The following is a 72089-nucleotide window of genomic DNA, read 5'->3' as shown; positions in this document are numbered from 1 at the left end:
AGTTCTTCGGGGTGGACCTGAGCGGCGAGGAGGGAAAGACTCCGGCTGATAGGTTCGACAGGAGTAACCTCCTGAGGATGGGTCTCCATACCCTCATGGATACACCTCCGAGAGCAGGAGCTCAGAGAGGTAGGGGTAGGAGGGCTACCCCTATGGAGGATGTCCACATGGAGGAGGAGTCCAGCGAGGAGGATGAGAACTATGTTTCGCAGGACGAGGAGGATGATCTGGTGGGTGATGGTATCCCTGAGGAGGTGCCTCAGGAGTCGAGAGGCCCCGGTCCTAGTTCCTCCAGAGCTGCAGCCTCACCACATAGAGCCCCACCACCTAGGAGTGGTGCATACGACTTCAAGGGCATGATATTCACCATGCGGGCCTTACAGGATGGCCAAGTCCAGTTATTGAGAAGGATGGACGAGAGTGCCTCCAGGGAGGAACGCATCCTGGAGAGGCAGGCTACTTTGGAGAACTCCTTTCTCCAGCTGGGCCAGGACTTGAACACCACGGCTAACGCTATGTCCGCCGACTTTGGCCGACTATGGAGGGCGGTACGACTGGTGAACGCAAGGTTTGACTATTACGACCACCGCCTCGACGTCAACTCTAGGCCTCCGGCGAACGTGGTGATCATCGATGATGACGATGATGACCAGTGAGGGCTTAGCTCGTCCACACCAGCTGTTTATCTATTTTCCCTTTTTGTAGACATTGTTGTATATTTCATTTCTTCTCATTCCTTGTATTTGTACTGTAACTGGACTCATTTATGGAATAATATCTTTTGATAGTGATTTTTTCTCTATGGTGCATTTATTTGTTGAGTTCTTGTGTAGTCTGGTTGTGATGGTTCTTGTTACTTTTATCTTTGTCGTATTGAATATGTTGTTTATCAGGTGTTGGGTGTAAAATTTTTGGAAATCCCATTTTATGCTGTTATGTTGCCAAAATTTCGTCAAACTAGTATGCGATAGGTTATATCACCAACTTAATTACCTTTTATCTACACTCACGTATGCCATGAATGCAATCCCTAAATGCAACTCTTTTTATACTTTCTTTCTTTGGCTTTCAACTCCTTAAAGCTTTTACATTAACCCAACCCCATTTTCCTATTATAGAGTCTACGGGATTCTAATGGTATGCTGTGAGTGGAGCAGAGCATCACGCTCTGATACCACCATTTGTCACACCCCGTTCTCACTGAACCAGACCAGTGACCGGGTTAACACCGGTTAACCCAAACCTGCCAGGATCAGCTGATACTGTATTCCACTACAGCATACACACAACTAATATAAGCTCATCAGGTCAGCGAAAAACTAAGTTTTACCTATGAATAATCCCATAATACTTGATACCCGAATTGTGATACAATAGTTATATACATGTGAGCCCGAAGGCATGATATTTACACAATAAAAATACAATTCACATATCAAGTATATAAAGGAACCCATCAAAATAATCAGAGTACACAGCTTGGCTCGGCATCAAAGGCTAGAGCTCAGCTCGGCATCAAGGGTTGAGCCCAGCTCAGCATCACATGGAAGAGCTCAGCTCGGCCTCAGAGGTGGAGCTCAGCACGACATCAGAACTGCGGTCCCGCAGCACAACTCTCGCACGAGCATTCAATGCCGTGCTCTAACTCCTCAGGGGTCCACCAGTCCTCTTCAAGAAACTCGACTATAGGACCCACCCTGTGCTCCTCAGATGCATGACCTGTAAAATCATCTAAAAAAGGATGCACACGTGGGATGAGCTCACTAGCTCAGTAAGTGGTAAGATGGACCACACACAATCATATGCACTACATGCTATGCATTACATTTTAAATCACATCCACCTAAGCAACATTACTAAGTCTTCGGTTTAGTGCTACTATAGCCACAGTGCGCGTATACTTTGGGTACGAGCCGCGAACTCCATCCCGCGATATGCCTATAGGGCTGTCGGAGAAGGCCCACCGTGAGTACTCGGAAAAATAAAGACAATTCTGTCCACCGGCTCTCAACAGAAATGTAAATGACTGAAATTAAAGGTGCTGACTCCAGCAATTTAAAAGCAGTACGATTGACCCTCTTAAATGTACCACCGAGGTTGCCGACTGTCCTAATGATCCACCGGGCGTTATGTCTAACCGCCACAGTGACCCGACAACCGCAACCACTGCTTCCCCCCAAATGATAACCGAACACCTTAACCCCTGTTGGGAAGGGTCGTAGCACGGGACGGTGAAAATCCTAAACCGCATGCTCCTATATGACAATAGTACGATTGCATAGTGCCTCCGCGTCCCATGCCACGGGCCACCAATGCAATCGTCTCCAAGCCGACTATGGCATCTAGTCTATCAATGCATTATGCACCATGATGTCAACATTCATCACATAAGCATTTCATCATTTGGCATTTAGAAAGTAAACATATCACACATGCATAACAATGGGAGGATGACTAATCTACATAGCATATTCATGATGGCATGACTAGACTAGATACATTTAAATGAATGCCAAACAATGGATTGAAACAAGGCCAAACGTCCTCTCCCCACTTACCTGTAGCGTACAAGGATTCCCGTTCGGTATGGGTGAGATCCGATGCGAAACGTGTAGGATTTAGTGAACCTAACATGATCGAGCGGGGTTAGTACTTCACCATTTTGGAATCAAAATTAATGAGATCCAATGATATAATCATGTTTAGAACGTTAAAAGAAGGTCACACGTCCGATTTGGGTCCAATCGGACATAAGAATCACCTTCGGGGCCACACAGGTGGGTCAGACAGGTGGGCTGTCTGGCCCACCGGTTCTACCCACCGATTTGGACCGACGGGTAGGGGCCTGCTGGTTGGCCCGTCGGTCTGGCCCGTCGGTTGGGCTAGGGGCCCCTGCTAAGACCGGCGGGTAGGGTGGCCCGTCGGTTAGCCCGCTGGTTGGGCCCGCCGGTTGTGCTCAAAGGCCCTGCCCTCTCAGGTGGGTGCTCACAGGCGGGCCAGATGGCCCACCGGTTCCACCCACCGGTCTTGGCAGGAAACACGCTGTTTCTTCCCAACTTCCTCCATTCTTTGAGGATTCAAATGGGGCTTTTCCCAACCCATTCTTCACACCTTCAAGGTCTTATAGGATGGTTCTAACCTAGATCTAGGTTAGATTCAAGGGATGGGAAACCATCTTACCTTCTTTGCTCAAGAACAACTTCAAACCCTCCAAATCACTTCAAACCCACAATGCTTCTTCCACCTTTTCAATACCTCTTCAAATCCTTCAAGATCAACACATAAATCATCCATTAAACCTTAGATTCATCATTTCAAAGGGGATTTACAAGATCTCAAGAAACCCTACTCGAATCAAGGGTTTAAGCTTGGGTATGGTGAATGTTCAAAGAACCCGACTTTGCTTACCTCCAAATGTAGATCTAGAGTTGAAGATCACTCTTCCGACGCCGGAATGGGAAGATTAAGCTTTGGCGCCGCTCAAATCCTTCTCTTCTTCCTCTTCCTTCTCTTCCCTTTCTTTTCTCTCTCCTCTTTACTATCCTCACCAACGTACGGGTGTCATAAATGGAAAGAAAAGAAAATCATAAATGCTATATATATACTTCCTAAATAACTAAATAGTGCACATGGATGGGTCACTCAGGTGGGTGGGTGCACCCACCTGTCCACCCACCTGAGGGCCAAAACTTGGGATTTTGACAGAGTTCAGGCCTCGGTGCGAACCCCACCCTAGCATACGATGTAGTATATGTATATACTTTAATATACGACTACAATACCTACTTTTATCTGTACATGGCGTTATGGTAGGTGCATGTACATGGCTTGGGCACTCCCGTCTCTTCTGGCACTGGCTCGGACTTGTCGGGCCAGTCGGTGTTTAAGGTCACCCTTGCCATCATAGCCCATAAGGAACCCGCTTTAACTTCCCCTGGTTCGGTTCCTGCATGGTTAAACCGGGTCAACCGCGTAATCAGACCGGGTTTAAGAAGTAGGGTATTGCGGAAAGTGTTCCTCAAAATATCTCCTACCAAAGGCCTGCATAGATTTCACAAGAAAGGCAAGTTAAATCTGAGATATATTGAGTCATTTGAGATTTTGAAGCGAGTTGGAACAATAGCATACATGTTGGCATTACCACCTTCTCTAAGCAGTGTTCACAATGTCTTCTATAGATCCATGTTGAAGTATTATGTTTATGATCCATCCCACGTACTACTTGTGGAATTGAATACTTAGAAGCTGATATGACATATGAAGAACATCCGGCTGAGATCTTAGATCGGAAGGTGAAAACTCTTCTCAACCTCTCTATCGCTTTTGTGAAGATTCGATGGGTCAACCACCCGATCCAAGAGGCATCTTAGGAGAAAGAGGATGATATTCAGACCTTGTATCCTCATCTTTTCGGATAACCAGGTACTACAATTTTGAGGATGATATTTTCAAAAAGGGGGAGTAATGTGATACCCTACTTTCTAAACCCAGTCTAACCGCATTGACTTGGTTTGATGATATAGGGGTTGAACTGGAGAGAATCGACACAGGTACCATATGGAATATGGCAGCAAGGGTGACCTTGACACCACTAAGTGGGTACCAAGTGTAATAAGTGCACCCAAGCCTTGCACTTGCACGCACCACGAGGCCATGTATAAAAAGTAAAGGAACTTACTAGTATTTGTGGGTGCCAATGTAATCTAATATTATGTGGGAGTTATTCTCATTGAAGCCCACCTGAGATTTATCCCATCGGAGATAAACCACTTAAGATTTAGCCCACCTGAGATTTAGAAGATATTTTGGGGGCCTAGGTATAAAAGGGGGGAGACATTAATTGTCTTCTCCCTCATTAATGTTAGTTGGTCGATGGGAGAGTAAAGAAGAGAGAAAGCCAAAGAAAGGAAAAGAGGAAGAAGAAGAAAGAAGAAGAAGGGGAAGTTGACCGTAGAGCTTCACCGGAGTTGGGTCTTGGTATTTGGAGCTTGGATTTATCATCAGCTCGCCAAGGTCTTCGATTTGAGGTAGGTATTGCATACATTCCAAGGATTCTTAGGAAAACCCCATCCTTAAACCCTCTTTTTGATTTTTGGAAAAGAACTCACTTGGATCTTGCTGATCCTACTTGGATAATCAAATCTAAGGTCTAATGGAAGGTGTGGATAATAATTTTAAAAGGTTTGAAAGGAGTGTTGGTGAAGATCTAGAGTATTTGGAGGTTCTTGAGCAAAAGAACTGAAATTTGGGGTTTCTTTGGTGTTCTTGAAGAAGAGGTAAGAATCTTCATTTTCTTTTGATTTGATCTTAGATCTAAGTTGAGGGTACGTTATTGGACCTTAGACAAGTGATTTGAGTCATTGGATAGTCCCCAAATAAGTTCCCTAAGCCGGAGGAAAGTCAGGAATGGTGTTGAAAAAATTTCGTTAAAGACTAGGGGTATTTTTACCCCACCTGTCTTCTAGTTTTAGCTCACCTGAGTTCCCAGAACTTAGTTTTTAGAATCTGGAGTAACTGAAGGACTGAAACCAGTGGACTACATAGCCCATTGGTCTTTTGGTTTTAGCCCACCTGAGTTTCAGAAACTCAATTTTCAGGTTCTGGAGCAATTGGCGAGTTGAAACCAGTGGGCTACGTAGTCCACCAATATTTGGCTTTAGGCCACTTGTCTTTCCAGAATTCCTGGAATTGGTCCAAATTTGATGGGTAACTACCCCCATTTATGATTATAAATCCAATCTTAGTGTTCGAACATGATGATTTGGACCCCAAAATAGTGAAATGATAAATCATTATGTTTATAATATGTTACACTCTATATATATATACCCACACATCGGATCTTTTTTGTATCAGGTACAAGCACCGCGTACATATACAAGTAAGTGGAGAGTAGACTCTGATTTACTTTCAGAATATTATGCATCATTTAACATATGTTAGTCTAGCCATGTCATCATGTCACTTGTGTGTAGACTAGACATCACGTATTTGAATGTGCATTTGCATGATATACTATGCTTTGTGTTGTGATGGAATATTCATTATGACTTGATGTATGTGATGGAAGAATTTCATTTGGACATGATATGCATGCTATATTCTAGATGCCTTAGACGGCTTGGAAATGAATGCATAGTGGCACGTGGTATGGGATACGGCACCATTGTGTAATCATACTATGCTCATATAGAGGCATGTGGCTAGGATGTGATTTACCCTTGTGCTACGACCCTTCCCAACAGGAGTTTACGTGTTGGGGGATCATTGGGGGAAGCATCGGGTTGGGGTTGTCGAACTCCTGCTGGTTAGAAGTAAGCACGGCTAATTGCTAGGATAGTCGGCAATCCCGGTGATATATTTAGAGGGCCGATCGTACTGCTTTTATTTTGGGTGGAGTCACCCATTTGCTTTCTGTCATTTAAATTTGTCAGGAGTTAGCTTGCATTTTAAATTTTGGTACCAATGGTGGGCCTTCTCCGATGACCCTATGGGCGTATTGCGGGACGTGGTTCACTGCTCATACCCTGGGCATATGTGCACTGTGGTTGTGAGTAGCACAAAACCTATGACCTAGTAGTGTTGTTAGGCTAATAGGGTTAAAATGAATTACATATAGGCGCATTTGTATTGTGATTGCTTGCGTGTGGTTTTCCTTGTGTGGTTTTCTTTTCCACTTACTGGGCTAGTGAGCTCATCCCACATGCATAACCCTTTTTAGGTGATTTTGCAGGTTATCCGCTTGGCGATCAGGAGTCGAGCCCTAATGTGGAGTTTCCATCTGAGGACTGGTGGATCCCTGACGAGTTCGAACACAATGCCGATTGTACGTGCGAGGATTATGCTGTATGGTAGCTATGACTCCTAAGTGATCTTTTTTATTCTTTTGATGTACTCCCTTTTGTTACTTGATACTTAAATTGTTGTATTTTTGTATATATATCATGCCTTCGGGCCCAAATGTATATAACTTTTATTACCAATTTGGGTATTAAGTATTTGGGAAACAATTACAGATATTATTATGAACAGGTCCTCCACTGAAAATATAGGTCCTATCTTAGTTTAGTAGATGTATGTTGTATGGCAGTTATTGCATTGCTGATCCTAACAGGTTTGTGAGTTAACCAGTGTTAACTTGATCACCGGCTCGATTTTCGACCGAGCGGGGTGTGACAACCAGCCTATGCGAAGGAAGTGAAACTTGGTGAGGGTTACCATTTCCATTGTACTCATTAAGGTCATATTTTCTACCTAAAATTTTATCATTTTGAGAGGCCTGCTAGAGTATTTGGATATTTGCATAAGTTTTGCATTAGCATCCCTTTTTTTTATTGTCAGTTGTTCCAATGTATAGGAATTTATGAAAGGCAGAATATGATGAAAGGATTAGAAATGTATAACAAATGGATCTATTTGCAAAAAATAAAATAAAGTTGCATGACATTTTTTATGATGAGAATTTTAATAGAAGTTCAGAATCCGAAAGAGATGATGACATTAATATTGAAAATGAGGAAGAAGAGGAAGAAACCTCTTCCCCAACATCGATGAGAATATGTTTAGCATTTCCTCATTTGGGACGAAGTTAATGAGGAAGATAACATCTCACAGTCAAGAGATTCCATTTATGAGGGAATGGAACCATTCATTGGAATGTCGTTTGATTAAGAGGAAATGTGTATGGCTTCTACGACCACTATGCAAAAGAGATGGGGTTTTCAACCAAGAACCATAGGGTGGAGCGTTCTAGAATTGACAACTGTATCAGTAGCAGATCATATGTTTGTCTTCGACAAGGTAAAAAAATATGGTAAAGACAAACGGAGGTTGGGGAAGGACTATAAATGTTATACCCATGCCCTAAATTTTCATTTGTGACTGACTGTAGGTGAACTGCAGGAGAATGCCAGTATCAATGGTTACTGGGTACTAGTAATCTTTTGCTGAAGGAGGAATGACCCCACATGCACATGCTACTCATGTATTAAACACTAGAAGGGTTACAAACCACTAAAGAAGAAGTCAATGCAAGTCCCCTATTATTGAAGGGAATTACCCAAACCTCAGTTGTGAAATGCACCAATATATGGCCCACATATTTGCACGTACCCTAGAAACCCTTTGTACATCATAGTGAAGTTGTCCCAACTTAATTTGGCACAATTGACCCCACACCGGTAGGATTATTATAGATAAAATAGGTTCTATAGCCATGGGGCCTGGGCCTATGCATCAGTGCACCTTAGACGACCTCCAATAGGTACAACCTACCAATGAAATGATTAATATGTTAGATCACACTGAGGTGGGCCCACTAGAGCCGGTGGGGCAAATTAACCCAGTAATGGGAGAAAATCCATTTTTTTTCCCAAATAGGCTTCAGTAAACTTAAGTTACCATATAAAAAAGTGATTAGAAAACCCATTTTTTCCCAAACAAGCCTCAATAAACTTAAGTTACCATATAATGAGTTATTAGAAAAACCAATTATTTTCCCAAACAACCCCTAGTTCACTTAAGTTACTATACATAGAGCTACTTGCTCATTCATTTCATTCCTACCAAACTAAAAGCAAGAGAAGGGTGAAAGGAGAAGAAGAAGGGAAGCAAGGGAGAAGGAAGAGAAAAGGAGCAAGGAAGATCACCTCTACTCTCCCTACACCATTGGTGAGTTACACTCTCTCCCCTACCTCTATCGGATGCTCTCTCTCTCTCTCTGACCCCATTTACTTCACCCAAGATAAATTAGGAACCTAACCGAAATCCCCTTTATCCACCCACTCAATCTGCAAATTGAGCTGATAATTTTGTGTAGGAGACCTAGTATAACTAACTAAGCCACTCACCATTGAGAGTGGAGACCTCCTACATGAAAACCCTATCTTGAACCCCCCAAGTTAGACAACCTAGGACCTAGATTTAGGAAATTGACCAAACAACATAAGAAAGGGCACAAAAACTACTCCATTGGGGAGTGCTTAGAAGCTGCTCCGTTGGGTAGTGTTCCGATTTGAGAAGATCCATCTCACTCCACAGTTCTGGTTGCTTCATCTGGTATAGAGAAAGGCCTCTGTAATCTACCATCCTAACCTAACTATATGTTGGAAAAATGATTTAATACACCTATAATAAGGGATTTGGGGTGATCATAAATGAAATTGAAGACCAATGCACGAATGCACAAATTTGAATTCCTAAAATTTAGTAACTTAAACCCTAAATTGGGAAAATTAGACAAACCCCTAGAATCTAATCCTCATAGGTGACTAATTACATCACTCCTAAGCTAATTAATGTGTGCATGTGTTGCATGCATGAATTCTAACCCTAGAATGTTAACCCTAACATGTATCTACAACCAAAAATGGGTAAACCATGAGGAAGGGGGAGTATATATAGCTTGACGTAAAAACCCTTTATGTTTCCTATGAATATAGCCATTAAGCAATGAGGCAACTCAGCAGGAGAGCATCGGTAGTATTCAACAAGTAGGAACACGAGGTCAATAGGTGTTGTAAACTATTTTATGAGTGTTTTTAACATGTTATTCATGTGTGTGCTCATGATAGTCATTTTGTAAACTTGTTACTATCTGGGTATTGAATTGTGCATATTGATATTGATATTGATGTTAGTGTTGGTATGTGTGCGTATTGGAGTTGGTATTTATGTGTATTGGTATTGGGGTGTGTGTGTGTGTGTGTGTGTGTGTGTGTGTTGGTATTGATGAATGGGATGCAGGATAGTCGAAGGTTGGATTCTGACATTGTATGCTCATAGTGTATGTGAGTATGGGGCACAGGTAGCTGAAGGTTGGGTTCTGGCACTATACTCATAGTGTGTATGAGTATGGTTGTGTTATGATGTGTCTTTCATATTAGATTGCATCAGGGTAGGAGAATAACCCTGGTGTTACAACCCTTGGCAATAGGTAGTTACGTATTGGCTAATTCTACCGTCTGATGGACCGAGGGTGGGGGAATTTTTAGTGACCAAGGTGGGTATGCCGACATTGTGACAAACCCAACACCGAAGGTTGGATACCGATGTTGTGGTATACTCTTCATTGAAGGTTGGATATTGGTGTTATGTTATGTATGGGGGACTATTAATAAGGGCTTACCGAGTACCGAAGTAGCTATGTAGATTGGTATGCTCCTGATGTCCTGTTTCAGATGCAAAGGTTGATTTCTTGGAAGTTGTTTGATCATCTTGGGAGGCTCCGCTTCAGGGAATTCCAATTTATGTACTGGTTGGTAAACTCAAAAGATTGATGGATCATTTAAGAGGCTGGGCTAAGGAAGCTTTTCCTCAAGCTGATGCTGAAGTGGCCAAAACCAAGTTAGAGATTGAAGATATTCAGAACACCATTTAGGCTGATGCTCTATCTGATTTTCTTTTTGAAGCTGAGATGGTAGCTAAAGGAACATATGAAAAAGCTTAGTTCTGCAGGAAAATGATAGAATTAAATGGTTGCATTGTGGGGACTGCAATACCAAATTTCTTCATCTTCTACTAAGATTCGAAGAGAGAAAATGTGATTAGAAGCATTCAAAGAGATGATGGTGGTGCTTTGATTACAGATTCAGGTAGCATCAGTCAGTTTGTGTGCAGACACTTTGAGGAATTTTATAAGAGGGACACTGTTGTCCATGTTATGACATTCTTTCTTGTATTCCTAAGTTGATCCAAGAAGAGGATAATCTTGCTCTAATTGCAATTCCAATAGTGGAGGAAGCAAAGAAAGTTGTGTTTGACCTGGAACCCACTAGTGCACCAGGTCTTGATGGTTTTCCAGGTACGTTTTTTCAAAAATGTTGGGATATTGTTTGGGTCTGAGGCATGTGTTGCAATGCAAAATTTTTTCAAAAAGGGAATTGTTACTAAAGTCATAAATTCATACTTTTTGTATATGATTCCAAAAGTTGATGGTGCTAGTAGAGTGGGTCAATATAGACCAATTTGTCTAGGGAATTTTTCTTTTAAGATTATCCCGAAAATCTTTGCTACAAGATTGAGTCCTCTCCTCCCTAGATTGATCTTTGATAGTCAAGGAGCATTTCAGAAAGGGAAGATTATTACATTAAATATTTGCATGGCATCTGAACTTACAAATATGATGCACAATAAATATTTTGGGTGCAATATGGAACTGAAGCTTGATATTAAAAAAGTGTTCGATACTTTAGAGTGGGATTTTTTATTTGATGTGTTGCAAAAATTTGGTTTCTCTCAAATTTGGATAGATCGTGTTCATCAAATGCTTGCTTTTACTCGACTATCAGTTCTCATCAATGGTGATCCCGTTGGTTTTTGTGGAGTTGAGAGGGGTCTTTGGCAAGGTGATCCGTTGTTGGCTCTTCATTTTATAATAGCTGAAGAGGTGCTTTTTCGAGGGCTGCAAACTCTCAAGTTAGCAAGGAAAATTAAAGCTCTCGTGGGCCCTAGGAATGTTTCCTCCCCTTCCCATTTACTATATGCAGATGATATTTTTGTCTTTATCAATGCAGATCTTAGAGGGGTAAAAAATCTTAAGAAATTCTTGGATTCTTATCATGTAATACCCTGAAATCTGATTAGGGGTATTTTCATATTTTGACCATTGTAGGGTCAATGTGACTTAAAGTGGGGATACCAGACCATTGAGGACACATTAGTACTTGGTAAGTCCTAAAACTCATCCATTAGATGTAACTATACTGTAGAATAACTTTACGGTTTTTATGCTAGAAATTACCATTTTGCCCTTGAACCCTGATTTACCATTTTGCCATTGGATCATAATTTGACTTTTCTTTTAGTTATATGATTTTAATGTCAACCATAATATTTACTTATTAAATTAAGAATAATATATATATATATATATGTGTGTGTGTGTGTGTGTATGCATGTATATATACATATTAACTTTTATCCACATGGACAATTAACTAACTAGTGGATAAGACCTAACTAACTAACAACCTTAACTAATTAATTGTTGCTAATTGATGATTAAAAATTAAATACTTTCCTAATAATGGGGGACTTTTCTTTTGAAATTGGATACCCTTAAGCATAAAGTAAGTGAGATAAAGTTGAAAAAATGAGAGAAAGAGTTGGAGATCAATTGTGACTAGAATAGAGGAAGAGAGAGAGAGTTGGAGATGAAATATGAAAGGTAGAGATAAACATGGAGATAAATTAGGAGGGAAAATAGAAGACAAAAACATGGTTCTATTGCCTCTCACTTTCTATTTAAGGAAAATCAAAAGGAAAAAAATGTATTGTGGAGAAGAAAGAGGAGAAAGAAGAAGGAAAAAAAAAGGAAAAAATAAATCAAGGGTTGGAACGATTTTCAAGGTAAGAGTTTTTAGCATGATTTAATTACTCTTTATGTTCTACTTGGGAGATAAATCAAGATTTAAAGGTATGAGAATTGGAACTATGGGTTTGAGGAGAGATAAGATTTTGCTTGTTAACAGTATTTTCTGGGTTGGACAAAACAGTAGTCCGAGATTGTTTGATTATTGAATATATTTAGATATTGTTTTATAATTTAAAATACTTATTAGGAGTACATGCATGTGTTTACATGACTTCTTAAAAGTTTCATTAAATTCGGAGTTGATTTGATACACCGAAAAATTCATGTACTCAGATACATCACTATTAGGGGAGTTTTCTATAGCCGAAGATTGGGGTGGTGATAGAGGAATATAGACTTCGATTTTTAATCTGATTTTTCTACCGTATGAAGTTTTATAAGTCATCTAAATTCCTAAAAGGTTGGAGGTGATTTGAGTTTGGAAAAGTGGTTTAATGAATTTTTCAAATTTATTTGATAGAATTAGTTATAGTCTGAAGATTGTTTTTAAGGGGGATTGATACCTAATCTAAGAATGCTATTTTGATATTATTTTCGTATGAGACTTATATATATGAGTTAAGTTTCAATAGGATCTAATTTCAACTTATTTGAAATTTTTAGAGATATTTATTTTTTACTTTTCAATGGCAGTAGGTAGAATAGGTTAAGGCAAAATTTTATGAACAGCATCAAGGTGAGTAGAACCTTTACTCTATCTTGCTTATTTTCATAGTATTATCCAAAAGAGAATTTTATTAATACTAGATCTATTATAAACTTTGGATTTTATGATATTTTCTCATTAAAAATATGATTTTACAAACCTAATGTTATGTACATGAAAGAATGAGGAAACAAATTGAATTTTGTTCTATGATTTGCATTATAGGTATATAGCACAATTTTCTAAATGGAGCATTGATTACATAATTTTAGTCACTAATATTTTGTGTTAAATTGTGATTTTGATTGCATGAAGTAATGTACTATGTGCATTATATGATTATTATACCACATAAGTTTTTGTCTGTGCATATTTTTAAAAACAATAATTTACATAAATTTATTGTTTTAATGTATGAAATACGTTGTTTTTTGTCGTAATGATAATTTATATTACTGGCCTTGATTGAGGAAGGATGTGAGACTTCTTTTATCATTGCTTTGTTATTTCTAACTATTGTTTTGATGACTTTTACAGATATTGAAACTGATTTTCATGTTCACATTGAGACCGACTAGGGTGGAATGAGAGTATTGATCACACTTGAATTCTAAACTTATATATATATATATATATATTTTTTTCTTGGTTGACTTTATTTTTGTTGTCTCGCCTTATCAACATTGGCATCATAATGTTGAGGTGAGGATTGATTTATTGAGTTTTTCCTTAGCAGAACTGTGGATTACTAGATGACGCAACCTATCGTCGGCAGGATCTACCAATTGTTACTTAACTTTTAGGAGGTATGACTAGGTCTTTGGAAGGTTGGACACTAGATAGCTTCTACGAGTTTCTGTATGTTGAATAGAGGCAATGTGGTACTGTGACACATTGGCCATTCATGGATGATATTGTGAATTCGTTGTTTAGTTTCTTTTGAAATCATCATATGTACTTATGCTAGGATATAAATGTAGCAATGTAAATATGTTTGGTATGCTTGTTCTTTTGTTTTCTTAAAATTTTTTATATTATATTACATGTTTTTATTGATATTGGTTGTATGATCATGATTTCAAACTTGTTTAATGTTGTGGTTCTACTCACTAAGTTTCTTTCCAGAGTCTTACCCTCATAACTTGCAGATGACATTGGTGATGACTATTATAGAGAGGACGTGAATGTTGAACATATTGTCGATCAGTAGGCAGACATTGCTTATGAATTTGAAGAAGATAATGATTTTTTATTTTTAGATGATGTAGATGTTGAGTTAGACTTTGGATACGTAATTTAATTCAACATTACTTTAAGTTCGAAAGTTGAAATAGATAGTTGAACTTTGAATTTTACTATTATATTAGTTTAGTGAACTCATGCTTGCACTTATGTTTGTGTGGATGTTACTCCAATTCATTATTGCCTATAACTTATAGCTCTTGTAGACCGTTGATGTCCAAAATCCCTAGACCGGGTTTTGGGGGGTCATATATCAAGTCCTTTCAGGCCAAATAATAAGCCTTGAGAAGAACACGATTATCCTAGGGAAGATCCTCTTGTCAAGAAAAGCAGAATCAAGGAGGTGCTAGCCATTCCAGGGTGTAAGTTCCCCACTAGGTATTTGGGTGGTGAGATCTTTAAAGGAAGAGTGAAGAAGGACCTTATTTTACCCTTGGTTGATAGGTTTAAGGCCAAACTGGCAGGATGGAAGGGTAAGGTTTTGTCTATGACGGGTCGTGTGGCATTTGTTAAATCGGTTATGTGCAGCATCCTGGTTCATAATTTCTCAGCATATTTATGGCCTTACTCGACAATCAAACTAATGGAAAGATGGATCAGAAATTTTATTTGGAGTGGTGATCTTGACTCGAGATGGGTAATCACTGTTAAATGGTGTAACATTTGTAAGCCACAGGGAGAAGGCGGGTTGGGTTTTGTTGATTGAAGGAAGTTAATCTCTTCCTTCTTGCTAAATTGTGTTGGTTTATCAAATTTGATAGATCATCTTTTGCTGAACTTTTAAGAGGTTGATATCTCAACAATGAGGGCATTCCTAAATCGTCTTTTCATCTTCGATTTGGCCTGGTCTTAAACAAATTTGGGATTTTGTTGACCATAAGGAAAGGTGGATCGTGGGAGATGGTTCGCAAATTAATTTTTGGAGAGACAAGTGGCTATATGATGAAGCAATTTCGAATGCCATCCCTATTGATCACTCTTTTATAAATTCACTATCAGCAAGAATTTCAGGTTTAATTATTGACGACCAATGGAGCTTTCTTGAGGTGCATTCGCTGAGCTGAAAGGGATTTGTGATCTTGTGAACAAGTTTCCTATTCCATCAGTGGCCAAAATTGACGAGAGTGGTCGCTTTCCCAATCTGAGAATTTTACTGTGGTTTCAGCTTAGGAGAGTCTTCGAATAAAAAGGCAATTGCAGCCTTGGTAACTTAACTTCACAATGACAATGAGAGATAGAATAATCAACTTGTTTCAGAGCATCTTCAAATTCATTGTTGAGCCTTGTAAACATTTTACTGTGGTTTCAGCTTAGGAGAGTCTTCGAATAAAAAGGCAATTGCAGCCTTGGTAACTTAGACATAACTGGCCATTTCTCTTTCTTATTTCACCGGCAATAGGGAGAGTCCCTGCAATTCAGAGCATCTTCAAATTCATCACTGTTCATGCTGGGCCTAGTTTTGATTCTTGAATTGATATTGAGATTGGTCTTGGTAGGTGGGATTCAGATTGGAAGAGAAAACAAAAATTTATCCACAATGGGCCCTAATAGATCTGAACTCCAAATTCCTTCTTTCCCTAGGTCCTTTTCCAACTCCCAGTTTGTTGTGGGGGCCCCATCATCAAGCTCTACGGTGGATAAGCTTCAAATGCCAAGAACAGTATAGAGAGGGTGCATTACCTCCTTAATGAGATTCTGCTGAAATCCTATCAACAGTGATCTTTCTGAGCGTTCTCTTAATTTGTGAAAATCAACTTCAAACAACTTCAAAGAGTTTAGAGATCTAACAATAACAGCACAAGGAGAAGATGATTGTGTCTGATCATTGTCATTAGGAGAGAGAACTAAGAGGACAACCTTCTTCACTCCATCTGCAAATGGGTTCCCAATGTTGTCTATATAGAGTTTGGCCCCACCATTATCCTCCAATTATCAGGCCGAATTCTCTTCCAAGATTAAGATAATGATGCCATCAAGTATCATTCACAACCTGAGATTTTATTCCAAGATTAGATGGTTCATGTATCCATTCGAAAGCTTTCTTTATATCTTTAAACCTTCAGATTGCTAGCAGTAATTAGCTAGATTGTTACTTTCTGATTTAGATTCAAATCACAAGCATATCAATAGGATCAGCCTAAATGGCTTTCTTTCACATATGGGAAAGAAAGAGAAGGGAAAGATCTTTTCCTTTAATTTTCTCCTTTTTGGGTACTACGAGAAGAATTAACACATTTTTTTTTAAACAGAATTAACATATTTATGATCATATTGTAGGATTGAAATCTCAACAAGATATAATCCTTAGACCCAATAGATCACCATAGATAGATTAAGAACACCAAGAACAATGAGATAAAAACTATTAACAATAAAAACATACCTTGTTTGGGATCCATAGTAAAGCAAAGTGCAGCAGAAAACCTTTTGATCCACGTAGCAAAGTACTTCTCCTCTATTCTCCTATGATAACTGGCTAGATGAGGAACCTGAACACACAAGGGAGAAATCCACAAGAAACTCTGTCTCCTTCTCTTTCTCCTTCTCTCTCCAAAATGCATGTTGTGGATAAGATTAAGGTTAGAGGAGGGACCTAGCTCTCTATTTATAAAATTTTCTAATGAACCTACTCATCACAAGTCCAATGATTAACTAAAACCCACACTAGCTAATCCATATTAAACTAATTAAAGCCTATATGTCTCACTTAATTAGACCAAATAATTTGCCTGGTTTTATTAAAACATAAAAACCCAATTAATATAATCCCACATAGAAATATTTCAACACTTTTTTTTTTTGGTACTTAAAGAAGAATAACACATTTATGATCACCAAGATCAATATAGGCAGAGCATTATTGATGTTACTAGGCCAATTGAAATTTTCATTTTTTACATATCGAATCTTTCTCACTAAAATTTTCAGTTCTTAAGGATCGAAGCTTTTATTTCCTAAATCCAATTCTCACATGTGCATCTGTAAGTGTTAGTCGACCCTTTCATAATCTACAATTTTAGGGTTGGACTCCAGTTTTTATCAGGTGGACAAAAGAGCCTAACATTTTCCTCGGACCACAACTTGTCACGAACCTAACTCATAATTAAATGAGTTTGAATGAAATCATTTTTTTTTTTTAAGTTATGGATTCTAGACCTTGATTGAGTGGCGCCTCCTTAGTCAATAAAGACCGGTGGACCTTTTCGCTCCTCTTCCAAGGGAGTTCTTGGAAACCCGTTGTCCTCACATGTTAGCTTTCGTTTTCTCTACTCTCTCTCTCTCTACATTCGTTTTTTCTCAGGGTTTTCCCCCTTTTGTGCATGATTGTTGATGCCCCATCTTGTCACCACTCCTCAATGATGATGTCATTTGGAGGCTGCACTCTCTATCCCCTCTAAAGGGAAATACCAATTTACTGGAGAAAAGTTGCCTCCACCCCCAAAACTCCACTAATCCCTGATTCCCAACTGTGCACTATCATTGGTCCATTTGCCTGGCCACACTGTGGATCCATATAAATTAACCTGCATTGTGATCCACAACCAGCCTTGCAGATGCTCAATATGTCTTGTAGATCCACAGTGTGCAGCGGGGAATATTCTCACATTAGGTAGAATTCGCTCATTCCCCTTATGGAAACCCACTATATACAGCCCCCTCCTTGTCATTCGAGGCAATTTCCAAAAATTCCTATTTAGGGAGTCTATTAGGAGGCTCCAAACCAGAAAAAAAGAGAGGAAGGAACTGGGAATTTTCCCCCAGTAAGTTGGTATTTTTCAAAGAGGGTAGCATCGCCTCTGAGCTAGAGGTCTCAATGGTCTGTGGGTTCATGTGTTGGAGTGAAGAAGCCCTAATCAAGGGTCGAAGTATGGTAATTTTTTTCCTTCTCTTTAATTTCGTTAGTGTAGAGTAGTTTAATGTAGTGTAGTGTAATAGAATTAAAGCGGTTGAATTAAATTAACTTGCATGATTAATTTAATTAATCACTTAATTAGTTTTAGATAGTTCTATTTAAACATGATTACAGTTAAAGTGGCATTTAATCAGCATATGGTTAATTAAATGTAATATGCATGTATAGGATAAATATTTCATACTCCATGATTCTTTTAGCATACTTTGGTAGGATTAAGATAGTGATGCATATAGCTTAGAACATACATTTGGGAAAAGTGCTCTATAATTTGAAGTCTGGCGGAAAGACCAGTTTTATCGAGAGGAGTGAATGCTTAACACATTCATATCTCCATAACTTGACCATTACCTTAATCTCTGACCAAACCTTTGAGATTAGTCAAGTAAAACCAATATATATATATATATATATTTTTCGCTAGAAGATCAGACTTTATAAAAAAATGAAGAAAAGAAAATAATCCATATAACCACAGAATACATATGCGAGAAGAGAGCCTCCACCTTTGGCATTGCCATCAGTAGAGGCTCATAACCATTGTCTTAAAAATCTGAAATGAGGACGAGAAGCTTCATCAATAATCAGTTCCTCTTTATTGTGATTTGAAAAACGAAAACCAATATTTTTGTGAGCTAGTCTTAGGGGAATAAATTTGTCCCACTTCCTGCCATTTACATCGTGAAGAGGCGTATTTATGAAACAAAAAGAGACAGGTGTTAACTCTTTGGACAAGTACATACATGTAGGTGAATGCGCGTGCTAAGGATCCAAACTATAGTTCTACAATAGATGGGTAAGATGCCAACTGTACAGCCAGACCCACCAACCCCTTTATTGAACAAATCCCAAATCCCATACACTCGCAGGATCCTGGTCTCCACTCAGGATGTGGCGAGCTGAGCCTTTGATGGAACCACGGGCCCTAATAGATCTGAAGTCCAAATTCCTCCTCTCCCAAAAAGTAGAGCAGTATCACCAAATGAATTCACCTGTGTGAGAAGGGATAGTCTTCTGCTGTAGTCCAAGTTGGCTCTTAAGCTTGAATGGTGTTGGAGAAGCTTGTCATACACTTCCATCATGAAGTCTATGTGGCGAAACCTCGTAGAGACGTCAAGGGCTGTGTTCCCTTCTACAGTTGGTCTCATTACTTGCCTGAAACTCTAATGTCATGGTTTATAGCCCTCAAAGACTTCAGGATCCATGGCCTGATACGATTGCCTTATCTCCTCTGGTAAGGGAGAAGTCAACGAGGCTTAATGGAAAACAAACATGCTTGGGCCTGTAAAGGAACATCAACTATCAAAATCAAAAGAGAGAGAGAGAGGGTGCATACCTTCTGTATAAGATTCTGCTGAAATGTCATGAACAATGATCTTCCTGCACTTTCTATTAATCTGTGAAAATCCAATATTTCATTAGAAATGGATACAACTCAAAAGAGTTTAGAAACAACAACTACACAAGGAAAAGATTATTGTGTGATCATTGTCACGCTTATCAAAAAAAAAAGTGTGATCATTGTCACTGGGAGAGAGAACCAAGAAAAGAACCTTCATCAGTCAGTCCATACTGCAAGAATGGGTTCCCGAGATGTTGCATATATATAGGCTCAGGGCCATCATTATCTGCATGATCTTTTTTATATGTAAACTTTATTTTCCTTTTCAAATTGAACAGTTGACCTACTACCGAGTATCAGCCTCCATGGCTCTATTCTTAGGGTCAATAGCACTCATTGATATCTATCGGCCACTTTGGCATAGAAATGGCATCCAAAGATGCCCTGAGATCAGTGCATATAAAAGTTTTTTACAAGCACTGTCCATCCTTTCCTACCAATAGTTTTGACCCAAGATTGCTTTGGTTTTTATCAGAAGTTTGACTTGCAAAAATGCTTCCTTTTTTGGAGAATCTTGCTTGCATTGGTGGTTCTTGGCCAATTAACTCTATACCCGTTGTCATGGGCCTAGGGTCATAGTTGTCCCTGGTCAATCGCCCACTGCTACAACCAGAATTGAAGATGGAAAGGAAGACCGAAGACTCTCCTGGATTTGTCTATTACAAACTTCAAGTGGTCACTATGGAAAGTTGGAGCAATAGTAAATGCTATTCGTTTGTCAATTACAAACTTCAAGTGGCTACTATGTAAAGTTGGGACCAAGAGTAAATGACATTTACCTAGTAGTTACAAAAGTTAATACCATTTGTTTGGCAGTTACAAGTTTCTATGATTATAATAAAAGTAAATCCCCTGGTGCTTTCAACAACAATGGAGATTCTTTAGACACCACCTGAACAATACCAAATGGGTGATATCTCATTGCTATAGAGAGAGAAATTCAGCTGCTGATAAGCTGGCAAAGTGTGCTTCTACAAGTTGCTCCTCAAACATATGAGACTCTGCTCTGGGTTTTATTCTTTTTGATCTACAATGGGATTGTCATAATAGGCCTAGATTCAGATTCTCTGCTAATGGCAATGCTGAAGGTGGAGTGATCTCAAAGAGTTCTTATGTATCTTTCACTTTTTCTATAGTAATACAATTTTTCTGACCATTAGTAAAAAAAAAAAAAATGGTAACAGAAGTAAATATTTTGCATTGCTGTTATAAAAGTAAATGAGATTTCTTTTCTTCATTATGCTATATTTTCTACTTGTTAGAAAATTTTCTAGGAATTGCTATGGTTTTGCCCAGCCCCTTGATAGGATGGCCCTATCAATGACATGTAAGATAACGTGGCTGAATTATGCTACTTGGCTTCTAGTTTTGTGCAATTCATGTCTATTATCTGAATAGAACTTTTCAAGAAAAAAAAAATGAAGGGATTTGGTTCCAAATAAAGTAAACTTCAATAACAAAATTTTAAATATTTTGGGGTTAATTACACAATCAATTAAGTAATGATTACAAAAAAGTTTTCATTTTGGCTCAGTATTACTGCAAGTAAAAGGAAGTGAAGTGAAATTTATTTTGATAAAAAAAAAAAAAAAGAAATTTATTAATCATCACCTATTATAAACTGTCTAACCTACTAAATTATTTTTACCACAATACAAGAAATTTCATATTCGGCGATGATTTTTTTGTTGTAGGTCCAAAACTGCGGCCATGATGTGATGCCCCCTAACCCCCCTAAGTGTAAAGGTCTTCAAATAGTCCCCCAGACTGCTTTGTTTTAGAAGTATAAACCGAAACTGAACCAATATTCCAAAGTCACTAAATAAATCTCAATATTCTCAGCATAAATACACAACAGAAGTCTTAATCAGAAAAACATTACCATCTAAATCAATAAATTCAAATAATTCAATGTCTAAAGGTACCGGTGCATCTCATCTGAAATGTAAGATTAAATATTCTTTGTTACATCCATCAACTTAAACCTTAAGATAAACCCAAATATCAAAATCCAAATCAAAGTAATATATCTATTCGAAATAAATGAATAACTAATTATCAATAAAACATCAAATATTTCCAAATATATCTTCAGTGTACTCAATCACATAAGCAAGTTTTATGATTCTTTACATCTATATGGCTAATAAAAGGGTAAAGCTTGGGAAAACTTAGTGAGCGAAAGGAAATGGAACCGCAAAATATGTAAATAGATGAAAATAGATAAGTTTCAACATGATAATAATATCTTAATTGTATGAATATTATGAATCATCTAAAAATAATATAAGCTTCATCAAAGCATACCATAAGTTCAAAAGTTCAAAACACCAAGTTCCAACTAATAGTCTTAGTAGGTCCATAGCTTTGCACTGCTATCAATTAACTTCTCATAAATAAAATCAGTAGGATGGGACTCAGGCTCTAGGATTAGAGAACCAGTAATGAGCCCCTATGAGGGGAAAACCACACTCCTTAGACGTCAAGCTCTTGCCACACGCCTGGTCTTATACCCAAATGTAGTGAAATTGAGAGCTTCGAGCTCTTAGCTCATAGAATCAAACAAGTCCTTAAACATCAAGCACTTGCCTCACTCCCTGCTCCACAATCCTCTATATCCTTTAAAGTTAGGTAACTTTCCCCTTGTAGAGACTCACCAAGGAACCAACTTATTAGTTCTCCCCCTTCCCCAGGCTTTTCTACGAATCCTTCTTGTTTGGCATAATTTTTCTTTTTTAATATTGTTTATATAGTGTTTCTCCCTTGGAGCTCGTGTTCCCTCCTTGTTTTTGGATTCTTGGGTGGCCTTTTTGTTGGGTTTCACCCTTTGTATTTTGTTTTCTTCTTTGATATATTATTATTCACCAAAAAAAAAAGTATGTAAAATCACATCTGCAATAAGCTTAGCTTCCACTCCAAGCTCTATGAATGTTTGACTGACACTACAAACATTCACAAACCTCATAATTTGTTAAGCTACCACCACCAAACATATCATGGGCAATCATCATCAAAACATAAACAATGACCACAACTATTAAAACTAATAAATCCAATATTCCATTGATTTTATATTTGGTCGTGCCTCTTCCATCTTTTTTAGCCATGAGATCTTTGTGATAAAAACCTAAGAGGGTAGCGGAGTCGGCAGGAGACCTTTACTTAAGAAGTGTGCGGTTTTAAATTTGACTCCTCTTATCTCCTTGGGACCATTCATAAGAGAGTGTTTAGTGCTCTTCACAGTTTTTCGTGAAAATTTGAATGGTTTTTATTCAACCACCCCCCCCCCAGACTATGCGATAGTAGGATTAATATATGTCCGTGGGACTAGTCAGGCTAAAGACCTGAATACCCGTCATTAGAAAAAAAAAATTGTGGTAGTTGGCTTCTGAGTGGAGATCCACAACTCCATCATGGCTTAGTTTTCATTAGTGGCATGCATGGCCAACGACATCGGTAGGTCTACATGAGAAGAACAAAGGAAGTGTATTCAACGGTCATCTTTACCACAAAACCTACCTCTCCAAGACCATCGTCGTCCAGGGAGCATATTCTAGGATCCTCTCTCTCTCTCTCTCTCTCTCTCTTTCTCTCTCTCTCTTTTCGTACTCCACACTTCATCAGTATTTGCTTCTTTTTTTTCTTGTTTTGAAATTGATTTTGTAGAAATTGTAAAACCAACAGGTATTCCCAAATTTTTTTTTTTTAATGTTTATCTCCAAGATAAAGCAAATAGAGAAATAATTTTTGGTATTGATGATTTTAATCTTGCTTCTTTGCTAATCATGAGAGTGCGATAAACTGTGACAAAGAGGACACAACATGATAATCCAAAATTCTTTTATTAAGCTTATTCAAATCACTGCTTCAAGTTCCCATGAACATGAACATAATAATAATAATAATAATAAACAATGTAAAATTCCTACTCATATGCTAAAATTATATATTTCATGGGCATTTGGGCCCCCCTTCTTTGGTTTTCCAGTTGTTGTAGCAAGGGCATTCCTCCTTGTGCCCATAAGTACCAGATGGGACACACAAACACTTCTTGCAGCACATGTTGCAGAAGAGCAAGCAGTTATTCTTGTGAGCCGTTGCAGAACATCAATAATCGCATGCTTTGGCACAATCTACCAAATTAGATTATATTATTAGCTAAGTATTTCATTAATTATGAACATTTAGATGTGATTAAGTGAGAATTCAGGAGAAAGAGTGAGTTCGATACCTTCAGGACGAAGAGACCCTTCTCTACCCATCTACGTATTTTAAAAAGAAAGAGCGAAAAGAAGAAGAGAAAACATTAGATGACAAAATATTTCAAGAAAAATTATAGGTTTACGAAGATCCAATGACCTATTCACTTCATGGAGTTCACAAAATAGACACAATTAAATAATAAAGCAGAGTGTAGTAGATATAGGAGGGTCCAAATCAAAACCTTAGAGCATTAAATGTAAATAGCTCCTCAAGTACACAAAGGTACCAAACACCATAACAAACCAATGCGGGAGTATAACTCTGCATGTCCCAATATATCTCAACACTCCCCCACACTTCTTCAATAGACCTCGCTCTACATGTGGACAGACAATTTAGGGAAGATAAAAAAGAAATATGGGCTCGGATACCATATTGAAGGGACAATAACTCTATAGTTCTAAACATCTCAACACTTCGGTTTATGGCAAGGAAGTACTGGACTCCAATGACGATCCTAACATAGATCATCTAATAATAGCCCAATTCAGGTTCTAGATACTTGCAACCTTGATTTATCCTAGTTCACGCAAGGGCCTTGGCTCCATTAGCAATATCCAGAACAACAGGGAAACAAGAATCATTTAAAGGCACTCACTGACCTTGGAAGAACTTAATGTCTTGTTGAGTTCTCTGAGCAAGAATGAATCTAGATGAGAGATGAATGATTACAATTAAGGGCTCTAACTGAGGATCAACTTGATATATTTTACAAAGTTAAAAAAAAACTTGCCACCAAATGCCTAAATATAAATTTGACATGCCAAGTAAGGGGAACTTACAGGTTGATAGTTAGCATCACTCTTAGTTGTTAACTAAACCTACAATTTATGAAATGCATCACAATTTCAGTAGAGAGAGAGAGGGAGAAGAATTTTGAACTAACACTTGAAACTTGCACGACCAAAACAAAGGCAAGAAGAAGGACAAAGGCAGAAGGCAATCCAAAAAAACGAGCCATATCTCTTAGTCTTTACTTAAAATTTGGGACAAGAAGAAGCGCTTTGAGCACAATGGTGTAACCTGGTGCTTGTTATATGGTTGGTAAGATAGCCATAAAAGGGAAAAGATCTCCAAGGATCCCTGTCATAAAAGGGAAAATATCTCCAAGGATCCCTACCCTAGATTCACATAAGAAAGTCCGATATATGCCAATATGAATTCTCCAAACAAAAACTTTTACAACTAATGGTTTGAATATTCCTAGAAAAAATGTTACTGTCGAGATAAGAATTGAATTAAAAAATTTACAACTAATGGTTTGAATACTCCTAGCAAAAATATTACTGTCAAGATAAGAATTGAATCTAATAAATAGTCCCCTCCTAGTCATGTCACATGGAAGAGTGATGAGGAAATTCTAATTGTTTATTAAAGGAATTGTTTGGATTTGTGCTCACTTAATAATTTTTTCGTATTAAAATTCAATTATACATCTCCCATCGTATTGATATTTCTATAGTATATTTTTGCCATTCATTTCTTTTTAAATGTTTTTAAAAATTTTCAGTTTCATTTGATTTTCAAAACTTTTTTTTTTTCATTTGGCCGGCAAACTATGTTTGTATTGAAAGTTAGACATTTGAAATTACAACCTAGGGGTGTGCATGCCAAAATTTTTTTTGTCACATCCAAGGTGCTAAAGATCTGATTTAGGAAAAGTATTGGAAATATTTTACGGTTTGATTTATGATACATGAGAAGAAAGAAAAATGGTTGGACAAGAAAAGAAGAAATGAAGAGTTAGTTAAAGAGGGAAGGTAATATCTCTATAACAGGTTTTTTTTTGGTAACTTTAATAATAATTGAAGTGGGGGGATAAAAAAAAAAAAAGGAACATATGTTGTTGGAATTCCATGGGATGGAAGATTGAACTTTGATTTTTCTTTTAGAAGGAATGTAAAAACGGAAAACATTTAAATTGTCATCTAGAATAAAAACAATCATTGAATCAGTACATTGGGCGTTTACCTAAAAAAAAAAATACTAGATTGGGCTTTCAAAAACTTATTGATGAAGTTTCTATTCATAGCTTCCGATTTCTTATCCTGCTTAGTCCAATTGATTGTCAATTAACTATTTTGGTTTGAACACAACCACTATGAGTTTCCTATCCAATGAGAGCCTTGGCTGGCAATACCTAAGTCTTGGAGTTGAATCCCGCCTTTTAGCTAGTGGGGTGGACTTGGGACTTGGGGTTTGGTCTTCAACACAATTGGATCAGATAATATGTTTATATATGGATAAGAGAATGCTACCTCGTAGCGCATGTACATGCCAATAGAATCAATGGGAGGAGGCACCCAAACATCTTTAGCCCAAGGTCTTGGCACTGGTATACGCCAAGAGATAGTGTTCTTTCCTTTTATATATAAGAATTTCTTAGAAGGGACAACATGGTCCAGAGCACTAGACCATAAAAATTTAATAAAAGTCCCCCCTAGTGGAAAAAATTTCTGAAATACCCCTAGAATATAGATTTGTATCCCTCCTATGTTCACAAAGTACCGTGCTCTATCAGACCAGTAAAACCTTCGCCTATGAAATTTAACTCATGATTTATTTAGACCATTGCTTTCCATAGCTGGGATGTATCTTCTTGTATTCCAAGAAGAACAACTGGTAATCAGGAAAAAGTTCTTCCAAGGTGAGCACGACAATTAAGATTTAAGATTGGCGACAAAATCTTGAATCTATTCAATAATCAATTTTGCAAATCATCAGTTTTTTTTTTTTTTTGTAACAGGGTAATTTATTAAGAAGGGAAGAATATCCAAAAAGAAGAGAAAAAAAGAAAATTACAGCTGACGCCATTAGCCCAACTTGCTGTCTCCACCTTCGGCATTGCCATCAGCAGAGAAAGCAAGCGAGCATCCTAGCCAAATCTAAATCTGTGCATATTTGCACCATCATTCACAAGCTCTGCTACAATGCGATTAGGAAATTCCACTGAAGTCTCGGACAGGCCAGATTTAGAGGCCTTTTTAGCTAAAAAATCTGCAATGGGGTTTGCTTCCCGAAAGCAGTGAGTTATTTTCCAAGAAATGGATTCCAAATAATGAAGGAAAAAAATCCATTTTTGGAGAGCAAACCAGGGGATCTGCCTTCGTTGAATCGCAGACACCACAGACGCCGAGTCTGATTCTATCCACACATGTGTCGCATTATGAGTCTGTGCCATTGCAATTCCTTCCAATACCGCTTCAAACTCAGCCTCGTATATCTTCTTAATACCCAGAAAAATACTAAAAGAATCACAAACCTGCCCTTCACTGTTTCGCATCACACCACCTGCTCCAGCTTTACCAGGATTGCCCAAGGAACTACCATCCACATTGATCTTTATCCAGCCAGGGGCCGGTCGACACCAGTGCACCTCAAGGGGTGGAGAAGAAACTGAGGGAGAAATCGATAAGCCCAGATTTCTGCAGCATAACACATCTGAAACTGCCTTAACCTCTTTGCATGAACTGCCATGGCATAGAATCAGCTCCTGTCTGATGGATTCAAAAATAAAATTAGCCTGTCTTGCCTTAGTCTCATGCCTTCTTTGATTTCTCTCCCACCATAGATGATAAGTAATTAGCAGAAATCCCATCTTCCATGGCTTTTTAACGTTGAGGCCAGTAGCTCTTCTCTTCCACCATAGAAGGAAGTTAGCAATCGACACCTGATTTTTCCACTGAATCCCAAAACAATTTAAAAATTTTTTCCATATAGAAATAGATAATGGGCAGTGGAGAAAAATATGATCAATATTTTCTTCGGCCATCCCACAGAGATAACAGCAAGAGGCCAAGTAGACACCTTTGCTTCTAATGTTCTCGTCTGTAGGAAGCTTACAGTGAACCAGCCTCCATCCAAAAGTAGAATATCTAGGTGGTAAGTCCTTTTGCCAAATTAATGAGACCCAGGGCACCTTAGGCGACTCCTTTCTGATGACCTCCCAAGCTGACGCCGTAGAAAAATTCCCCATAGGCGTTAAAGACCAAACACTTACATCTTCCATTTGCACACTGGGAATTTTAATCTTTTTTATCTGATTAAAAATCTGCTTAAGCAAAGGAGCATTAACCTCTGGAAGATGTAATGCAAATGATAATGATGACAAGATGGATTTTTTTTCCTCATGCAAATCATCAGTTCACATGACTGAAAAGTGGTAAACAAGATGGATTTTTTTTCCTCAAATTTTCACTTTTTCTTTTATTTTTTATTATTATAAGTACTTTTGTCCATAAAGGTGTACCTAGTACGTGAGTCTCTTACTACTGCAGGTCGATCTAGGGAGGGGTATGCGTACACAGTCTTAGGCCCACATTTTGCAAAGAGATTATTCTTGTTCAAGCTCGCAACCATGAGGTTGCAATAAAGTATTTTGTAATGTTTATCATATATGAGTTAGCACATTCAGTCATTGTATGTCTCTAATTCTACTGAATTATTTTAGATTTCCATTTGAATCCTCTATTGAGGCCTTTGAAAAGAAATGCAATCCTTCATAATCTATGGTTTGCTCTTCTACTTAACATGATTGAAGTTGATAACCATGTCATCATCAGCTATGACCACATTCTACTCTACACCTTGATAAAGGATTCCCCATTGGTCCTAGTCATAAATTACTAAGCCTTTGATGCCATGATCAGGAAATGCTCACACAGTCTCCAAACAAGTTAGCTTGGTGTTTGGTCAATTTCATTCTTTGATAAGGATGACTATGTGTTATTCCAATACAAGACCAACCATTTTCCTTGGACTAAGATTGACACATAGTGTCCCATATCGCATTGTCCCAATTCTAAATCATTACATGTCCTCCTTTATTGAAATGAATGGATAGATGAGATTAAACAAATCCCTTTCGAATAGGTCATTCACCAACTACAATTAGATGTGTTGTATTCTATATGTGAAGATCCATTTCCTTAGATGATAATGAAATTGGTCTCGCTTAGGACATCAAGGTTTGACGTGAGCAAGGACATCTTATATACCTCTCACATTGTTTGCATAGTCATGTGGTTAAGCGATATGGGGATGCATCCCTTTAATATAATGGAAGGTACGAGATTAAGGGCATGGTGTCACCATGGCCCACAAGTCTACACCTTCGGCCCCATGACTACACATGTGAGTTGCTAGGTGCCAGTACGATGAGTGTGTGATATAGTGTATGCGACTACATAATGCAGGTTAGTGCCAACAATATACTTCAAAATAGTATACAAGAAATTAACAAAGGCCCACACAAATCAATATACCTAATTTTGGTTTAGTGAAGTTTGAAAATTATCCCCAATTGAATCATCACTTTGATGATTGAATGGTTTGGGCTTCCTGGGCGATCAAACCGAACCAGGGTCTAAGGATCTTAATAACAGAAAGTCGCTATCTAGATAACAGTCTATTTTCCACATATAATTTCACACATTCTCTTCCATAATCCACCAATGAAGGGCAACAATCTCCTTGGCAACACTATCAGCAACCACCTAGAAGACATTATTCCCTACAACCTGAGGTTCAAAACCTTAGCCTCACACTAAGAGAGGAGAGAGAGAGAGAGAGAGAGTGCCTGGAGAATGGAGAAATCAAAGGAATCAGGTAGCCTTGTGTGGATGATCCCCTCTCCTCCGTAACTTTTCATATTTATAAGATTATGTTGTCATAGAAAAACCCTAAGCTACCAAAAATTGGGCAGAATATATAATCCATTGGAAAATCTATATGAGCTTCCGTTTTTACTACATTCATAGGTTTCTATGCAAATATTCTCAAATAAGGACACCTAAAGTAGACATAAGAACACATAATTCCTATGTCCCCAAAATAGTAGCTAATTACCATCTATTCCCTCATTTTTACAATATTACATAATATACTTTTAGATATGGAAATAAAAACTATCACCACCCAAGTTCGTCCAATTTCTTATTTAGAGAATTTGGACCATTGATTGGATCAAAAAAATATTTTCAAAACATTTATAATATGAGGACAAAAGATTTGCATTACATTCATGTGCAAATGAATCCGCACACCAATACACATAAATGGTGGGATCCATATGCTTTCTCACTTCTTAATACTACTTTGGGGACCCAATTTTGTCCCTATTTACGTGCATGTTGCCCACCCCTCCCATTGGCTGCAATCGGCATATGAGGTTCTAGCAAACCCTCATTCCTCACCCATAAATAAATATTATTATACATAATATTTTCAGAAAATTTACAAAATATGCCACTAGTATGGGATTTCGTCCAATTAGGGACTCATAAACTCTCTTTAGTTTCTCCTTATAAGAGAAATTGAATATTTATTGACCCTCTCTTGTTGTCAATCAATATATTAGTCTGAAAGAGATCAACTATTGATATACTAAAATTCATAATATATAACTACAAAGTTAAGCTAGGTACCAATCGTAAGCTCCTAATGAGAATCTCATTTGCTTAACAATTGACAATAGCCCATTTCAGATTCTTACATGATCGAGTTCAGAATGCGTACGGTACACACACACACACACACACACTCTTATCTCGGAATCAACATTTCTATGAACACATAGTATTAAGATCATATGATACAATTTTCAATTTTATCCCTAGCCATAATTAACTTTTTAAGTTATTAAAAAAAAATAGTGGGAATTAATAAGTTTAAAACATGAGAGTACGGGTTTGATGAACACAATTACGACATTGTAGGCATATCTCAAACGTTAAGTGCCCATTAGAGGTACAAAATTTGAATCAGGCAAGATCTGGTACTTCTAAACATGATTCTTAACCTTTGCTTCTCCACCATAAGAAGTTGGATCCACCTATAATATAAAGGGAGAGGGAGAGGGATAGGCACACTACCTGGTAAGCTAGCACTTGGCACCAATTGGGTGTGAGAGGGGGTATCATATAGGCGGGGTAGGGGGATTGTTTCAACTATAAGGTGTACATCAACATATGCTCCAACTTTGTAGCAGAGTGTTGGAGTATTATCAAAGGGCTCCAATGTGCAAGGGAGATGGGTGTTCAATTCCTTTGGATTGAATCAAACTCGGTTGCAACAGTGATTTTGTTTAAGAAGAATCGTATTCCCTAATTTGTGGCTCAAGCGCGGGTAAACCTCTGTCCATTCCTAGAATCTAGATTACGCACTATTTTAAGGAGGCTAATCCCATTGTTGATTACTTGGCGAAGAAGGCAATCAAATATCAAATCTCTTCAGTTTCTTTCCTGCCGATAGCAATGCCAAAGGTGGGAAATTGGCATATCCCTTTTTAGTCTTTTTTGGGCACTTTTATGTGTGTATTTGATTTATTTTCCTTTTTCCATCTGTATATTTCTTCTATTTATCAATATATATGATTTTCTAGCCAAAAAAAAAAAAAAAAAAACTAAGCACATCAATGAGGTGTTGAAAAGGGATGCAGAGTCAAGCCCGAAATTCCTTACTAGATAGCAATTGTGAGTCCATGATGATGGGTCTCATCAATCTGAGTTTTTTGCTGGATTTTTTTGTGCATTGTAATTGTTTCTTTTTATCATTCTTAATAAATTCTGACTTTCTAGCAAAAAAAAAAAAACGTGGAACCATGGGCCTCCCACTTCTTCGGCCCTTAGCTTGATTTAGGGGTAGTTGGACAATAGTAGCTGACGCAATGTTATGGAGGACAATTCCATCAAGTAGACGGCCACGCCTTCAGGGTTGTTCTTTAATAAATTAGTATGGAACATTATGAGAGTTCCATGGATAGAGGTTGATTGGGTGGGATCCATATGGTTCTACAATTGTAATTCCAGACAATCGGCAACAACTTGGAGATGTTTGATGTTTGGTGTTTGGTTGATAGGCTCCCATCCAACGATTAGATTCGAAAACATAAAGACATAAAATGTTGATTGCTCCATGTTGTACCTTTTGTTGGGAAGGTATGCATTTTTTAAACTAAAAGGGACAGATGTTGGCCTCAGACAAGTACATGTGGGTGAATATGCGTGCAAAGGATTCAAACTACAATTTTACAACATATGGCTAAGATGCCAATTGTATAGCATGACCCACCAACCTCTCCATCAAAACTCATATTAGTATGTCGAAGAAGAAAGCAAAATGTATTCACCACACGGATCCAGATCCTCTACAATTCCTAACAAGTGCAATTAGTTGCAATTCCCCCTTAATCTGTCGACACATGTTCATACTGATGTGGATGGCCAAGATTAAAGGAGAGAAGAAAGGGACAATCTAGATTTGAATCCTCTCCTAAACCCAACCTGAATCCCATCCACTTCAAAAAACTGGACTACTCTAATACCTAAACCGCACTAAAAGAGAGAGAGAGAGATCTTCATTCTACAGCAGAGGTTGCCACTATTCCCTCTCTCTCTCCTTCCCGTTTCGTACACCCCACTTCATTGGTATTTACTTTTTTTTTCTTCTTTTTGAAATTTATTTCCTATAAATTGTAAAACCAACAGGTATTTCCAATTTTTTTTTTTTTTAAATAGTTTTTCTCCTAGATAAAGCAAATCGAGAAATTATTTTTGGTATTGATGATTTTCATCTTGCTTCTTTGCTAATCATGAGAGTGCGATAAACTGTGATAAAGTGGACACAACATGATAATAAAAAAAATTATTAAACTTATTCAAATCACTGGTTCAAGTTCCCATTAACATAATAACAATAAGCATTGTAAAATTCCTACTCATAGGCTAAAATTATATGTTTCATGGGCATTTGGGCCCCCCTTCCTTGGTTTTCCAATTGTTGTAGCATGGGCATTCCTCCTTGTGCCCATAAGTACCAGATGGGACACACAAACACTTCTTGCAGCACATGTTGCAAAAGAGCAAGCAGTTATTCTTGTGAGCCGTTGCAGAACATCGATAAGCGCATGCTTTGGCACAATCTGTCAAATTAGATTACATTATTAGCTAATTATGTCATTAATTATGAACATTTAGATGTGATTAAGTGAGTGTTCAAAAGAAAGAGTGAGTTCCATACGTTCGGGACGAAGAGACCCTTCTCCACCCATCTATGTATTTTAAAAAGAAAGAGCGAAAAGAAGAAGAGAAAACATTAGCTGACAACAATTTTCAACAAAATTTATAGGTTTACGAAGATCCAAGGACCTATTCACTTCATTGGGTTCACAAAATAGACATGATTAAATAATAAACCAAAGTTTAGTAGATATCGGAGGATCCAACCCAAAACCTTAAGGCATTAAATGTAGATAGCTCTTCAAGTACACAAAGGTACCAAACACCAGAACAAACCAATGTGGGAGTATAAGTCTACATGTCCAAATATCTTAACCCTTCCCCATGCATCTTCAATATACCTGACTCTACACGTGGACAAACAATTTAGGGAAGAAAAAAAAGAAAAATTCTCTCAGATACCATATTGGAGAGACAATAGCTCTATAACTCTCAGCATCAACATTTCGGTTTATGGCAAGGAAGGACTGGACTCCAATGATAATCCTAACAATATCATCTAATAATAACCCAATCTAGGCTAGATACTTGCAACCTTGATTTATCCTAGTTCATGCAAGGACCTTGGCTCCATTAGCCATATCCAGAACAAGAAGGAAACACGAATCATTTAAAGGCACTCACTGACCCTAGAAGAACTTAATGGCTTGTTGAGTTCTCTGAGCAAGAATGAATCCAAATGAGAGATGAATAATTGCAATTAAGGCGTCTAACTGAGGATCAAGTTGATATATTTTAAAAAGTTAAAAAAAACTTGCCACCAAATGCCTAAATATAAATTTGACATGCAAAGTAAAGGGAACTTACAGGTTGATAGGTAGCATCACTAGTAGTTGTTAATTGAACCTACAATTTATGAAATGCATCACAATTTTCAGTATAGAGAGAGAGAGAGAGAGAGAGAGAGAGAGAGAAGAAGAAATTTGAACTAACACATGAAACTTGCACGACCAAAACAAAGGCAAGAAGAAGGACAAAGGCAGAAGGCAATCCAAAAAAACAAGCCATATCTCTCAATCTATACTTAAAAGTGGGGACAAGAAGAAGCGCTTTGAGCACAATGGTGTAACCTGGTGCTTGTTATATGGTTGGTGAGATAGCCATAAAAGGGAAAAGATCTCCAAGGATACCTGTCCCAAAAGAGAAAATATCTCCAAGGATCCCTACCATAGATTCACATCACATAAGAAAGTCTGATATATGCCAATATGAATTTTCCAAATAAAAAATTTTACAACTAATTGTTTGAATATCCTTAGAAGAAATGTTAGTGTCAAGATAAGAATTGAATCTAGCGTGAATTTTCCAAATAAATTTTTTACAACTAATGGTTTGAATACTCCTAGCAAAAATATTACTGTCAAGATAATAATTGAATCTAATAAATAGTCCCCTTAGTCATGTCACATGGAAGGGTGATGAGGAAATTCTGATTGTTTCTTAAGGTTGTGTTTGGTAGCCAAGAGACAAAAAGAAAAGAAAAGAAAAAAGTACAATTTTTATATTTTTTTCCTTGGGTTATGAATTTTTCTTTGCACTTGGTATGTCTTCACCCATGAGAAGATTCCCCTTTTCAAATTCAAAATTCCCCTTGGGAATCGTGAAATTTTCTTTTGTTCCCCCAAAAAATTTCTTACCAAAAACACAAGAAAACATGAGAAAATATGAAAACATAATAAGACAAAAAATGAATGATTACATAATGATTTCCTATGTATCTATCTCTCTCTTAAAATTCAAATTTTTTGAATTTTTTTCTGTTCTTTTCTTTTCTTTTCTTCCCTTGATAACCAAACATACATACTCTTTTTATTTTCTCACTATTTCTTCTCTATTCTTCTCTTTTCTTTTCTTTTCTTTTCTTTTCTTTTCTTTTCTTTTCTTTTCTAGATTCTTTTTTCTTTTCTTTTCTTCTCTTGGCCACCAAACATAGCCTAAAGGAATTGTTTGGATTTGTGCCCACATGTTAATTTTTCATATCAAAATTCAATTATACATCTCACATCATATTGATATTTTCCATGGTATATTTTAGCTATTCATTTCATTTTAAATGTCTTTCAAAACTTTATTTTTCCACTTGCCCAACTACGCGTCCAAACAAGTAGCCCAATATTTGATCAATTTCATTCTTAGATAAGGATGACTATGTGTTATCCCGATACAATACCAGCCATTTTTCTTAGGTTAAGAATGATCCACGTATTCCTTTAAAGCTCAAAAGAAAGTTTTATAGGACTTTGTTTGACTAGCTATGATGATGAAGTGAAATGTTGGGCAGTCAAGAAGTGTCATATTGTGAAGCTTTGTATAGTAAAGATGAGGATGGTAAGATGGATGTGTAAAAAACACTAGGAAGGATAAAATAAATAATGAAAGTGTTAGAGTTGATCTAGTAGTCGCTCCAATCAATGACAAGTTTTGAGAAAGTCGTTTGAGATGGTATGGTCATATTCAACGAAGGCCTAGAGATGCCCTAGTAGGGATTAGTGATATGCTGCCGACTAATGGAGCGAAAAGAACTAGGGGCATACCTAAAATAACCATTGGAGAAGTTGTGAGAAATGGCATACATAGTTTGTCTCTTATACTAAGTATGACCTTAGATAGAGCCTATTGAGAGTAAGGATCCAAGTTACCAATCCCATTTAGCGGACTTTGATCTTCTCGTCGACTTTGATTTTCAATTCTCCTTTCATTCCCCCTTTTCAATTATACACCCCTTCATTCGCCCTTTCTCTGTTTAGATCACATTTTTTCCTACTTGGTTTTGTGAGATCCATGTAGTCGACTCCATTAAGTTGGGATAAAGCTTAATTTGTTGTTATTGTAAGATTGACACATAGTGTACCATATCACATTGTCCCAATTCTAAATCATTACATATCTTCATTTGTAGAACTGAATGGACAGAGGAAATTAAACCAATCCCTTTTGAATAGTTCATTCACCAAATACAATTAGTTGTGTCGTATCTTGTATGTTAAGATCTATTTCCTTACATGATACATGAAATTGGTTTGGTTTATGACATCAAGGATTGCCCTTAGCAAGGAGCATCTTATATACCTCTCACCTTGTCTGCACAGACATGTGGTTAAGAGAAATGGGGATGCATCCTTTTAATATACTCGACGATATGAAGATTAAGGGTTGTTGGGTGCCTGTGTGATGAGCATGTGATATAGTGTATGCGGATACATAATGCAGGTTAGTGCAAACAATCTAATTCAAAATAGTGTACACGAAATTAACAAAGGCCCACAAAAATCAACATACCTAATTTTGGTTTGGTGAAGTTTGCCAATTATTCCCAGTACAATTGTCACTCTAATGATTGAATGGTTTGAACTCCCTAGGCCATCAAACCGAATTAGGGTTCAAAGATCTTAATAATAGAAAGTCACCACCTAGATAAAGGTCTATTTTCCACATATAACAAAGAAACTAACACTTCCATAATCTACCAACGAAGGGATCTACGCAACGATCTCCTTGGTAGCACTAACAGTAACCACCTAGAAGACATCGTTCCCCGCAACCTGAGTTTCAAAAAATTAGCCTCACACTGAGAGAGAGAGAGAGAGAGACTGGAGAATGGAGAAATCATAGGAAGCAGGTAGCCTTGTGTGGATGATCCCCTCTCCTCCATAACGTGTCATATTTATAAAATTATGTTGTTGTAGAAAAACCCTTAGCTACTGAAATTGGGCAGAATGTAAGATCCCATTGAAAAATCTATATGCGATTCTGTTTTTACTGCATCCTTAGGTTCCAATTACAAATATTATCAAATAAGGACACTTAAAGTAGACATAAGAAAACATAATTCTTATGTCCCCCAAAGTAGTAGTTAAGTACCATCTATCCCCTCGTCTTTACAATATTACATAATATATTTTTGGGTATGTTAATAAAAAGTAAAAACTATCACCTCCCAAGTTCATCCAATTTCTTATTTAAAGAATTTGGACGTTGATTGGACTTGAAAAATATTTTCAAATCATTTATACTATAAGGGAAAAAGATTTGCATCACGTTCATGTGCAAATGAATTCGCACGTCAATACACAAATGGTGGGACCCACATTCTTTCTCTCCTTAACACCGCTATTTACAGGGCCGTCACTCATCCCTTCCATTGGTTGCAATCTGCATATGAGGTCCTAGCAAACCCTCATGCATCACCCATAAATATAATATTTTTCAGAAAACTTTTGTAAACAGTTTACAAAATATGCCACCAGGTTGGGATTTCGTCCAATTGTGAACGTATAATCTCTCATTTAATTCCTTAGGAGAGAAATGAAATATTTATTGAGCCGCTCTTGTTCTCAATCAAACACCATGAATCCAACACACCTTTGTATAGCCCGAAAGAGATCCACCATTGATATACTAAAATCCATAATTCATAACTACAAAGTTAAGTTAAGGACCAATCGTAAGCTACTAATGAGAATCTTGTTTTCTTAACATTTGATAATAGCCCATTTAAGATTCTTATATGATCGAGTTCAATGCTCGCGTGCACTCTCTTCTCTCTCTCTCTCTCTCTCTCTCTCTCTCTTATATTGTTGAATCAACATTTCTAAGACCACATATTATGATGATCATATGAACAGAATTTTTAATTCTATCCCTAACCATAAACAACTCTTTAAGTTAAAACCTAAAAAAACAACCACCTATTAAATTAGTGTAAATCCCTTAATAGGGAAAAGGACTTGAAAGCCGGCAGGATGCAATAGCATCAGGAAAGCTAGCTTTAAATGACCGTTCGATTGAACAGTGGAGATCTAAGCCGTTCACCATTATAGTATGGATACGGTAGTACGTATAAAGACATGAGGTAAAAAATATTAAAAGAACATTGTACTCTCTATTGTGTCAGAAGTATAGCCGGAAGCAACAGACTTTGGGTTAGGCGACAAACAATATTTGATGGAAGAAGAGAGATGAAAAAAACAAAAAGTTTGTCAAGAAGAAGGTTGGGAAAGGACTGCTCGGAGAAGAAGGGTGGGGAAAAAGGATTGGTCGGAGAAGAAGATCCGTAGAGCGAAGTAGGTAGTAGAAGGAGGTTCAAACCAAAGTCAGATTGAGGATGGATTTTTTAAGTGCGAAGAAGTCAGAGAAGAAGGCTGACAACCCTCTGGTAATGTGAGATGTATCGCACCAGATGCCATTGCATCCTACCGGCTTTCCTGATGCCATTGTAGATGTATCTCAGTGGGTTCACTTTTAGAATCTAATTGGCTTAACGGGGCCCATCTCCTCTCTCTCTCTCTCTCTCTCTCTCTCTCTCTTCTAATTCCATTTTAGAAAAAGGGTCTCAAGTCTCAACTCTTCAAGTTGCTTAAGTCTCCGAGTAGAAGTTGGTGGATTGCTCGTCAGGGTTCAGACTCAACGCCGATTATTATTTAAATTAAAATAGAGAAAAGGTCTGATGATTCATTATTTATGGATTCTCCTGATGCTTGTTTCCATATAGTAACTGATTGTTCTTTGATTTTTTTTTTCTTCGCTAAAGATTCAGAATTTCATTAAAAGAGAAAATAATTTACATGAACAAATTCAAAAACTGAATTTTTTTCCCCACCTTCGGCATTGCCATCAGCAGGGAAAAAAACTCAGGAGGGAAAATTAAAACCGAAATCTAGGCCTAGACTCGTATCATGAGCTACCTCATCCCAAATGTGCTTAGGAAGCTAGACGTTTGTCTCAGATAATCCTGATTTTGCCGCATCCCGAGCCAAAAAATCAGCTATGCTATTTGCCTCCCTAAAATAGTGAGAAATCTTCAAAACAATGGAGAGTAAGAAAGGCTCTATGGAGATCCAATCTTGAGCAATAAACCATGGAATTGATCTAGCTTGTACTGCCACTACCACTGCTGCAGTGTCTGACTCGATCCATAGAGATGACGCTCTTAGATCTTTGGCCATTTGAATACCTGCCATCAAACCTTAAAATTCTGCTACATAATTACTTTGAACTCCAAGGAATCTCTTAAAACGGCCAATCACAACTCCCAGATCACTTCGAATAACTCCACCTACACCAGCCCTACCAGAGTTGCCCATGGAGTTGCCATCCACATTTAATTTAACCCAACCAGAAGGAGGTTTACACCAAAAAATTTCCAAAACTCTATGGGACGTTTAGAATTAATAATCAATTCCAAACGCCAGCAACACATGAGATCATAGAAATGGAAAATTCGGTCAGAGATGACAATTTTATAATCTTGGAAGTCTCTTTTTATCTTATCAAAGACAGAGAAATGAGAGAACATTCTACTCTCATATCTCCTAGAATTCCTTTCCTTCCAAATATTTTCAGCCACAATGACAAACCCCATAGACCAAGGATCCTTAAGAACCATCACCCTACGCTTTCGAATCCACCACTGAACTAACTGAGGTAAATCAATAATATCAAGCCAAATCAATCCAAAACAGTCAATGAACATGTTCCATATTGCCAGAGAAAATGTACAGCACTGATTGTTCTTTGATGATTCGTGGAAGTATGAAGAATTGATCGCCAATGGGAATGGGTCAATTACCCATCGTCAAAGCTTCTCCACTCAACAAGGGTTCCACTTCACTTTTAGCGACTCCGGCAAAAATTCCAATTATTGGTAACAGGTCTTGGATTGCCCGTTACTCCAGAGACACTTTCAGCCTTCCCTCCCTATCGTCAGGCTTCCATCGAACCATTCTCTCCGCCATTCTACTTATACATTAACTTCACCTCTCCCTTCCTCCCAACTCTCCCATTGTCTCTCAACACTTGCTTCCATTTCTGTTTAGGAGAGTAGAGAAAGAGCATGGTATCATGTGCTCAATGTCGATGAGATTTTAGAGAAGCCTACTCGTGGTACCCATTGGTTTAGGCAGATCCAGAATCATGTAGTCGCTTGGAAAGGAGAAAACATGGATTCACACATTCCCCTTCCAAAATGAGAAGACGATATCTCATTTGTAAACACTGCATCTTTATATGAATACTGTACAGTGTGTGAGCATTTTTATCCAATAGCAGAAATAGCATTGTATTATGTAGAGTTCTGTAGGGTATTTTGGCAGATTAATTTAACTTTTTCCTATAAAGTTATATCCCCATCCATTGATTCACATGGAATTACTTGAATCTAACGGCTTTCACCTCCCCAGCTTTCCTGATGCCATTGCATCCTTCTGGCTTTCCTATACCTCTCCCTAATTAATAAGTTAAAAACATGAAAGTACGTATTTGATGGACACAATTCCAACATTGCAGGCATATCTCAAATGTTAAGTGCCCATCATAGATACACATTTTGCTTCTCCAACATAAGAAGTTGGATTCACCTATAATATAACGGGAGAGGGATAGGCACACTACTTGTGTGTGGTCACTGGTAAGCAAGCAGTTGGTACCAATTGGGCGTGGGATGGGATATCATATAGGAGGGGCATGGCAATCATTTCAGAAGGCGAAAGAAGAGAAATAGACGCAGTAGGTGCTAGCTTATGATATGCTAGCGATATGCCTAGCCTTTTCCCATAATATAATCTCAGGAACAAGATCTAGGGCAAACATTGCTTAACAACACATCCCTTTTTATCACGAGTGTAAGAGAACATCTCCATTTATCTAGGGTTTGAATTGTTTTGGTCCTTGATTGAAAGTCCAAAAATATTTTTCTTGCGCGGTGTATATAGTGCACACCACTTAAATCGAATGGAGGCTATGTGGTTTGTTTTTTGAGGTTGGAGGTCAAGAGACACCTTTGTCTTTGTATAGGCTAGAGTAAGGATGTGAATTTGAAATCGAAACTGTTTACCGAAATCAAATCGAGCTGTTTACACAAAAACCACAAAACCGTTTAATAAATGGTTCGATTTTGGTTTCAAGACTGATTAGTTAAATAGGTTGGGTTGGTTTTAACCGTTTAACCTGTTGGTTTCAAATCGAATTGACACCGTGAAAATCGAACTGTTTAAATTGTCAAAACCAATCCGATTAACCCGTATAATGATTAAATATTTTGTTGTTCTAACAAAACATAGTGGTTTAATTTAAGGAAGAATTAAGGATCATAGAGGTTGTCCAAGAGTCTATTCAATAATTTACTCATATTACGTAGTTATGTAGTTAAATCCTTGTTTGTTCAATGCCTCATTTAATTTGATACAAGATTGAAGCGATTATCAACAAAAGAAAATTTTAGTAAGCATACGAATAAACTAGCAAATCGATTACAAACCATATGGAATAAGCCGAGATCAAAACCGTTTAAAACCGTAAAATCGACACCATTTAAAAACCGTTGAACTGAAACTGTTTACTAAACGGTTGTCGTTTTAAAAAGTGCAACTGTTTAGTAAGTGGTACAGTTTTGGTTTATTCAACCAAATAAATGTGAACTGAATCGATCCACACCGTATACATCAAAACCGAACCGATTAACAACCTTAGGCTAGAGTTTTTTTTTGTGCAATAGGCTAGAGTTGAGCCTTTGGAGGGAGAGGCTATGGTCATCAGTCAATGGACTTATCTTTTTATTCGGAACAAATAAATTCTTAAGCAATAGATTAGAGTTGAGGCTTTGGAGGATGAGGCTATGGTCATCAGTCAATGGGCTTATCTTTTTATTCCGAACAAATAAATTCTTAAGTTGTTAAAATTTGTAAGGAACAAAGTTTTTTTTGTTGAAAAACAGGGACTTCGTCTAGATATAAGGGTTCAAAAGCCAAAATGACTCATGTTTCCTTCGTGGGACGCGCATCCTTGTGTCCAACTCAAAAAAACACTTGTCCATGATATTGAGAGGGGACAAGTGGAAACCCAAAAAAAAAAAAAAGAACCACTTAATTCTAGATTTATTACAATTCAAGAAAAATTGTGACCCTAGTCATTCAATTGAATGGACCGCTATGATCCTCTAACCAACCGGTATAGTTGATTTGGAGATAATCAAGAAAGAAACGAAGGGTCCCACTCCATCTGGTCTGTGTTTCACTGTTATTACAGTTTTAACCTCAGGTAACCCATGCTCCTTCTCTTAAGTTCATTCTTCACCTCTATTTCCAACTCACTCTCTTCTCCTCCATTGAGCAGAGAAGTTGCGGACTACCACTCTAATGCGAACGCCACTCTACTATCATCCTTACCTCAGATTCTAGTCTTACAAAAAACGAGGTCTCTCTCTCTCGCCCAAGAGTAATGCATATCGATTGAAGACTCTGCAAGTAATCTCGGTTGCTTCTGCATTCAGATTTCTAGGTGAGCAGATATTTAAGTAGGTTTTTTTTTTTTGGTAACACAAATCTATTGATGGGTTTTCAGAATTTGTATCGTTGATGCATACAATCGGTGTTGGATTGGATTGCTTGTTTCCTATTAAACTCTGGTTGTTGTGGTCATTTCTCTGCGCTGATTTTTTGTTTTTTTGTTTTTGATAGTGCTGGTGCTGGAGTAGTTGTTAGTGAGAGAAACACATGTACCCATCTCACTAAGGGTGTTGATTTGAGTAAAATCTCTTCAAAAATTGGTTCAGTGGAATCTGTTAGGTGCGAAGATTGTAGGGAAGATGCGGTTGATCGGAGGTCAGGTAAGGGAAGGAGTAAAGCTGGGAAGAAGAAAGGAACAGGTCATATGAATGCAAAGTCAAATTCAAAATCCATTTGGGTCTGCTTGGATTGTGGGCATTTTGCTTGTGGAGGGATTGGATTGCCAACAACACCCCAAAGTCATGCTGCTAGGCATGCCAGACAATATCGTCATCCCTGCGTTATTCAATTTGACATTCCTCAACTCCGCTGGTGCTTCCCATGTAATTCACAAATTCTAGTAGAAAGTTTGGTTTGGACTGGTTTTCAACCGGTCTCAACATACCTCAATTTAAAACCAATCTAATAAGGATCTGTTTGGTTTGGTTCGGATTTTATCTATCAGTTTTGATTGATTTTATTGATTTGGGCTAGGTTTTGACATCCCTAGTTTTGAGATTTTGGAGTCTTTGGATCATGGTTTGAGCCTTAGAGGAATCGGATTGGATGAGATTGGATTCGATTGAATTGGATCAATACTGGTATGAGTATTGTTCCTGACCAATCTCAGTTCTTAGTTGACGCTACAGTTCAATTTGGATTGAGGTATGAATGATATCGACCTTAATCAATCTTCCATCCCAACCTTGATTCCATCTTTTCGAACCTTGTTTTTTTACTGTAAATGGTTTTTATTTATTTTTTTCATTCGAATAGACCGTGGAGGCATGGGCCGTGGACGGTTTGTTAGCGCACGGAGTTGAACTTTAGAGCAGGCACATAGAGAATCTGACATTCTAAATTGCTATTACTTAGATCAAAGGCCATTCAACGATAAAACTGGGGAGCTTGAAGATTGATCTCCAGTGAGAGGGTTTTGGAAAAACATCCTCTTCAATTATTGGCTCATTTACCTATGTCATTCAACTGTTGGGTCGATATAGGGATGCGCACCAACGTATTGAGATGCATGTCCGAGTCATCATTACCATTGGATGACTTATTGGCACTTGGTGACATGTTTATAAGAAAAGAGTCGGATCTGATAGTTTTCACATGTGGGTACCTGAGAAGCCCGTTGGTATGCCCAGGGAGACAATTGACGGCTGGAAGATTTTGGGGACATGTGCACATATATATGTTGGGGTGTGTGTATCCGATTCTCCTAACCATAGGATGTCTCCCTATAACTCCAACCAATTCGAGAGGATCTGAGTCAATTTGGTTGCAGTATGTTTGGTGGAGTCATCTTTTATTTTATTTTATTTTATTTATTTTTATTAAAAGGTGACGTCAATCTTAAACAAAATTAATATTTTGTTATTTTATTTAGATAGAATGAAAAATGGCATTTGGTAAGTATCCGACTCCTCTCCATGAAACTGAGGCCCCGTTTGTTTAGAGGGGAGTCTGGGGTGAGATTGTATGACACATGGGTCCCACATATTATTGGGGTGAATGACAAGAATGAAAAAGTTGTAGAAAAGTATTACTTTCCCACCCCATGCTTGTTTGGTTGGCTTGGGAAAATTGAACTTTACCACCCCATGTATGTTTGGATATCAGAATTTATGATTGAAGGGAAAGTTGCTATACTACAATATAATTACAAGAACACTATTATCAAATAACGTCATCACATTAACACCTACTAATGTGACCTTCATATTTTTGTGGTTACAATAAAATGTGGGATTCACCAATATTAATTAATTAATTTAATTTAGATAATAAAAAATTATTCTAAAGAGGCTAATTGTGGTGAACCCTCTCATAAAGTTGGTTGCAACACAAATAATTTGATACAATGAATTTAATGGCTACATCAACAATCCATCAAGGAATAACAGTCATATAGGAGATATATATCTACCCAATTCAAATACTAAGTCTAAAACCCATGCAAAAAATTATTTAAAATGAGAAAGAGAAATCCACTTTAATAAGTGAATTTAGTTCCTTCTCGGCAACTCTTGATCCAATGCCCCATTTCCTTTTTTATTTGGCTGAGCTTCATTCATATCTTCAATCTGATGGGTCATTTCCTTGGTGATTATTAAGATCCCTATGCAATTGGGTAAACATGAAACAATTAAGTGTATGAATGTCTCCAAGGAGAGAATTTATGAAGAGACATTCAAGTAACCACAGTAAAGCTTACAAAAATCAAGAATCCAAAATGAAGAGCATAAAGTCCGTCCATAATTTGTCCAAAAGTTTGAGAATATTACATCATTAGTCTGTAGGAAACCATTAAAAATAATATACATCCCACTCAAACATTCTATTCTAAAATAATTAAACAGAAATAAGTTCTTCAACCTAGAGTCAAAGTTCTAACTACATAGTTTTGAACTAATATATGTGTAAAGAGTTCACAAAAAGGCAGAACATAATATTCATAATCTAAACAGCCCTTCTATCCATTGGGGTCTTGTGAATGCCAATGCCTCCAAAGAAAGTTTGCCCTGTGTGAGACATCATATGACATAAATATATTAGCTTGCACTGGATTTGCACTCAAGTATTCAAAAGACCTACTAGCAATGACATCAGAAATATCAGGGATCTCTCGTATGGCATGGAGGATAGGTGTCAAATCCATCTGATAAGGGCTGGGTTGCTTGGGTGGTTCTCGAAGTGCAGCTGCCAAATCCTTGATGCCTTCAGCAATGGTGGCTAGTTGATCAAAATCAACACTTTGTTTCTGTTTTTTTGGCCTTGGAGTATATCGATTTCCACTAGGCCCCTCTCTAACAGGTGATGTCCTTCAGCAATGGTGGCTGTTGCTGCTATTCTTCTCCGTTGTTGATATACAATAACATCCATATTCCACTTCTGAAGGAACAAACATTGAACTCAAAACTATTGAAGTAACGGCATTTTTTCATTCTTTTAGTACTGATGTCAAAAGTATGTAAACCTATTTGGCATATAATCTTCAATACCCAATAACATTTTGCATATCAATGACTTGGATGAGATCTAAAAATTGCAGACTATATAGAAGAAGAAAAGAAAATTCTGTTGAGATTTGTTTTAGTACGATTATATGGATTATCACTATCTACATGCATGGATTAAAACCCAATTAAATTTGCAATTCAGCAAGATTTAATTTGTGCAATTATTTAAAAATGCATTTTAAATTTCATAGAAAATAAATATGAGAATGAAAAAGATAATTAAATAAAAGAGATGAGTAATTTAATGACTTGAAGTGAAAAAGAATGCCCCCAAGTCCCCAACCAATAACACCAAAGATGACATTGGTTTGGGTTAAGCTCAACCAAGTAATCCATTTGCTTACATAATCTTATAGTCAGTAACTTCTCAGGAGATATTTAATTCAGAAGTAAGCAATCTTTTTAACCTTTTAATAATTAAACCAATTTCTGCAGATACAAATAACATTCAATGATTTTAAGCACCTAATATTTTCAGTTTAAGCTGCAACTGAAGTAGGGAACTTCAAGGATTTTTAAGATTAAAGCACTTAGGAAGACATTTCAATAGTTGGTAGAACAATGGGGATGCAGATAGCTGACGGATGAAACTGCAGTAAATGAAAAATAAAATAAGAAATTAAAAGCACAATTCGAGAGTAGAGATTGAAGGGTACAAGAATATTGCAAAACAAAAGAAAATCTGAGGCGAGAGGGAAAAGTTAAAAAAAAAAAATTATAATGCGAACTTAATTACCAGTTATCAATTCCAATGACAGAATCGAAGCACCAAACCCCAAGGGTGGAGCAGGGGTTTCATAAAGAAAGGGTTGGGATGAGCAGAAAGAGAGGTGATTTCTATTGTGATGGGGTTAGGTTTCGCCAACACAAGACATAGAAAGTTGGTGTTAGGGCTTCGTAGAAGAGAAAGAGAGAGAGAGAGAGAGAGAGAGAGAGAGAGAGAGAGAGAGGTTTTCAGAGAGGGTTCTTACGGGAGAAGGCTTGCAGCGGTGACCGAGTGTCTTCGTTGGTGATCGATGGAGTAGACAGCAATGATGAGCTTTGGAGTGGTTGCGACTAGGTATTTGATGGCTAGCGTTTTCGCAAGGAAGACGGGAAGATTAGAAAAGAAGGAGAAGGAGCCGAATGAAAACCCTTTTTCTTGGTATTACCTACAAACAAGTTGAGGAAGAAGACACATAGCTGGAGAGAAATCGTAGCCTTATCTCTGCTGGAAGATTATAAATTAAGTTGAGGAAGAAGCCACAGAGCTGGGAGAGATTGCTTCCTTCGTCTTTCTTCCACCGGATCGTTTTCCTTCGTCTTTCCCAAAAGAGTCCCACCAAATCGGTGGGACTTTGAAAGGGAAGAAATGGAAGAAACACACCTCCGACAGGAAATCCTGACCATCTGACAATAATTCCACAGCTCTCCCACCCCTTTCAGCCAAACAACCCTATTTTACACTATTTTGTGGTAAATTTGTCAGAAATCCCACCCCATTGATCCCACCCCACCAAGTCCCCTCTAAACAAACGGGCCCTTAGGGATTTGGGAGCCATCCCAAGGCTGGGTGACTCGGGCATGTGTCTTTTTGTTAGCCTACCCATGGGATGACTCCCAATTCTCTCGGCTCCATGGAGAGGAATACAATCCATTTGGTAAACCTATTTAAGGATTAATTTAAAAAAAAAAAAAAAAAGTTTCTTTACCGAATCAATTCAAACAATATATATATATATATATATATATACATACTATGAAAATGCCATTATGCAATAGGAAAGTTTCAATATCGGATTGGTCGTATAAACTAATCAATATCGATATTGACCTTGATTGATACCATATCGGTGTGTCTATACAAATCAAGGATAAAAATAAATAAATAAATGAAAAAAAAATTTTTGAAAGAAAAACGTGGACAAATCCATTTGAGTAGACAGATACAGATTGATCCTTTTAACCTTGTAGTAGGACGAAATGCGTGCTTTTCTTTTAATAAAGTCCACTATTGAATTAGCCTGTTCGTCCAAAAACCATGGTGTCTCTCTTTCTCTTTATAAAAAACATATCATTATTGAATAAGGTAGGACGATGGAATAATCCATCGGCCACACCCAACCCATTTCCAAGCTTAGCTAAATGTAGTTAGTATGACAAATATGGTTCCAAAGTCATACATCGGCCATACCACAACTAATTTTCATGCCTATCTCTAATGCACACACAATGTAGAATTTAGGCAACAATATGATGATTACGGTACCAAAATCTCTGTTTGCCACACCGGATCCCACCCATTCACAATAACAACCACAACAATAATTTCATATAAAAGTAGTTGAACATAAATAATAAATAAACATACATGAGGTTATAAAATTAAACACGTGTATAAGATTGCATGCATCAGTTCTATAAGATAAAACACTCAAAAGAAATTCAAACCATCCACTCACCTTGTCTACTAACTTGGTGAGATTTAACTCAGAATCTATGCCCAAAAGTACCCCAATAGGCCTCACCGAGAAATTTGTATCTGACCTATAACATGTGTAAATTTAGTGTGTTAATAAAGGTGTGAAAGACCCCAAAAGACTCCCTAAAAAATTTCCCATATAGCACTGGAGAAGGTTCAACAAAGATCCTTTGGTGGATCATTCACCTTGCAGTACTGAAGTTTAGTAGAAAATTCCATTGGTGGATACTACTAGTGGATCAGGTCGCACATGTAGGTTTCATCGGTGGATGGACCAAAAGCTGCAGATTTTTGGGATCTATCCATTGGTTGGTGTCACTGGTGATTGGTGGTGATTGACTGAAGATAGTTCTTCCGCTCATATCCCAACTACCACGTACCTACCTGGACCATTTTAGGTCCATAGAGAATTTGAGACCATTTTAGGTCCATAGAGAATTTAGAGGGTCACTTTACCTTTCACCTAAGCCTATCAGACCTCATTTCTAATGGTTGAATTGGGAGATTCAATTGAATCTTAGTTCAAAACCCTAAAAAATGGGTTTTCTACCTAACCCATCTAATTTAAGCTTGAGAAACATCTTTATTAGGTTAGAGGGTATACACTGGAGTCCTACAAACACAAGGAGGTATGCTCATTCAAACTTCAAGACCCAACGTTGGGTGTTAACCCAAAACCTAATCAAAACCAAAAACCTAGGTAATTTTAGAACAACAAAATGAAGAGGGAAATGTGGATATTGACCACCAAACTTGGTTGAGCAAATGTAAATAGAAAGAACCGAGCTCCAAGCCTCTTTCCCCCTTTTTCTTCCCCTTTCTTTCTCACCCTCTTACGTTTTAGGTTGAAGTAAATGAGCCTTAATGGCTTGCTTCTATTTATAGGCATAAGCAACTAAGGGCTTGTTTGCCTTGGTCTAGTGAAGAACCCAAAACCCATTAACTTTATTGTTGGGCCACCACCTTGGCTCCACAAGGTATTTATTGATCACAAGAAGTGATGTGTCATGCATAAGAAAACATATCGGAAATCACAACCACAACATGTCGGGCCCCATGGCAATTAACCTGATATGGGTAGTACAGATCCACTGGTCGATCACCATCCACCGGTGGATGATCAACCAATATATTTCTGTTGTACTATATTAATTGGAATTCTTCAATACTCTTGCCCATTTAGGGGGTTTCCATAAAGACTTGTGCATAATAAATGAAATATATCTGATGCAGTAAAAATTGACCGGGTGATCTTCCTTGCAAGACTTGGTATTCCACGATAGACGTACACAAAAGAGTAGACAAATGAGAGCCGGGCTGACCCGACGGGGGACCCTCCGATGCCTAAGTCGTATTTTCTCCACAATAGTTACTCAAAAGAATTTATTATGAAAATAATCCATCCCCCTATTTGAAGGCTTACCTTAATGTTTATAAGTAATGAATGAAGAGAGGGGTTTAAGGAGAGTCCTATTTTGGCAAGTAGTTCACTCTTGTTAGGATAACTCTTGGAAGAGTCCCATTAGGTAATGTTAGATCAAACACCAAGAAACACGAATAAAGAAAGACAATAGATCCGTACGACACAGAGATTTAACGAGGTTCACACACCAGGGTGGTGTGCTACGTCCTCGGGCGAAGAAGAAGATGATTCACTATGCAGAAGAAGGATTACACCCTAGCAGCGGCGAGGAAGAACTCGCCCTGAAACCCTAGCTTCGTGAAAACCCTAGAATACAATGACTCTCAACAAGCAACAGTACATTATATATATACTCCAAATAGCGGTTCGACCCATCGGGTCGCGGTCGATCCGATCGAAGATCTCAGAACGATGGGTGTAATCCTCTGCTTCCATCACAGATCTCAGAAAAAATTCCCATTCGGGTCGCCACCAAAATATGTCGGATCGGGTCAATCTTCAAAACGGGTCAAGAATTCGAGACACACTTAACAGGTAACTATTACCTTACTTGTTGGGATATCTCCTAATGATAAGATTTTCTGAGTTGACGATAAGATCTATTGAGCTGGTAATAAGCGATCCTCGGGATTGTCCCTACAATCGCTAAGATCGGATCACTCCTTAGGGAGGTGACCCAAGGGGTTGGCTCGGCCAAGGATGACCCAAGGGGTCAGATTTCCCAGGGATGACCTGGATGGTCTGCTCGGCCAAGGATGTGGCAAAGGGTCGATTCGGCCAAGAATGAGTCAAGGGTGAGCCAAGGGGTCAGCTCGACCAAGGATGTGTCAAGGGTGAGCTAAGGGGTCGATTTCGTCAAGGATGAACCAAGGGATCGTCTTTAGCAAGGATGACCCAAGGGGTTGGCTCGACCAAGGATGACTCGAGGGAGTGGCATTTTTACCCTCATCATAAGCCCCCCACTCCTTCAAGTTGAGGTCGGTAGGTCGACGTGTAGTAGTTCAATAACCAAGGATTATGTGCTCGGATCAGGTTATGGATCTTCAGTTTAGTGAAGATAATTTTGTTTACTTTTGATTTTTTATAGTTGTCTTTCTGTACCGACCTTCGAAGTTGGGTTTTTGAGTGCCGACCGCCAAAGAATCATTGGCTCGATATCCTTTGGTGTTGAATTGAGGTTGAGCCTTACATGCTTTAGTATGTAAAGCTTTGAGGTGTCAAGTTGAGGCTCGAGCTCACGTGCCTTGGTCCGTAAAGTCTTGAGGTGTTGAGCTAGAGCTTGGGCTTGAGTGCCTTAACACCTAAGGGCTTGAGGTGTCGAGCCGGAGCTTAGGCTTGTGAGGTGCCGAGCCGAGGGCTCAGGCTTGCATGCGTTAATGTCTAAGGGCTTGAGGTGCCAAGCCGGAGCTTGCACTTGTGAGGTGCCAAGCCGGGGCTCAGGCTTACATGCCTTAAAGTTTAAGGGCTTGAGGTGCCGAACCAGAGCTCGGGCTTGGATGCCTTAATGTCTAAGGGCTTGAGGCATCGAGCCGGAGCTTGGGCTTGTGAGGTGCCGAGTCAGGGCTTGGGCTTGTATGCCTTAATGTTTTAAGGGCATGGGGTGCCGAGTCGGAGCTTTAGCTTGTGAGGTGCTGAGCCAGGGCTCGAGCTTGTGAGGAGCTGAGCCGAGGCTTAGGCTTGCAGGTGGTCGACTATAGTCTTTTGTAGAATTTTGAGTTTCATCAATGGTCTGAAGTGTACAGCCCGGTCCACAGTATAATTGGATAGCATCCCCTCAGAAAACCAAGCACTGGACTGAGTGCATCATTGGCCGACGAATCGTTCGCATCGGTCAACTGGTGAAGAGCTGCTCGGCCTTAGGATGGTATGTTGGCAAGCTGATCTGCTAAGCTTGGAGATCACCGACCAAGCTTTGTGCTTGATTCTCGATTCTAAAATGCTTCTTTTTTGCTGAAAATTATCTTCCTCAAATAATTTTCAGTATCTTGTTTATTTTATTCTTTCACAAACCTGAAAGGATTATTGAGCTGGTGGCTCCTATTCTTGGCTTTTAAGACATAAGCGATGTTTTGTTGGTTGTTTGATTTTGTTTTAAAAATTCTGAATAGGATTTTAGTTGGGTGATTCTCGTTCCTTTATTTTAAAGCTCAAGTAATGTTTTATCAGTTGCTTGAGCTTTCGAAGTTTAGGTGATATTTTTCCGGATGTTTGACATTGTTTTAAAGTCGGATGTATTTGAGTCTTTGAATCTATTTTTAATCTTTCAATTTTGGTCATGTGTATTCAGTGATTTTGAATAAATGTTTGTTTTTATTGTTTGTTGGGCTTCGGCACCCTTCAATGAGGTGTCAGTAAGATTATGCTCACCCTAACGATTTGGGAGAGAGGAATCACTTCTTCATTTTTTGTTTTTTTATAGTCTCAATCAAAGAGAGACCTTTTGTAGACACTTCATATTGTAACCCTGAAAGTGTGCATTAAAATAATGAATGGATGACATTGAATAGTATATGGGATTTATTTATAGATTTGAAAAAAACAACCTTAAATTTTGTTTAGCATTTTGATGGAGTGACTTTTATTGTTAAAATCATTGTATTAATTGATGGTTTGAAAATGGGTTCGTATGATTCCATTCCTAGGACGATGGTGCAAACACATAGTCAGAAATGTACAACAAACAGACATTGAGTGGGACCTGTGGATTCCATGTCTACAGGGCTCTCTGGGTGACTCTAACATCTCTATTCCTACTCATCTAAGGACTAGAATGGTAAGCGAACTCTTAACACCCTCTGGTTAGAATACTACATTACTTCTATCTTTTTTACCTTCATATGTAGTGTCCTCTATCTCTTCTATTCCTTATGGACCTCATCAGGATGTTTGGCAATACTCTAAATCTGACTCAATATTTTCTCTTATAATGATACCATAGGTTGAGTTGGACAACCGAACCGAGTAAATATTGCTCTCTCTCTCTCTCTCTCTCTCTCTCTCTCTCTCTCTCTCTCTCTCTCTCTCTCCTTCTTCTTCTTTTTCCTCTTCTTCTTCATCTCTCACTTTTATTTTAACATGATATCAGAGCACCAGACTACTCCTGGATCCCCCTCCCCCTTGCTACCTTCTACCAACACAGGTAGTAGCAATTTTCCCTCCCTCAATATTTTCTCTTATAAAGAGGCAGGAACTATATACATTCTAATTTATGTGGATGACATCATCCTCACCGACAACAATGATGCTCTTTTAAACAGTTTTCTTAAGAAGATTGGAGCAGCATTCGCCATAAAAGACTTGGGTCCATTACACTATTTTCTTGGAATTAGTGTTACTCAATTATCACAAGGGCTACATCTCTCTCAAAAACAATATATACTAGATCTATTAGTCCGAGCTAATATGATTGATTGCAAACCCGTCTCTACACCAATGTCCATCGTTGCACATCTTACCAAATTTGCAAGTACCCCTATGGATGATCCAACACTATACCGAAGCATAGTTGGTGCTCTCCAATATGCTACTCTGACTCGTCCAGACATTCAATTTGCTGTCAATAAAGTATTTCAGCTCATGCATAGCCCAACAACTGATCATTGGTCTGCCGTCAAGAGAATTCTACGCAACCTCAAAGGCACTGCTTCAAACGGAATAATTTTTAGTCCAAACACCGCAATACATCTCTCAGCCTATTCAGATGCGGACTAGGCTGGCTACCCAGATGTAGAAAATCAACTGGTGGTTTTGCCATCTTTTTTGGTAATAACTTGATATCATGGAGCTCCCGTAAGCAGGCCACCGTAGCTCACTCAAGTACTGAGTCAGAATATAGGGCCCTAGCCAATACTGCTGCTGAACTCACATGGCTTCAATTATTGGTCAAGGAGTTATATATTTTTTTTTCCAAATGCCCCTATTCTATTGTGCGATAATGTTGGAGCGACATACCTCACTGCCAACCCAATATTTGATGTGAGAACAAAACATGTCGAGATTGAATTCCACTTTTTCAGGGACAAAGTCACCAAAGGCCATCTCGATATACGGTTTATATCAACAAAAGAGCAACTAGCTGATATCTTTACAAAGACTCTATCTACCATACGATTCTATACTATTTTATCCAACCTCATGGTGTCTTCTCCCCCCTTGAGTTTGACAGGGCGTATAAGAGAAAATATTGCATTAATAACTACTTCCACCAATGACCAGCTACGCAAGAAGATTTGGGATGAGGCCAAGCTTGGTATGCTACTCAATCAAGGGATTTGTGATAAGGATTCTATTAAGGACCAGCTTGGTAAGAAGATTAGGAATAAGGTCAAGCTTGGTATCTTACTCAATCAAAGGATTGCTGATCAAGGGATTGCTGATGAGGATTCCACCAAGCATCAACTTGGCAAGAAAATTTAAAATAAGACCAAGCTTAATATGTTACTTAATCAAGAGATTACTGATAAGGATTCCACTAAGGACCAGCTTGGTAAGAAGATTAGGGATAAGGTCAAGCTTGGTATGTTACTCAATCAAAAGATTGCTAATCAAAGGATTGCTGATGAAGATTCCACTAAAGACCAACTTGGCAAGAAGATTTAGAATAAGGCAAAGCTTGATATGTTACTCAATCAAGAGATTACTGATAAGGATTCCACCAAGGACAAGCTTGGTAAGAAGATCTGGGATAAAGCCAAGCTTGAAATATTGCTCAATCAATGGTTTATTGATAAAGATACTAATTGTAATAGAAATATGGAAAATTCGATTTCTTAAAAGATCCAAATTATCCATATAAAAGGATTGTAATCCCACAAGATGATCATGATTGAAAGAAACATTTTGCTTTGGACATAGGTTGAGTTGGACAACCGAACCAAATAAATATTACTCTCTCTCTTCCTCTTCCTCTTCCTCTTTCTCTTCCTCCTCTCACTTTTATTTTAACACTCTGGTTCAGGTAAGGGTGTTAATCGGTTTGGTTTTGATTTAAACGGTGCGGATCGGTTCGGTTCACATTTATTTGACCAAAACCATAACCGCACCATTTACTAAACGGTTCCACTTTCTGAAACAATGACTGTTTAGTAAACGGTTTCAGTTTCCATGGTTTCTAAACGGCGTTGGTTTCACGGTTTTAAACGATTTCGATTTCGATTTATTCCATACGGTTTGTAAAACGGTTCACAATCGATTTGTTTTAACTTGCAACCATCTCTAAACTGAAGATCATAAGCTTATCAAAAAATAATTGACAATCACAAATAAGAGACTCTATATTAAAGATGGTATGTCTTAATTTGATAATCTAGTGTTATTTCTTTGCATGGGCATTCTCAAACATTTAGAACTAATATCATACAACATCCAAATCCAGCTTTCTACAGCATAAAATATTAAAATGACAGGTGGTTCAACCAAAACACCCCATCTATGATAACATAATCACATAGTAACATATATGGATTATAAATTCATGATCTAAAGCTTAAACTTGAACTGAATTGCAATAAATCATACCAAAGCAGGATGGACACTTAATTTAATTGTTAATTGTTATACGGATTACTGTCCTTTTTTTATTTAATTGTTATAAAGATTAATCGGATCGGTTTAAATGGTTTTAAACGGTTCGATTTAAACGGTTTCAATTCTGTTTGAAACCAATGGGTTCCGCGGTTAAAATCAACTCTACTCGTTTAGCTAATCGGCCAACCAAAATCGCACCATTTACTAAACAATTTTACGGTTTTAGTGTAAACGGATCGATTCGGTTTCGATAAACGGTTTCGATTACAAATTCACATCCTTAGTTTCAGGCGGAGGAATATCAAAAACCACCACACTGAGGATATGGAGGAGGAGGTGGCGGCGCAGGCTCGGGTTTGGTGGGAGGAGGCAGCGGAGGCTCGGGATTGGTGGGAGGCTTTTTCTCGACGATCTTGATGCATTTAATGGCATTTCTAGCTTTGCAACAGAGCCGGGAGGGAGGAATCGGAAAATATAGAAGGAGGGAGAAGAAGAAGAAGAAGAAAAGGGGGAAATGGGAGACGCGTTGATTCAAGTTTCCCTACTCCGTCTCTCATCTGGCCGTCCACGTGTTACGATCCAAAGGTGCCTCCGCCAGTCTCCGCTAGATTCCGTGGTGGCAGACGATTTTATCCTAAAAATGATGGGCAACTAATTAAGAAAAAACATATGAGATTGCTCACCGCGGTTTTTACAGAGTACTTTCTTGATCTTATCGTTGCAGCGTGAGTATGCAAGATCAACCTCCAACACAACGGGTTGAAATCGTCTACAATTCCGATCTCGTACAATTTCGTGCAATACCACATTCAGACGGTGACACGTGTATTGATACCAATACAATGGCCCAGATCTGGTACAACTAATAAAACATTAAATCAGTGAAAAGTCATTTAAATCAGATCTGGGCCATTGTATTGGTATCAATACACGTGTCACCGCCTGAAGGTGGTATTGCACGGAATTGTACGAGATCGAAATTGCAGATGATTTTTTTCCCCAACGGTATCGTTGACACTTGCAACACAACCAAAAACCCAAAATCTTCATATTTTTTTCCCCCTCTTCCAAAGAACCAGACAAGAAGAATAAGCAAATTCTGTTCGATCAATAACAAGATAAAAAGACAAGTGTATGGATCTGTTTGAAAAAATAAATAAACAAATGAACAGAGATTTAACAGATTTGATATCAAAGAAGTTAAAATTGGAAGAAACTACAGGCCTCTAGCTCAAACGGCTAGAAAGCTCGCTTACAAGGTAAGAAAACAGGGGAGGAGGGGCATCTGAGATAGAGAAAGAGAGAGAACAGAGGCTGACCTGGTGCGCCATTGCTGAGGGCTGCGAGAGGTGGAGGTGAGACTAATTATCCTAATTAAATCACTTTGGATTTTGGGGCAGCAGATTGAATGAATTAGTTGAATCGGAAAGAGTAAAGAAAGAAAAAGCGTGGCAGAATGTAAATAACAACCATAGGGATAGAAACACGTGTCATTGATAGTTGACATTGAAAGTAAAATACTATAATGGCGGTGTGTTTTGTAATCGTTTCTCTCTATGCTTATCTTCATCCATAGCCGACATGTGCTGGTCGATTGATCCTCCTTACCTTCCATTATATATATATATATATATACAAATTTTCTGGTGTGCCCTAAATAGATCACATCAAGGTTGAATGAATAATTTTTGGTATTGAACACCCCTTGTGGTGTAGCAACGTAACCTTAAAATGATGTAGAAAATAATGGAAAAAACAAGAACAAGTAATGTACACAAATTTACGAGGTTCAACAAGATTGTCTACGTCTCTGATAAGATGAGATCCTGCTTCACTATCAATGGAGAATAGAGTTACAGTGCTCGTCCCTCACACTTCTCAGTATTGCTTGTTTTTTAGATAAAGAAACCGTTGCTACAAATATATAGTCAAAAAATCCTAATCCGAAAAATACAAAAATGCCCTCAAATAAAAAATTCTAGCGGGATATGCAGGAGTCCCCCCTTGCAACCTCCACGGCCTGTTAATCGACTAGCGGACCACCATCCTGCCTGTTGAGACGTTGCATCAATACTCCTAAATTAAACTATGACGGAATACAAGATATCGTACATCAACATGAGGAAGTAATCTTTTGAAATTAAACCCTGCGGCTTTGGTGCAGGGTTTGTTTCTTCTTCAAGTCCGTCCACATCGAATTTGCCCAGCGAAAGCTCGAATTACTTGCAAAGAATTGAATTTCATGGGTTTGAACTGCCTGGTTCCAATCTGGGTCCAATGAATTTTGGCTCAATTCTGGGTGGGAACACTCAGCAACTTCCGGGATTGGAGCTTGTGCTTTCTCAAGATGGTCATATTGGGGTTTTGAATCCTCAAGCCTTAAGCCAGTTTTACCAGCAAATGGGGCAGAGCCGAGGGGTGGCTGGCCCCATGCACCAGCAACAACAACAGCAACAGCAACCTCCTGCCAAGGATGATTCTCAAGGATTAGGACAGTAATTAGTATAGTGAAGGTGTTTCTAATGGAGAATTTTGGAGGAACAGAAGGAATTAGCACCACCAGAGAAGCTTCCTTTTCTATGTACATGCAAGAGTGAGGGAACGGACATTATGATAATTCAATCATTTTTATGGAGTTGGATCATAGAGACTGTATCTTGGTTATTGGATCAGCTCCTTTTTCTCTCCACAGCTTCATTGAAGGCTCCGAATACAGGTGCTTTTCTGGTTCTCTTTCCTTTTTCCTCCACTTAATTTCATTGTAACTGTTCTCCTATTGAGGCTGTTAACTATAATGGTGTCTCTTCTGGTTCAGATTGTGCAGGTGAAGTGATAATTTGCAGAGCTGCGTGGCTTGGGCTTGGACTTAATTTCTTGTTTGTTTCGAGGGTGTTTTCCTATATATATATATATATATATATATATATATTGTAAGCGATCTCCAATCATTTGTTAATAGGTCTGGACAGAATCATGGTCAGCTTGTTTGTGAAATACAGAGGGTTTTTATTTAATTTAATTTAATTTTTATTTATTTTTACTTTTATAAGCATGTGATTCATGTGATTAGAACACATCTTTCTATAAGCAAAAAATCTATATTGCTTCCTACAAGGATAAAATTTTGGAAGCAAAGATATTATCTGGTGATTTGCTGCTCTCTATAGTTGGATTGAAGTTAGAAAAACTTGTCATATTACCACATCCAAATCTGGTTATTACTTCTCCATGATTATATGTTTCGCGTGCAGTGTCACTGAAGCATGAAGCCTTAATTTCTCCTGAAAGTTATTAACTTTTTAGGAAATCTAGAACAGTTTTAGATATGTTAGATTTTGGACAAACAAGTTCTCTGTGGTTCAGTGAAGTAGTTTATATAGCAATTGAATTATCCCAATATAGAAAAATAGAAATGGACAGAAACTAAATTAGCAAACCCTAGTCGTCTCATATCTAAATTAGCAATTGTAGAGCATCAACTCTTGCACGGGCAATGAACTTATTCAATGTGTGCTACAGGGATAACCATTATTCACATCTAGGTTTTTCTCAAAGAACTTGATAATCCTCTTTGGGGGGCCAATTTTTAGTAAGCACATGAATGTTATTAAGAGCCTTCCTGAATCAATCTCTTATTCTGCCATGCTTCTGAGTGTCATTGTAGTGAATTTGATCAGATAATGCAGTTCAAACAAAAGTATTACTCATCCCTAACATAAAGTGTGCTAGGTTCACCCACTCACTATTTATGTGCCAGGTCATTTTCCTTCACATCTGATACATCTTTCAACCCAGAAAAATGAATCGTCATATTGAAGTGAGAACCAGGACCAGCTGGTTTACAATCTGGTTCTAACAAGCCTATGGAAAACTGTTGAGTTGCCAAGTCAGTTGTGAAAATGGGATAAAGTTCTACAGTCTATGTTCTCATGGGGCCACTGGTCAGGGAACTGGGACAAGCATCCAATCATTTCTAGTTTATTGTTGAGGCTGCTCAATTTGTTTATTTGTGTCTTTCAATTGCCCAATCCAGGGTCCAAACTTTCTCCATACCAAAATATACTTTCCATATTTGCCTTAGAACAACATACATTTCTGATCACTGATTGACTGAAGGATACATTACTGACACAGTCCCACAACATGAGGTTAACATCGTCCATAAGTGCTAAGGTATGTTACCTGTATGCATTACTTCGACATTTTAATGTGAATATCATTTTGGATACTCCAAAGTGCTTTGTCCTAGGTGTTTACTAGGCAGCACAGCTCTTAAGAGCTGTTTTTCAAGAAGCTTTGGCACTATTCTACCATTTGTTGAGCCAGCAACTTGTACCCAAGTTTGGGTAGCTTAGTTTGGTGAGAAAAAATTATTTGGCTTCTAAACAATCAGGAGATGCATAGTTGCTGGATAAAAAAGAGCAACCCAGTGAACGAGGCTTCCGCTATTGCAGGGTCTGGGAGGGGCAAGTGTACGCAGCCTTACCCCTTGCTTCGCAGAAGAGGTTGTTTCCAAGTTTTGAACCTGTGACCAACATGTAGCAATAGTGCAACTAAACTGTAGTGCCACAGGCTAGCAAGACCTAGTGAGCATCTTCTGACCATAACAAGAGATAAATCTAGTATTGAAGCAATCCACCCCAATATTGCCTTCGAGGAATACATGAAGAAGAAGAAGAATAAGAGAAAGAAAGAGCGGAAGGAAGGGACTTTGGCAGTTGGCTTTTGGTTCAACTGTCCTATGTCATAAATTAACAAAATATATTGGCTTTAGAAATCCTGAAGTAAGATGAGAATCAGAGATCAATGAGGAAGTGCAGGATACCTTGCAATAAAAAAGAACTTATAGATCATGAAGTGGGAATGACAGACCAGCATGAAGCAGAGATGGTTGATGGTGAAAACTAAAAGAACTTAGGATTGGAGGAAGGAAAGATAAAAATAACTGAGCAACTTATGGAAGTGTGATGAAGAAGAATTGGACTTCCGAAAAGAGCTTTTCGGTGTGGAAGTTGTGGGAACAGACCAAAAGCATATGATGGAAGTTGAGGGAAGAACAAATTATCAGTCCCATTGATTCCCAAATTTCTCAACATGCTTAGGCCATACATGTTAGTTGAAAGATGCAATACTAATACAGGTACTGGATGTGCATCGATATCTTCTGGAATGTAACTTTCAGTTTCATGTTGTATAATTGGCTAGTTTCTTTAGTCCAGAAAAAAATCTTTATATGTTTTTTTAACCAAAGGTGAAAGTTTTCCTACACCAGTACTGTAGAGTTCAGCCACCATCCTAGGTTCCTAAAACATCCCACCCCCTATTGGACAAAGTCAGTTGTGTGATTATCCTCTCCCGCCCATCCGAAAGCCACGGTCAAAGGATTCCCCTTCACCGTGGCTTAAGGAAAACTCGGTCCTTAACCAAATGTGAAAATGGTATGCTGTACTAAATCTTTTTGTATGGAATTTCTAAAACACTTGATATTCACATCTGCCAAGTTGTGTTTTGGATCCCACATTATTTTTACCGCAATGTAAAAATATGAATCAAATAAGATGGCAATCAAACTTCTTATTATCAGGCACAGAAACTATGGAAAACAAATTTAATGGTTTGTGCTTACAGAATACCACCATACATTGACCTCATGCACCCTCGGCCTCTTTCTTTCTGGGCAATCAACTCGTAAAGAAAGGGGAGTGCTTCCCTCTGTTTAACACACAAGGCACTACGTCAACCTGAATGGAGTAGAGAATTTACTTGACTTTGCATAATCATTTTCGAGGATTATGCTGATCAGAATCTCTTGAAACAACTATTTCTGGTTTTTATGAGGAACCCAAGGTTAATTATTACTGCTCAAGTTTTTATGAAGTCTTAACTGCAAATTATCTAAGATCATGGAGAGATAAAATAGAAATAGATCAAAAACATGTTTCAGAAGAACATGAACTGGCTTAGAGGGTACACACTGGAGTCCTACAAACACAAGGAGGTATGCTCATTCAAACTTCAAGCCCCAACATTGGGTTTTAACCCACAACCTAACCAAAACCAAAAACCTAGATAATTTTAGAACATCAAAATGAAGAGGAAAACGTGGATATTGACCACCAAACTTGGTTGAGCAAAGGTAAATAGAAAGAACCGAGCTCCAAGCCTCTTTTCCCTTCTTCTTCTCCTTTCTTTCTCAGCCTCTCACGTTTTAGGTTGAAGTAAATGAGCCTTAAAGGCTTGCTTCTATTTATAGGCATAAGCAACTAAGGGTTGTTTGCCTTGGTCTAGTGACGATCCCAAAACCCATTAACTTTATTTTTGGGCCACCACCTTGGCTCCACAAGGTATTTAATGATCACTAGAAGTGATGTCTCATGCATAAGAAAACATATCGGAAATCACCACCACAATATGTCGGGTCCCATGGCAATTAACCTGATATGGGTAGTACAGATCCACTGGTAGATCACCATCCACCGGTGGATGATCAACCGATATATTTCTGTTGTACTATATTAACTGGAATTCTCCAATACTCTTGCCCATTTGGGGGGTTTCCATAGAGACTTGTGTATAATAAATGAAATATATCTGATGCGGTAAAAATTGACTAGGTGATCTTCCTTGCAAGACTTGGTACTCCACGATAGACATGCACGGAAGAGCAGACAAAGGAGAGCCGGGCTGACCCGACAGGGGACCCTCCGATGCCTAAATCAGATTTTCTCCACAACAGTTACTCAAGAGAGTTTATTATGAAAATAATCCATCCCCCTATTTGAGGGCTTACCTTGATGTTTATAGGCAGTGAATGGAAAGAAGCGTTTGAGGAGAGTCCTATTTTGGCAAGTAATTTACTCTTGTTAGGATAACTCTTGGAAGAGTCCTACTAGGTAACTGTTACCTTACTTGTTGGGATATCTCCTAGCGATAAGATTTGCTGAGTTGACGACAAGATCTGCTGAGCTGGCAATGAGCGATCCTTAGGATTGTCCCCACAATTGCTAGGATTGGATCAGACTCCTTAATGAGGCAACCCAAGGGGTCGGCTCGGCTAAGGATGACCCAAGGGTCGGGTTTCCCAGGAATGATCTGGATGATTGGCTCAGCCAAGGATGAGGCAAGGGGTTGGCTCAGCCAAGGATGAGTTAAGGGTGAGCCAAGGTCGGTTCTCAAAGGATAAGCCAAGGGATCGGCTTTGCCAAGGATGACCTAAGGGGTTGGCTTAGCTAAGGATGACCCAAAGGTTCAATTTTTCCAAGGATGATGCAAGGGGTTGGCTCGGCCAAGGATGACCCAAGGGTCGGCTCTGCCAAGTATGACCCAAGGATAACCTGAGGGAGTGGCATTTTTACCCTCATCATAAGCCCCCCACTCCTTCAAGTCAAGGTCCGTAGGTTGACCTGTAGGAGTTCAATAACCAAGGATTATGTGCTCGGATTAGGTTATGGATCTTCAGTTCAGTGAAGACATGTTTGTTTACTTTTGATTTTTTATAGTTGTCTTCCTGTACTGACCTTCGAAGTTGGGTTTTTTTGAGCGCCGACCACCAATGAATCATTGGCTTGGTGGCCTTTGGTGTCGAACTGAGGTTGGGCCTTACAAGCTTTAGTATGTAAAGCCTTGAGTTGTCGAGTTGAGGCTCGGGCTCACGTGCCTTATTGCCTAAAGTCTTGAGATGCTAAGCCAAAGCTTGGGCTTGAGTGCCTTAACACCTAAGGGCTTGAAGTGTCGAGTCGGAGCTCAGGCTTATGAGGTGCCAAGCCGGGGGCTCGGACTTGCATGCCTTAATGTCTAAGGGCTTGAGGTGTCAAGCCAGGACTTGAGCTTATATGCCTTAATGTTTAAGGGCTTGAGGTGCCGAGCCAAAGCTCGGGCTTGTGAGGTGCCGTGTCGGGGCTCGGGCTTGCATGCCTTAATGTCTAAGGGCTTGAGGCACCGAGCCGGAGCTTGGGCTTGAGAGATGCTAAGCTGGGGTTCAGGCTTGTATGTCTTAATGTTTAAAGGCTTAAGGTGCCGAGCCAGGGCTTGGGCTTGTATGCCTTAATGTCTAAGGGCTTGAGGTGTCAAGCCAAAGCTCGGGCTTGTGAGGTGCCGAGCCAGGGCTCAGGCTTGTAGGTGGTCGACCATAGTCTTTCGTAGAATATTGAGTCTAGTCAATGGTCTGAAGTGTACAACCTAGTTCACAGTATAATTGGATAGCATCCCCTTAGCAAACCAAGCATTGGATTGAGTGCATCATTAGCTGATGAATCGTTCTCATCGGCCAACTGGTGATGAGCTGCTCGACCTTGGGATGGTATGTTGACAAGCTGATCTGCTCAATTTGGAGACCACCGACCAATCTTTTTGCTTGGTTTTCGGTTCTCGATTCTAAAATGCTTTTTTTTTTGCTGCAAAATGAGAGAGAGAAGTAGGGACAATTATATCATTCATTGTGACAACTAACCATATGCAATACAAGTTGCTTGGTTGCGTGATGCTTAGCCATGGATTGGTTGGCATGTGAAGTTTTGTTCAGTAGTGAGGTTGCTTGGCTTCTTGGGGCTGAACTGCATCAAAGGAAGTAAAGGAGCTTTGGGAATTAGTTAACAGTAAGGATGGTGATTTCTATGAGGTCCTAAACAATCATCTCAGAGTGCATTGGCTTGTTTGGCGAACAAAAATGCCAATTCAGACGGAGAAAAGCTTGGTCGTGGTAAAACTTTAGTCACTCTTTCATTTCTCTGTAAGCCATTTCCCTCCTGTCGATTCCGCTGGTATCGTTGGGGCCGAGCATGTTAATTTCTTTATTCGGTTGGGACTTGCCTACCTGGCCTGCCAAACGAATTGGATCATGCACAGATGAATCCACACAATCGGTGAGGGCCCCACCTTGCCTTGGCTACAAAGAGCTGAGCTAGGGGAGGTGCTTTAACAAATGGACCCACCACGTTACAACTGGGTCATCTGTGTCCGGCTATAGTTGTTCTATGCGAAACATGCGTCAAGGCTTAACCAACTTTTTAAACCACTCTTTGAAACCAGATTTGTAAACCACCACTAGAAACAACTTTTGGAAAACTAGATTTGTAAAACTACTAATGTAAACACACTTGGCAAACGTCACTGAAAAACCACCTTGTAAAACCACTTATGTAAACCACTTCATAAAACCATTCTGCCAACATCCCTATAAAACCACCTTATAAAATAGAGCTTGTAAAACAATCTTTGAAACCGGCTTCATAAGCAAAACACCTAAGCTTCCCTGATTAAGATTCCTCCATTGAGCCCAGGCCGAAACAAAATATGGATTTGGCTGTGAGTTCGTCATGAGGGTTTGGAAATAATAATAAAGAGATGCCATTGTTGCTTGCGAGAATCCTTTATTTGCCGATATAGCTTCACTCATCACTACCAATGCATATAGGGATCATAGGCTTTTGATTCAAATTTGTGATTTAAGTTCTTGGACCTGTAGAGAGAGGAATAGGATGGGCGGATCCGAGAGTGAGAAAGAAGGGAGTTTGGCCATGAAGAGTCCGCCACGATTGGAGACGATGGATTTACGGTTGTGATGGTGGTGTGATTGGGTTTTGGGGAATGGAAGAAGAGATTGAGATGGAAAGATAAGTCTGAAAATAGACAACTTCATTTATTTGGGATTTAGAGATGGAAGCCGTGGTTGGTTTGAGATGGATCCGAGATGATGGACCTGACTTCTTAAACAGCTCCGGTGAGGAGATGAATCTAGATGAAGCTTCAGAACAATGGCTTTTCTTTATTTTCCACAGATGGCGCCAATATGATGAGGGTAAAATGCCACTCCCTCGAGTCATCTTTAGGTCATCCTCGGTAGAGTCGCTGACCCCATGGCTCATCCTTGGTCGAGCCGATCCCTTGGGTCATCCTTGGCAAAACTGACCCCTTGGGTCATCCTTGGTCGAGCCGACCCCTTGGGCCATCCTTGGCTGAGCTAACCCCTTGGGTCATCCTTAGCAAAGCTGATCCCTTGGCTCATCCTTCGTTGAGCCGACCCTTGTCTCTTCCTTGGCCGAGCCGGTCATCTAGGTCATCCTTGGGAAACCCGACCCCTTGGGTCATCCTTGGCTGAGCCAACCCCTTGGGTCGCCTCCCTAAGGAGTCTAATCTGATCCCAATGATTGCAGAGACAATCCCGAGGATCGCTCATTGCTAGCTCAGTAGATCTTATCGTCAACTCAGCAAATCTTATCGCTAGGAGATATCCCAACAAGTAAGGTAACAGTTATCTAGTGGGACTCTTTCAAGAGTTATCCTAAAAAGAGTAAACTACTTGCCAAAATAAGACTCTCCTCAATCGCCTCTCTTCATTCAATACCTATAAACATCAAGGTAAACCCTCAAAAAGGGGGAGGGATTATTTTCATAATAAATTCTCTTGAGTAACTATTGTGGAGAAAATCTGACTTAGGCATCGGAGGATCCCCGTCAGGTCAGCCCGGCTCTCCTTTGTCTGCTCTTCTGCGCAGGTCTAGCATGGAGTACCAAGTCTTGCAAGGAAGATCACCCGATCAATTTTTACCCCATCAATATCTATTATACTTGAGTAGAGTAGAGCAACGAGATTATGTTACTCATTACCAACCCTTCAGTGGCCTGAAATCTTTCCAATTCTATTTGGAACACCTACACGAGCACGAGGAGTCATTTCGTCCGTTCAAACAATAGACTAATACAATCCATAAGTTAATGGTACTGACACTTTCTAATGCATCACCTATTATAAAAGTTTAAATTAAACCAAATTAGGGCACGAGTGTAACAGGTATACTTCCCAAGGTGACAAAATTTGGTATCCAAAGTGGGTAACATGGACAAAGGGTTTGTGTAGAGAGTTAAACAGGGGAGTGTTGAAAGTGGGTTTTTGTAGTGTGGGAGGGGAGGGGGAGTATGGTTGTAACATTGCAAGGGTTACAAGGGTGGTAGGTGAATGGAGTGTTCAGGGCTTCAGTGGTTAGAGGTGGTTGGGCAATCACAAGGATGAGATGAAAGCAAGAAGGGGTTTCAAGATGGTATGTTGTAGGTATACAAAGGGGAGTTTGGGGAGGTGATTTCCAGGTAAAGAAGTTGTAGGAGTTTCGATACGTGTTGTTGGTTTGGGGCATTCGGGAAATTGGTGTATTGAGGTGTGTGTATCAATATCAAATTAATTATGGGTCGGATTTAATTCGTTCCTTTCTTTTTAATCTGGAATTCATGTATCATCTTTAAAAATGCTCCTTGAATCCTGATTCTTTGTGAGGTTTTTCTCCTGTTCAATCCGTGGGAGCAAGGAATTGAATTGGAGATGTAAAGCAAAATTCCACTCCTAAATTGATTTCAGAGAATAAGAATCAATAGTTCAAGAAATGGGAGTGCAACCTTATGTATCCTAAAATTAAGGGTGTCAAAATGAAGTGTCAAAATTCCTCAATTAATCCTACCCCTTGAAGTGAGATCTTTCCAATTAGGAGTAAACCCTGAACCAATCCTAATCCTTGAAATGTAATCTTTCAAAATTTGATACAATGTTTAGTGAGCTGCTTGACTATGTCAAGCATCGGTATTATTTTGCTAGAAAAACCCCCAAACGAAGTGTTGAGCTTTAATTCCCAGCTTTCAAAACTCATGTAATTTTTTGTTACTTGTTTATTTTATTATTTCACAAACCTGAAAGGATTATTGAGCTGGTGGCTCCTACTTGGCTTTTAAGACATAAGCGATGTTTTGTTGGTTGCTTGATTTTGTTTTAAAAAATCTGAATGGGATTTTAGTTGGGTGGTTCTCGTTCCTGGATTTTAAAACTCAAGTAATGTTTTATCAACTGCTTGAGCTTTCGATGCTCAGGTGATATTTTGCCGGATGTTTGACATTGTTTTAAAATCAGAGGTATTTGAATTTTTGAATTTATTTTTAATTTTTCAATTTTGGTCATGTGTATTCAATGATTTTGAATAAATGTTTGTTTTTATTGTTTGTTGGGGTTCGGCACCCTTCAACGAGGAATCGGTAAGATTATGCTTACCCTAACGATTTGAGGGAGAGGAATCACTTCTTCGATTTTTGTTATTTCACAGTCTCAATCAAAGAGGACCTTTTGTAGACACTTCATTTTGTCACCTTGGAAGCGTGCATTAAAATAGTGAATGGATGATATTGAATAGTGCATGGGATTTATGGGAAAAGGACAGGTATGCTAGCGTAATACCTAAGAATTAGGAATGTTAGCGGCATTTTGACCATCGGATTTGATCAACATGAATTGAACCATTGGATGGAGAGAAGATAAACAAATTTTCAATGCACGGTTGGAACACCTTTACTCTCTCTCTCTCTCTCTCCTCACCGGAAAAATCATTCATTCACCGGATCTAGCCGGAGAAAGCAAAGTAGTTGGCACCGCCGCTGTTGATGGACCGCTGCCGCTGCAGCTGCCGACTTGTTCGGTGCTCTTTCTCTCTCTATTTCGCTTCTCTCACCAAAGGGCCAAAGGAACGGGGATCTGCCGCAGCCGCAGCCGCTGCCGAGGTCGAAGAAACCTCAAAGGGACAGGGAGAGAGAGAGAGGAACCGCAGCCGCTGCTGCTGCCGCTGCCAAGGTCGAAGAAAGCTCAGAGCGAGGGGGAGAGAGAGAGGAACAGTAAAAACCAAAAAAAAAAAAAAGAGAGTGCAACTGCTGACGAAGTTGGAACTGGTGAGGAAAAGGGGAAGGAAGACCGTGGAGTGGCAGTATTGAGCAAATTTTGTATGACAAAAATTACAAATGGATGAGATTTTTTATCTTTCATCTGACGGCCACTATTCGCTAGCATACCTAATTCCAAGGTACTGTGCTAGCATACCTATCCCTCTCCCGGGATTTATTTATAGATTTGAAAAAAAAAAAAATCTTAAAATTTGTCAAAGCATTTTGATGAAGTGAATTTTATTGTTAAAATGATTGTATTAATAGATGGTTTGAAAATGAGTTCGTATGCCCACTGTTTTATAAAAGTTTCTATGTTTATTTAGTCTACGAGGGATCACTTTCAAATAGATTTTCAAAAATATTTTTGTCTAAAGTAATATTTTATTTAGAGATTATATCACTCCTCATTTTCTATGGAATATCATGTTCCCCTAGACATTTTCAAAATATCACATTCTTCCCTGTAATCTGAAAGATTCTATCATCCGTCTCTTTCTATGAGAAATGAATTTTCAGTCATGAATTAATGTTTCTTAATACCCAAACTTCCCTCACACATGTGTAAGAACTCAAACCTTTCAAATCAAATATCAAACATAACCAAGATCCCATCCCATCTCTCTCTCTCTCTCTCTCTATGTTTGTGCGTAGCTCCCAGCCACATCGGATCCCATGCACACAATCAGTCAATAGTTCACAATTTATACAGTTCAATAATAAATAAATGTTATAAAATCATAAAACATATGCTTAAAATGACATACATTAGTTCTAAAATTTAAAACACTTCAAAATAAGTTCAGGCCACCACCCACCATGTCTGTTGATCGGGTGAGTTAATTTTCCTAAGCATTGACTCCTGAATCAAATCCTACTAGGCCTCACCGAAATGTGATCATCTCTATCCTAATTACAAGGGTAAACAAGCATTGATACATATCAAAAAGTATCTAAGAGGGTCCCCTCAAAATCCTTCAAATCTGTCAAAAGGGCAATACAGTAAGACCCGCCGGTAGATATCCACCAGTAGGTGACTATTCCTATCGATGGGTGTTACCTGTGAGGTGGATAGTAGCTGATTTGGATCAGCAGATCCGCCAGTAGCTGTCCACCAATTGGGAGTGGTCCTGCTAGTGGGTTCATATCGGTGGCAAACCCAAAAGTTGTTGAACTTCAAGGGACTTTGCCGTTTGAGATCTCATTGTCGAGATTTTTTCCGTGGGGTTCGTGGAGAGTCTTCCCACCTTTCATTCAAGTTCATATGATCATGTTTTCACCAAGCCATTTGGGAGTTATGTCGAATTAATAATTGAAACCCTAACCCTCAATTTGAGCCAAAATTATCTCGGAGCTTGGGTAGCTCACGTTGAGCTCGGAAATTATACAAGGGAGTACAATGTGCACTATCCTGGTCACCAAATTTACCGGGGTTGAGGCGTACCCTTCCAACCTAGATAAACTCTGATTATATTCCTAACTAAAACCCAAAAATGTAAAGAATGAGTTTGGAGAATGTTCTCTTACCTTCGGGAACGACTAACAACAAGGGGGGGTTGCCCGATGGTTCTCTTCCTCATTCTCTTTCTTCTTCCCCTCTCACATTTTCTTCATGTGGGAAAATGAACTTTTCATATATATAGTAAAAAACCTTAGGGTCTATTTTCCTATGGACTAGGTCTTGGCCAAACTAACTCAACTTGGGATCGGGCTATGGGAACCCACCACCTTGAGTCCACAAGGGGTGTAAGTAGAGTGGGTAGGTCCCATGCAATGTGGGAGCAAGAGTGGAGTAGGCCACTATGTGTGTAGCAGGTCGCACGGAAAAAGAAGTCAATTCAGCACAATAAACCCACTAGTAGATGGCGGTAGATGGCCACTGGTAGGTCACTATCTAGCCAGTGGTTGTTTCTGGTGGACAGTATAGTTGTTGTACTTTGTTGGCTTTCATCCCCTTTTTGCCAACACCTAGGGAGTCCCAGGGACTTGTGCAAGGCCTCTTATATTGTTTCTACCATTCAAAGGGGGTCAAGTGAGGAGGTGTTCAGTTACTTACCTGTAAAGCTTGGGAGGTTTGAATGCTTTCTAGTTTGACGGCAACTTTCGCACTGACATGTAGAGTCATTCTTCCCGTTCAAGCAACAGATTGCTGGCAGTCAATAGGTAGCAGGGCTCACACACTCGAGTGCACTAACCTATTGATAAAAATTAAAATTTAATTGGACTAAGGCATGGGTGTAACATATTTTGTATAACATTTTATTTTAATATGATAGATTATGTACATTAACCTCTGTTTTGTAGAAAATGCATGAGGTAAGACCTTTTCTTTCTTTTTTTAATTTCTAAACATCTTATTTTCCTTAATGTTCTCTAAATTAGAATATTATATCATGTTGTACTTTTTTTTTTTTTTTTTTATATATTATTGGGACTTGGGTAAACCCTTAGGATTTTATTAAATAAAAATATGATTGAAAGAAATACAAAGGGGGAGACATAAACCGCCTTAACCTAAACTAAACTGAAATCACTCTCATATGCAGGGAGCTGAACAAAACAACACCCCAACCCAAAACATACTATATTCTGAAAATGGGCCGGCTTGCCTTGTCTTCTCTGAGAATACGCTTGAAATCACCATGGATCATGGTTTCAAATATCGGTCTGGGAACTGTCATATCGGATCGATCTCGACTGAGACCAATCCTTGACCGATCTGGATCGTTTCAGGGGTAAAATAATAAAAAATTAGAGGCTAAATCAGCTGATATCTATAGATCTGATCCGATTCGATCTGACTGCCAATACCGATACTGATACCGTCCCCTAAATCCATGCCATGGATTTGATGTTCCGTATAGAAAATCAAATTTTAAGACGATGAACATGCCGGATTTGCCAACAAATCCGTGGCTCGATTATGTTGTATATTTAATTTTGATAATATTTATATTTTAAAATATACCAAATAACTGGGGATATTGGTTTAACCTTGTGAACTGGTCGGTACCTAACACCTTCCATGGACTATAACCTAACCCATACCCAACTCTTTCAGTTTGACCGGTCCCATTAGAACTGAATAGAGTCATATTTATTATTTTTTACTAGACCTACCATTCTACCTTTAGCCATCTTAACCAGCACATAACAATCTTGTATGACCCCTTTTGGTCACATCCTTGGATGTTGAATCTGCTTCCAAAAAGCAGCTCTAGGTTGGCTATCAATTCTCCTCATTTTTGCCTGTTATGTAATGAAGAAGAGGAGACCATACTCCATGTGCTGGTTTTGTTCTCCTTTGCACTTAAACAGTCAGCAATATCAAGGCACCTTATCAAGGGGCAGAATGGTTAGTCTATCTGTTTACTATGCTTAAGGACATCCCCTAATCAACTTGATTTTGATATCTAACGGTCTGCTCTGATCTATTTTTAATTTTTAAACATTTCAGCTATGCTTTCTTACATTGATGGAGCAAAGGGTATTCCCCCCCCCCCGACACCACCCACCCGCCCCCCCCCCCCCCAAAAAAAAAAAAAAAGATCATATCCTTTCTTACATTGATGGCGCATGGAATGCTTCCACACTCAAAGGTAAGACCAATATTGGAATATTTATGCCCTTCTATGGAGGCCAAAGAAATTTGGGATACGGTGGAAATCTGAATCCAATATTTATTTTCTCCCTACTTATTTGGTTAAACTCTTTAGGATATTCCAAGATGATGTGGACTATGTTAGAACAAACACCAAATAAAATGATGTAAAAACAAATAGATTCGCACGTAAGACAGAGATTTAATGAGGTTCACACATCGGATGTGGTATGCTACGTCCTCAGACGAAGAAGAAGATGATTCACTATGTTAGAAGAAAAGATTTCAATGGAGATCTCTCAAGAACACCCAAATCACTGCAAGAACACTCGTCCAGAAACCCTAAAACGAGAAACCCCAAATCTCACGATGCTTGCTCAACAAAATTAGAGTACATATACTCCTCCAAGTCAGGCCGTACTATACTATGGGGTGAGCCCCCATACCCTTACGAGATCAGTGATAGGCACTAGGTTTGGGCCTAACAGCCCGACCCATTTTTTACCACCACATTCAAGTTACCACCAAATTTTGTCAGAGTGGATCAATATTTAAAACGGGTCAAGAATTCGAGACAAACATAACATGCTATGATATGGATCATTTAGTCCAACGCATTATAATTAAATTGCTTCATAATGTGAAGAAAAATTGTTCCATTTTCCCATGAGTTTTAGATGTGCCCTTAAATGTTGATGTTGCTTGAGTTTGTAATCTGTGTTGATTTTAGGTTAGGTTAGCGGTGGAATCGTTTCTTAAAACCAATCAAAACAACCTGTACATTAAATAATATTTCATATGATTAATATATAACATTTTTTTTTTTTTGTTTGATAAGTATATACAAATATGTTACATGTAGTAGCTGAAAATTTTCCTTTCTGTGGTTAAATGGCTTATTAAGCTTTAGAGTGGCACGGCTTTAACTCCATTATGTTCTAGAACTCTTTTAATTTTATCTCGCATTTAAAACTAAATCTTAAGTTTTGTGTTTTCTTGTGGAAAGTATTTGTTGGTGCATTAATGCGAG

The 72089-nt window shown here is 38.5% G+C and overlaps 3 protein-coding genes across 6 annotated transcripts; 1 reads left to right on the top strand and 2 right to left on the bottom strand.

Annotated features, from left to right (window-relative positions):
• Positions 1-23402: 23402 nt before the first annotated feature.
• Positions 23403-24858, bottom strand: LOC122072706. 3 transcript variants are annotated; one of them, XR_006138594.1, is made up of 3 exons: positions 24726-24858; positions 23808-23838; positions 23403-23709 (listed from the first exon to the last, which is right to left on the bottom strand). XR_006138594.1 is itself a non-coding variant. In XM_042637202.1 (3 exons), exons 1-3 carry the CDS (start codon positions 24636-24638, stop codon positions 23506-23508), a joined length of 252 nt encoding a protein of 83 aa, XP_042493136.1. In that variant the 5' UTR covers positions 24639-24831; the 3' UTR covers positions 23403-23505. The 3 variants fall into 3 exon arrangements, 2 of the variants coding, with proteins under 2 accessions (XP_042493136.1, XP_042493064.1); XM_042637202.1 differs by having other exon boundaries at positions 24622-24831; XM_042637130.1 differs by lacking the exon at positions 24726-24858 and adding an exon at positions 24021-24615.
• Positions 24859-32467: 7609 nt separating this feature from the next.
• Positions 32468-33938, bottom strand: LOC122085150 (gibberellin-regulated protein 12-like). Of its 2 annotated transcripts, none has more exons than XM_042653610.1 (4): positions 33790-33938; positions 33664-33702; positions 32858-32888; positions 32468-32759 (listed from the first exon to the last, which is right to left on the bottom strand). In XM_042653610.1, the coding sequence occupies exons 1-4, from the start codon at positions 33862-33864 to the stop codon at positions 32578-32580; spliced, it is 327 nt and encodes a 108-aa protein (XP_042509544.1). In that variant the 5' UTR covers positions 33865-33938; the 3' UTR covers positions 32468-32577. The 2 variants fall into 2 exon arrangements, with proteins under 2 accessions (XP_042509544.1, XP_042509552.1); XM_042653618.1 differs by having other exon boundaries at positions 33664-33696; positions 33790-33913.
• A 5467-nt stretch (positions 33939-39405) lies between these two features.
• Positions 39406-57270, top strand: LOC122079315 (transcription factor TCP20-like). Its single transcript, XM_042645684.1, has 3 exons — positions 39406-39506; positions 42309-42457; positions 56936-57270. Exons 1-3 carry the CDS (start codon positions 39406-39408, stop codon positions 57268-57270), a joined length of 585 nt encoding a protein of 194 aa, XP_042501618.1.
• The last annotated feature ends 14819 nt before the right edge of the window (positions 57271-72089 follow it).

Source organism: Macadamia integrifolia, chromosome 1, assembly GCF_013358625.1.
Source record: "Macadamia integrifolia cultivar HAES 741 chromosome 1, SCU_Mint_v3, whole genome shotgun sequence".
NCBI classification, from domain to species: Eukaryota; Viridiplantae; Streptophyta; class Magnoliopsida; order Proteales; family Proteaceae; genus Macadamia; species Macadamia integrifolia.
The sequence above is the reverse complement of the archived record's forward strand: the minus strand, read 5'-3'. Positions and strand labels throughout refer to the sequence as shown.

Bases quoted from the DNA above. Each gene is read 5' to 3' on its own strand.
- LOC122072706 (XM_042637130.1), bottom strand. From the start codon at position 24,310: ATGATCTATGTTAGGATCGTCATTGGAGTCCAGTACTTCCTTGCCATA. The intron at 23,839-24,020 runs GTTTTGATTTGG...TAAAATACGTAG, and splicing joins TTTACATTTAATGCTCTAAG to ATGGGTAGAGAAGGGTCTCT. The intron at 23,710-23,807 runs GTATCGAACTCA...CTAATTTGGTAG, and splicing joins AGGGTCTCTTCGTCCTGAAG to ATTGTGCCAAAGCATGCGAT.
- LOC122079315 (XM_042645684.1), top strand. From the start codon at position 39,406: ATGGGAATGGGTCAATTACCCATCGTCAAAGCTTCTCCACTCAACAAG. The intron at 39,507-42,308 runs GTCTTGGATTGC...TGTTTTTGATAG, and splicing joins ATTCCAATTATTGGTAACAG to TGCTGGTGCTGGAGTAGTTG. The intron at 42,458-56,935 runs GTAAGGGAAGGA...GCTTTGGTGCAG, and splicing joins TGCGGTTGATCGGAGGTCAG to GGTTTGTTTCTTCTTCAAGT.
- LOC122085150 (XM_042653610.1), bottom strand. From the start codon at position 33,864: ATGGCTTGTTTTTTTGGATTGCCTTCTGCCTTTGTCCTTCTTCTTGCC. The intron at 33,703-33,789 runs GTTAGTTCAAAT...CATAAATTGTAG, and splicing joins TGGTCGTGCAAGTTTCATGT to GTTCAATTAACAACTACTAG. The intron at 32,889-33,663 runs GTAAGTTCCCTT...TAAAATACATAG, and splicing joins GTGATGCTACCTATCAACCT to ATGGGTGGAGAAGGGTCTCT.